The sequence below is a fragment of the Vigna angularis genome, chromosome 1, assembly GCF_016808095.1.
Source record: "Vigna angularis cultivar LongXiaoDou No.4 chromosome 1, ASM1680809v1, whole genome shotgun sequence".
Classification (NCBI taxonomy): Eukaryota; Viridiplantae; Streptophyta; class Magnoliopsida; order Fabales; family Fabaceae; genus Vigna; species Vigna angularis.
This window is the reverse complement of record NC_068970.1, coordinates 52,557,224-52,629,312: the sequence shown is the minus strand read 5'-3', so window position 1 is coordinate 52,629,312 and position 72,089 is coordinate 52,557,224. Positions and strand designations below refer to the sequence as shown.

General features: G+C 31.4%; 5 protein-coding genes across 9 annotated transcripts; 4 read left to right on the top strand and 1 right to left on the bottom strand.

The window, feature by feature from the left end:
• Positions 1-4,033: 4,033 nt before the first annotated feature.
• LOC108343067 (uncharacterized) lies at positions 4,034-8,455 on the top strand. 2 transcript variants are annotated; one of them, XM_017581153.2, is made up of 5 exons: positions 4,034-4,709; positions 6,182-6,234; positions 6,336-6,413; positions 6,683-7,280; positions 7,538-8,455. In XM_017581153.2, the coding sequence occupies exons 1-5, from the start codon at positions 4,563-4,565 to the stop codon at positions 8,144-8,146; spliced, it is 1,485 nt and encodes a 494-aa protein (XP_017436642.1). In that variant the 5' UTR covers positions 4,034-4,562; the 3' UTR covers positions 8,147-8,455. The 2 variants fall into 2 exon arrangements, with proteins under 2 accessions (XP_017436642.1, XP_052724871.1); XM_052868911.1 differs by lacking the exon at positions 4,034-4,709 and adding an exon at positions 4,955-5,174.
• Positions 8,456-13,254: 4,799 nt separating this feature from the next.
• LOC108332100 (protein POLLEN DEFECTIVE IN GUIDANCE 1) lies at positions 13,255-18,731 on the top strand. The gene is made up of 11 exons (XM_017567218.2): positions 13,255-13,739; positions 14,736-14,875; positions 15,144-15,247; positions 15,711-15,799; positions 15,932-16,005; positions 16,385-16,541; positions 16,648-16,815; positions 16,936-17,033; positions 17,150-17,272; positions 18,049-18,117; positions 18,214-18,731. The coding sequence occupies exons 1-11, from the start codon at positions 13,325-13,327 to the stop codon at positions 18,418-18,420; spliced, it is 1,644 nt and encodes a 547-aa protein (XP_017422707.1). The 5' UTR covers positions 13,255-13,324; the 3' UTR covers positions 18,421-18,731.
• Positions 18,732-45,965: 27,234 nt separating this feature from the next.
• LOC108323765 (uncharacterized) lies at positions 45,966-52,509 on the top strand. 4 transcript variants are annotated; one of them, XR_008246493.1, is made up of 16 exons: positions 45,966-46,161; positions 47,145-47,248; positions 47,377-47,484; positions 47,911-47,946; positions 48,131-48,241; positions 48,407-48,490; positions 48,561-48,679; positions 49,213-49,314; positions 50,247-50,363; positions 50,442-50,507; positions 50,771-50,837; positions 51,061-51,114; positions 51,269-51,406; positions 51,827-51,853; positions 51,959-51,994; positions 52,138-52,195. XR_008246493.1 is itself a non-coding variant. In XM_017556505.2 (16 exons), exons 2-16 carry the CDS (start codon positions 47,246-47,248, stop codon positions 52,279-52,281), a joined length of 1,101 nt encoding a protein of 366 aa, XP_017411994.1. In that variant the 5' UTR covers positions 45,966-46,161; positions 47,145-47,245; the 3' UTR covers positions 52,282-52,509. The 4 variants fall into 4 exon arrangements, 3 of the variants coding, with proteins under 3 accessions (XP_017411994.1, XP_017411984.1, XP_017412001.1); XM_017556505.2 differs by having other exon boundaries at positions 47,377-47,415; positions 51,269-51,364; positions 52,138-52,509; XM_017556495.2 differs by having other exon boundaries at positions 51,269-51,364; positions 52,138-52,509.
• A 2,381-nt stretch (positions 52,510-54,890) lies between these two features.
• On the top strand, positions 54,891-62,042 carry LOC108323882 (secretory carrier-associated membrane protein). The gene is made up of 12 exons (XM_017556693.2): positions 54,891-55,169; positions 57,289-57,405; positions 57,515-57,577; positions 58,063-58,096; positions 58,327-58,449; positions 59,337-59,399; positions 59,507-59,600; positions 60,721-60,766; positions 60,850-60,917; positions 61,322-61,370; positions 61,562-61,627; positions 61,715-62,042. Exons 1-12 carry the CDS (start codon positions 55,113-55,115, stop codon positions 61,799-61,801), a joined length of 867 nt encoding a protein of 288 aa, XP_017412182.1. The 5' UTR covers positions 54,891-55,112; the 3' UTR covers positions 61,802-62,042.
• Positions 62,043-62,378: 336 nt separating this feature from the next.
• LOC108334998 (PAP-specific phosphatase HAL2-like) lies at positions 62,379-65,008 on the bottom strand. The gene is made up of 3 exons (XM_017570920.1): positions 64,558-65,008; positions 63,216-63,903; positions 62,379-62,880 (listed from the first exon to the last, which is right to left on the bottom strand). The coding sequence occupies exons 1-3, from the start codon at positions 64,928-64,930 to the stop codon at positions 62,577-62,579; spliced, it is 1,365 nt and encodes a 454-aa protein (XP_017426409.1). The 5' UTR covers positions 64,931-65,008; the 3' UTR covers positions 62,379-62,576.
• Between the last annotated feature and the right edge of the window lie 7,081 nt (positions 65,009-72,089).

Sequence of the window (72,089 nt, the reverse complement as noted above, 5' to 3'; positions counted from 1 at the left end):
AATCTACCACTTTTAACCCATAACTTAGTCATTTAGGGGTCTGACCAAGTCACAAATGACCCAATAGCAGACCCTGAACACTCCACTCGACCTCAACCCACTTACTTTGAAAACTGACTACTCAAAACCTCTAAAATAAACCAAAAACAACTTAAACTCAACCTATTAGCAACTTTACCTACTCAACATAATATTTTTGCTTAACTAAAAGTCTAAACAAGTTCCAAATGACCACATGACATATTCTAAACCACCAATTCTCACTTTAGACCATAAATTCTAAATATCACTTATCAAACCTCCACTTTTACCTATAAATGACCTATAACTCTACTAACTGCTTCCTCTTTAACATTTAAAGCATAATTTACACCAATACAATTGTATCAACAACATTCACTAAGAGTTCTACAAGCCAACATAGAATTTATACAAAGCATCAAGCAATCATACAATTAATTATTCTCCTTCAAACACCACTCTCACCAAAATAATCATCTTAATTTATTTACAAGTTTCTAATCATATCAATCATCAATCATATTTCATAATTTAAATTAAAGAAAAAACACTAGTTTCCCTTGCCTTAAACAGAAATGCTACCACGCTCTAACACGCACACATGTTGCTTCAAATGCAATGAACTTTAGAAATGTTTATAAATCACCAAATTGAGATCAAAGTGAGTCCTTGAAACCTCAGATTAACAGAGAACCAGGAATAGAAGACCAATAATACATGTGAAGGGGGTTCTTACTCATGGTCATAGACAGAAAACTAAAAGCAAAACGGGGTAAAAATTTACTTGCTCTAAACCAGAAATTGATCAAATAGGAATGAATATTACTCTGTTGTGATCTCCTAGACACTTTTTGATTGTCAAACAGAAGATCAAGGAGTTAGATTTCTTAGAGATTAAGGGAGAGAGAACTGGCAAGAAGAGTTTTAGAGATGATTTATATTTTAAGTAATGAGACGAGTTTAATAAATTATATTTATATTGTTGAATTATTTTTAAAATTAAAATACTTTATCTTATTATTTTAAAACAATATAAATTCTAATATTTTATTTTCTAAATTCTTAATCCTTATCGACACTTCAATTTAATAAAATTCTTACTATATAACAAATTGTTCTTGATATATTGATATATTGAGAGAACGCATTTTCTTAAAAAGTTAAAAAATTTAGAATAAATTAAAACATACAAGTCTAGCTTTCATTTCTTATTTAAACATTATTGTTAACATAGTAATAGAAATTAAAAACAATATTCCATATAAAACAAAAAACCTATTTTTTTTCATCTTTTCTTAATTATTTAATCTATTAAACTTTTTAGAAGTTTCTCTTTTTTTTTGGATTCTCGTTTTTTTCCAATTCATTTGAACTATCACTGATCTAGTTATATCATTAAAAAAAATTCAATTGATCAATCTAATTTTTATCGTCTAAACAAAAGTAGCATGCATATAATGATATACCATTCGAAGTCAAATATCTATGATTAAAAAATGCAGAAGGAATGACCCATGTTTCGAAATTATTGCCATATTAATGTATTGTAAGCATTATGTGGATACTTCTTGCAAATTTCAGTATACTTTACATGGATAAGGCGGATATTTATTAACCAATTTGAATTACTTATGAATATTAGAGATATCATAATGATAAATGATAATATTTAATACATTATACAAAAGCTGACATATAAAACATTGAAGTTTTTGCTTTAATTTCTTTATTAGTTTTAATTTATGCAATTCATATTGTATTTAACAGATTATCCATATCCTCCAACTGTATTTTTGTTCATTCAAATCTCTGGACAGCATGGTAATTCGACATTAAATTCTAGATAAATTGAATGAATAATTATGTCATTACATTGACTCTAATAATATTTATGCACTGTTATGGCAATGGAATTATATATTCTGAACTGATAAGAAATTATCGTAACAATTAATAAGCTTAATTGAAAATATAATTTTTCATTAAATAACATTAAAGACAAACATTTAATGTAAATATTAAATTGACTAAAATACACATTATTTAAATATATTATTGGAAACTAATTCTTCGTTCGGTGATGCCAAACTAAATGAAATTGTCAAACAATTTTCAATTTTTTAAATTATTATCTGTAACTGAAGCTTTAAAACAAATTTTGATATTAAAAAAAATAATTATTCTTTATACTAATTATAAATCCATTATTTTCTTAAAAATAATTTCACTCTCAAGTGTTATTTAATTATTTTCATAGAAATTGATAATAAATTTATGAACATAAAAGTGTCTAAATATAATGTATAAATGTATAATTTACTCGTGTGCTCCAACACGTGGCATTACAAAAGTACAAAATCCACATCACCCCACGATCCTATGTTGAGAAAATGCACAAAGGTAATTGCGATTGGGATAGGTTTTAGTGATTATTCCTTAACACAACCTAATAAATCATTATTTAAGTGCTTAAAAGAGATGTTAACGTGTAATTTCATATATCATAAATTAAATACGTGAATTGACTTTAGTTATTGATATAAAAATTTTGTTTATAGATGTTTTTCAGATGTGCTTTGAGTTTGGATGTTTGTTTAGGTCTTTGATAAATTTTGAATGTAACACATCTAACTTATTTGAACAAAATGTGTATTAGCATTTAATTATATCTTAAATAAATTGACTTCACAGAATACAAATATAAGAAAAAGTTGATGTATGGATAAAAAGTAATTATATTGTATTTGGATTCTTCTTATGAGGAAATATTAAAACAAAACGTAAATATATTTAATTTTTAAAAAATATAAATATATTTAGTAATTTGTAGGATATTGTATTCACTAAACAGTAATAATAAAAATATTAGTTAAGTATAATCTTAGTATCTGATCTTTATGTACAAAATTAAAATTTGTTTCTATTTTAAATTTTGATATTTTTTAATTTTTAAATTTTCAAAATGAATAAATTTTTTATAGAATTATGTTTGACTTATTTTTAATTTTTAACATATTTTAGTTCAAATGTTATTTTAAAATATTATTTAACATATCTATAAAAGTAAATATTATTAAATTAAAATAATTATATTTATTTATTTTTAAAATTTGAAGATCAAAATACATTGAAGTTTAAGGTAAAAATAATTTTCAATTTTACATCAAAATTTAAAAACTAAAAACATATTTAATCATAAAAATAAATTATCCATTCCCTTACAATAACAATCCAAATCTATCTATGTATATCTTGTATCTCTAACATTACTTTAATTTCAATTATAATTTATATTTTAAATATAGAAAATATATTTTTTAATATTTATGCAGCCAACATTTAATATAATTAATATTTTAAAAAAATACTTTGCATTTTATTTGATGTTTTACTTTATAAAAAAATAAATATACATACTTAGTCCAATCAGTCAAGAGATGAAGTTATGTGAAGGGCCTTACTTCGTAAAATATGGAGAGTCCGATAAGTTGATTAGATCCAAATTCGTTAAAAATATTATCTGATATTATTATTATTTAGATATTATTCTATCATTATCTTATTTAGTTATTACCGAGATCTATGGGTTAATCAATCCTATATACGTGATATTAAGGGAGGAGTACTTAAGCATGTAGGTGGATGAACTTGTTCTAACTTACTTTATATTAATAACACAGCATCATGAAAAAATTAAAGATTCTTCCACAATTTTTTATAATAATAACAAAATTTTATATAAAAAAATAGAAATCATCATTCAAACATAGTATAAACAATATTACCGAAAAGAATCATATAAATAAAAAAATAACAAATACAAAACAATAAAACTGAGCTTAAGAAATAAAAACCATAATTACACTATCGACCACGAATTTGTCATTATTCAAGCACAAGAAATTCAAATTTCAGACATCAAATTTGCCAGGGGGCAAAAGCGCGCAATCTCGAAAGAGAAACGGCGAAAATAATAAAAGAAGAGGAGGAAGAACTAAAAAGCAGAAAAAGGGTAAAAGGGTGATTTCACAGAAAAATCCCCCAAATTTATAAGACAGAAGAATACATCGTTGAGAAATTGAAAATACGAGTCTACACGACATTCCTGATTGTCGTCCATTGTTGTTGTATGATGTGTACCTTCATTTTATTCTATTTTTATTTTTTCACTATGTTCCTTCTTCTCTCAATCCATCATCTTCTCACATTTAATTAATTTTTATTTCATTTCCTGAACAAACCAACCACCCAAAACCGCCACCCTCCGCCGGGAAACCAACCTCCTATCCCTTATTTCCTCCGTGCCACATCTCCAAAACCCGTTTTCCGCTGCCCAAAACCTTTTTTCTCGCCCCTCGAGCCATTCTCGTTCCATTTCCGTTGTGTCTGTTATTTATTCTCCGTTGCCGTGGGGTTAGTCGGGGCAGTAGCGTTTTTTTTTACGACTTTGCTAACGTGAGCCGCGAGCGTAGGATTAGGAACTTACAAAACAAAAAAGGCAGTCGTGTTTGCTTCAATCTCGAACGTACACGTGTACGGCCATGGGAGCAGAGTTGGTGGTCACGTGGAACACCTGGGAGGAGCTTCTCCTCGGTGGAGCTATTCTCCGGCACGGGACCCGAGATTGGACCGTCGTTGCCGCGGAACTCAAGACCCGAACCGTTTCACCATTTAGTTTCAGTCCCGAGGTATGTATAATATTTTATTGTATTTATTTATTATTATTTTTTATTTTATTCTCTTTCCTTCTTTCTTAAGTATAAAAAAGACTAGTGAATTAATTTCGCTTCGGTTTCAAAACCGTTACGGGTCATTATTGACCGACCCACTGACCTAATCTCATTGCCTACATGTGATTATTATTATTTTTATTTTTATTAATATAGTATTAAATGAAACGAAATGACTTTATTATATTTAATTATTTATATGTTTTATAGTGAACGTGGGGCTAGACTGGAGCTTTTGATGGGGTTTTTCTTGCATTGTATTGTATAGTATCCCAACAAACATCGATTGTGACGCCTAAAACCTTTGTTTGTGTATTGGATTTTGCTAACGTGTTTTTCGGGGACTGGGTGCTGTTTTACGTGCAATTCCTTTTGTTCGCTTTATCGATTTCGTTACGCTGCTTATATCATCACCCGCATATGGTGATTGAGACGGCGTTAACCCTATAGCTCAATTTGTTTGCTGATAATAACTCACATCTTTCAATTTTGGTTTATGTATTAGAAATTGTGAAATGAATCATTAGGACCTGTGATTATAGCTTTTCATTTCTTTTCAACTTTGAATTGAACGAAAGCCCTCAATTGAATTCGTGGACCTACCAACTTTAACGCGTCCTAATAATTTCCGTACCAAATTATGTTGATATTAAGTTTCAACAATTATAATAATGTTTTAGTACACTTACTTTGTGCGTAAAATTTGCTCCGTGTTGCGTTTATATAACCTATAACATTCAGTGAAATTAGATGGGGGTGGGTATGAAATTTTAAAAATCCTATATTCAAATTTGAAATTTGAAATCCTCGTACGTTTAATTGAACAAGACTTGTTTGAGTTTTTGACACTGGCTTAAATTTGGTTTTAAAACCATTTTCTCTATCAAATTTGGTTTGGTTTTGAATTAGATGTAATCCGTGGGGAATGTCTTAACTAAGGTGGTCGAGTAAAAACTTCTCCATCTGGGATTGAGGCAAATGTTATTTAGTGTAGACCAACTAAAGATGTCTAAACAATCCATTAATATTGACTTAAAGTGATTTGGATTGAGTGGTTATAGATTTGTTTCAATTATTTGGACCTTTTGCACATCCCTAGAGTTGCATTATGTTTGGTTGTAAAACTTAACCTTTAAAGATGGTGCACAAGAAGTCTAGTACCATGCCTTATAGTAGTTAATATTTGTATTGAGAGTCTTGTTTAAATTAGAATCCTGAGCAATGTGAATTTAGTATGCTCACCTTGTTGGGCTGAAGGTTGGAGATGGCTGAGTAGTAAATCTTACATTTTTTTTACATTGGTTACTTCTAGCATGTTTACATGTCAAACATGTGGCTCGCTATATTGCTGCTCTTCATGCTTTTATTGTTAAGTGTGAAGGAAAAACATTTGATGAACCTTCATTTGATAGGGGACTTTCTTTTTACAGGTTTGTAAAGCCAAATATGAAGAGTTGCGACAGCAGTATTCTGGGTGCATTAAGTAATAATTGTTTTTTGAGTTAGATTTACTGAAATGCATCTTGAAGATGGCATTGAAGTTGTATTGTATCTCAGCATATTATGTTTACATGACATTATCAGGGCTTGGTTTGAGGAGCTTAAGAAGAAAAGAGTGGCAGAGCTTAAGAGAGACTTGGAGCTATCTGAAGAATTAATCGGGTCAGTTACATGGCCATATTTCTCTGTCTGCGAATTTGTAAGACAGCTAAGTAATATTATGAGACACAACAAATCTCGATTTCTTCAAGCTTTTTGTTTACTTAAATGTCCAAAAAAAACTCAGTTTAGCTTGCACATTCTACACCCTATTGAGCCCCTGGCGTAGGGCAGTGTGAAATTCTGACCACAGGAACTAGTGTAGATATATCTTTTCACTGTCGTAATTACCAGCATTTGGGGTATAATTATATTCAATATCTTTGTTTCAGATCCCTTGAGTTGAAGCTTGAATCCCTTAAGACTGGAATGGACGAGAAAAGAGTTGATTGCCATGTTGATGATGGCTCAGTCGGACCCGAATTACATGTTCCGTTGGAGAAATTGGATAGAGTTGTTCCTTCTGCAAAAGAGATGTCAAAGGATGGACTATCTGCTGGGAGTTTCACACATGAAAGCCAGACAAACTGGTCTCATGAATGTAAGGTTCCAGCAATGTCATGTGAAGATGTGGAGACCAAACCTGAAGTTTCAGAGTCTAATGTGCAGGAGAAAGTTTTGAATGTAGATAAGTCGACTCACACTATATATGAAGGACAGGGAGGGTGTTTGAAAAAACGAAGAGGGAAGAGAAAGAGGAAGGATTGTGGCAGAAATACAAATGAAGCCAGTGTAAGAGAAAGTGATTTATCAGCTGATGTGTGTAAAGAAAGTTCTACCAGCAACTGTGATGAGATCGCAAAATCTTTTGGTATGGATGAGGCAAAAGCAAACTTGAAAAAGGATGAAATAAAAGATCTGATGGAGCTCTTGGATTCTTTTTTGTCAGTTCAAGGTGCTTCTGCCTTCTGTCGTAGGCATGATAGTCAGGTATGTGCAACGTAAGAGATCTCATTCTACTCAATAATTTAGCAACTTTTTTTCACCTTGTAATGCTTTTAATCAAAGGTCCACCAGTTTCTTAGACGCGCATGCTGTAGATCTTACAAGCGAAAGTTTCATAGTTTCCTTTCCTTTTGAAACTGTTTAGCAATGAATGACAGATAGGTATATAGTTTTTAAAACTTGAGGCAAGGAATAGGCAATGATGTGGTTCATTATACTTAAGCACCACTTTTTTACAACAGAAGCGAGGAAGATACAAGAAAACGATCCGGCAACACATGGATTTTGACACTATAAGGTCTAGAATCAGCAATGGAACAATCAAGTCCATGTTGGAACTTATAAGAGACTTGCTACTATTGACTAACAATGCTATATTATTCTACTCCAAGATCACTCGTGAATACAAAATTGCTCTAAAACTGAGAGACCTTGCCATCAAAACATCGGCAGAGAAACTTAAGTTTTTGAGCAGCAGTGCCTCCACATCATCACCTGTGCCTGATCCTCAAGTGAAAGTCAGAAGCATGAGCACATCACATGTGCATGATCCTCCAGTGAAAGCCAAAAGCATTACCACATCACCTGTGCATGATCCTTCAATGAAAGTCAGAAGCATGCGCCCCGGTAACCGCAAGATTGTTGCAAAGGTAGCTGGTGGCAGCAGCTCTGCCGAAAGGGTCTCACTTAGAGCTAAGAAAGAAGCTAATAAAGTAGAATCTCCATCTTCAATCGAATCCTTACCCATCAAGAAGGCTTTTGGAGGTAGAACAAAAAACGTTGTACGTGAAAGTGCAGGTCAGAGACATGCAACTCCAAGGAAGGGAAGGAAAAGAGGGAAAACAAAGTGAGGATTTGACCATCTTAAAGGCTCTCTGTACAAAGGTTTGTTTACCTTTTTTTTTGCATCCAAAAGGATTAACTTTCATGCAAACCAGAAGGAGCTGCAGCACCAGGCAATGAGCTGGCTAGTTCAAGTATATTATATTATAAATATCCCTGAATTATGAATAAAAAGAAAGTAGTTATAAATTACAGTAACCAAGCTAGACAACATTTCAAACTGTACTAGGTACTTCTAGTAAATCTTTTGTAAGTTGTAAATCCAGATTTTGTTTTCAACAAAAGAGAAGTATACTAATTTAAATAGACAGAATAAATTAGCATATGCTAGATGTTTTCTTGGTCCCTTTTGTCATTATCTAAAAGGTTTCTTCTGTCAAATTTATATAACACGTGTTAATATTTTTAATTTTAAAATCATGATTGTGTTGGATTCTAATGCAATTTGAAGAGTTAACATGACCCAATGGCAATAAACCACTTGATTTTGTCTCTGTGGTTGTCTCTAACAACTGGTATCGATTTAACCCTTCCATTTTGTGATTTGTATTTTATTCATCTTTTGTTTAACAAGATATGCCATGCCTTGTTGATAAGATTTTCCATGTGGACTTTTTTGGCTTTTAAATATATTTTATGCAGTCAAAGTCAAATGCACAGTACATTGATAATGTAAAGGGAAAAAATGACAATAATTGTTATAATTTAAGGTCTCTTGTGCTTAATTTGATGTATAAAATAGAACAACTAGATTAATCACTTAGAGAGAATAAAGTGTTTTTCACCCTAATTTTAACGTTTTTAGCATAGATTCATAGATCGTGCATCCATTACCAAGAGAGTTTCCACTTGATGAATATGCCATTTTGTTTTTTCAAAAGCACTTTGAAAATATGCTAACAACCATTTTTTTTATATATATATTTTGTCCCACGTCCACAATAGTATCAAAGTGTTCCTCATGAATCATTCTTTCATGTGACACTTATTTTAGTATATATTCCCTTGTGGATTACTCCAACCAAACCATATTATGAAAGAAACTTTGAAATGGCTTTAACCCTTACAATGGCGGAGAAAACAATTCGAAATAGCAATAAAGGAAGCATAGGTGAAAAGAAATTCACATGAAAAAAAAAATCAAAATCAAATGTTGAAGACCTTTTTTTTCAACAAAATGTTAGTTTTTTTTTTTTTTTTTTACATAAATAGGCATAGTTGTATGATATTTATTGAAGTGAAACACTTAATTTAAATTAATTGAAAAATAAAGTATATTTCAGAATATAAAAAACGAGGAGAGTATTCAAAGAAATATTTTTTGAAATACCTTCTTGAACATATTTTATTTTTGAAAATTTTAGAAATTATTTTGGAAGTTTTATTATTTTAGTGTTTTGGAAAAACCATATTTTTCTTAGCATATTCTTTTCCATTTTACTGGAAAGTATTGTAACATCCCAAAATTTTAAAAATAAAAAAACTAAACTTTAAAATTGACTTTACATAAAACAAGAGATTTGACTTTACATATGAAAAACCATACTTCACTGTTCATTAGCACTTGTTCATCTCTGATATTTCTCTAAACTCACATCATTTAGATGACTATTGCAAAAGAAAAAACAAAACACACAAACAAACAACACAAAAACAAGGGTAAACTAATATATCAAAAAACCTACATATAATTAAAGCGTAAATATTACCTACCACAAATGAATCAAACAATCCTAAGCATACAGTTCTAGACAGACTATCTGGATACAGGTATTGATGTCAAATTATGGCGGGTCATGCACTTATGATAGCCTCTACTGTTCTGCAGAGCCATTGCCAATGGGTTTCACCCTACCACACACAAGATTAGTTTGATAAAGCACCCTTTTGTCAAATGGAGAAGGCCCCTCAGACTATGACCTTTTGCTACTCCTCACCACATAATCTCCTCCTCTACTTGAGATAGAACGATTATTGGAGCGTCAAGATAATCCCCAAGACTGAGCTTCTACATCAAAACCAACACTAAAGAGCACCACCATGGAACCTTTCCACGAGAATCATGGAATTTCATCCATCTACTATGCACATGATCAACAACATACTCATCATCATCATATATCATACATAATCATAGACATAACCTTATTTTCATTTCGTATTATAAATCAATTCATAAACCTTTCAAACATTCCATATAATATACCAAACAAACATTCCATTATCAATATAGCACTCCTTTATGAGAAAACTAAAGAAAAGAATCAAAAGAACTAACCCACTAACATGGTGCTTAACGCTACTACCCTAGCGCTCAGCCCCAACACCATTGGAAAAGTGGCGCTCAACGGTACTTTCCTGGCGCTCAGCCTCAACACCACTGAAAAAGTAGCGCTTAGCCCTATATCAGAAAATCAACAACTCTAAAACTAGTTTTGGTTGACCCTAATACCTATCCAAATTATCAAAATGGCATCGTAGACAGTGGGAATGATCCAAAAACAGGTTTACAACTTAAATTAAATACCAATTTGGTGATTTGGTTAGGAATCAAGGTTCAATCGATTCAAATGCTTTAAACCAGAATTTTTAAAGTATTGACTAGCCAACTAAGTTCTAAATGACCTCAACGTAAACACCAAACAACAACTTTACTCACAAAATCATTCCTCCAAATTTCACCGATCAAAACCCTCCCTTTCTTGACTAAGACTGATAGCTATACTAACTTATTAACCAAAATCAAAACTCTAAAACTCATGTATCAGATTCTAAACATTTCACCTTAGATTTTGTTGAACTAAAAGGCTACACAAGTCTTAAATGACCTAGACACCAACCCCAAACATTAGATTTCTCCCTAAAACCACTCATATAGAAATTCATCTATTAAAACACCCAAATTAGACCAAAAACTAGCCCAACACCCTTCCATTTTATTATAACCGATACCATATGAGTTTTTCCTTCACTAGAAAACAACATCACATATCCAAACAATTCACAATCCACCAACATTCACATTCATATGCATCAAACCACCGATAACACACTTTTAACTAAAATCACATAAACAACTTCACATACCAGATCATCAATTTCTAATCAAATCAATCATACAACACAATTTATCAAAGCATCAATAACATAAAACAAATGATAATTAGCCTCCTTTACCATTTTAGAAGACCAAATTATCCTAGAAGACCCTATACTGCATTTATAGTTCAAAAAGCTCTATCTACATCTACAAACAATAGAATCATGATCAGGTTACACCGTTACATCCACTGATCAGTAAAAAAACCTAAAATAAAAATACTCAAACCATACATGCGACGAAGCGAAACATCACATGCAATGAAAAATGTGAAATCAAATAAAAGAGTAGAAAATTAACTTACTCGTTTTAAGAAACTGATCGAGTAGACTTGAAGATGTCACCCGATGATCACACAACCTCCGATCTTCAAACAGATGAACAAAGTGCAAGAACTCTTACAGAGAAGGCACATAACTCTAAAATAATAATTTCTAGAGAGATAATATGCTTTAAAATAATGAAATCCGTTTATAACAAATCTATTTATATTAAAACTTTTTAATATTAAAATAAATAAGTTTTATTATTTTTAACCCACTGTCACTTCTAAAATATTATTTTCTAGGTCCTCATAAGTATTTTTAAAATAATAAAGTTAAAATGGTATTTTAGAAATAAAAATATGTTTTGACTAAAGAAACATTTTAATTTGAAGTTCATGAGATAACCAAACTTGATTTTAATTAAATTTGTATGGTACTATAGAAACATTGGAGAGAGATGTGTAGCACAAAATGGAAGTGTACTGAATAAACTTGTAGTGATAATAACCTTCAAATCTAACCTAGTTGTATACATATGGTTACTAACGTTATTTATTTACACTTCCTTTTATTTTTGTATTATTATACAAAATTGAAAACGATTCTTAAACTTTATGACATTTTATTTCTCGTATTTTAAAAAACAATTACTTTAGTATTGATCTTTGACCACGATAAAATTTGTCCAGGTAACAAATAATTTTATATTTTAATATTTCACGTATGATAAAATAAAATGAGATGTATTTAATACTATTTATATTTATTCTTATACTTTAATATCTAAATAAATAATAGTAAAATAAGATATATTTACCTTCATTTTGAGACAAGTTATAAAAGTAAAATATCATAAAAAATAAATTTTTGACTTTTAAAGAAAAACAAAATATTAAATAAATATAAAAAATTTGTGTATTAAAATATCATTTCTATTCTAATACATAATGCTGGCAAGTCTCTACCACATGTTATTTTATTTTTCATAAATAAAAAAATCATTTTATTTTATTTTAGGTCCAAAATTTTAACATTAAAAAAATATGTTTCTTCTTCCTCCGCCTCAACGCCATCGTTATTATCATCTTTTCTTATCAATTACCTGGAACAATCATCACAACTCCATTTCCGTTTTTCAACTCCAATAATAAACCCTTCATTTTCACATCTCCATTCATCCTCTTCTCATTGGTCAGTAAGAATAAAGCATCCCAAAATAAGAACAGAAGAATATTAAGAAAGGTGGAAGAGGGGTTGTTCATCAACACCACCACACAAACAGAATTAGAGAGGTTAAAAGCTTGGTCCATGGCCGTGGGAGGAGGCTTGCGATTTGAGCCTGGAGGATGGCCCTGCCATCGTCGCCGCGGCGGCTGAGGCTATAAGGCTTAACAAGATTATTAAAATATCATTACAAATTAAAATATACAATTAAAATTTTTGTTTTCGTTATTTTTATAATTTAATATTTCTATATTTTTTTTTCCTTTTTCTTCATTTTACATATTAGTATGACAACTAGATTTTTTTTAAAATTAAATAGTTGATAATAATTAAAACATCTTTATATTTTGTATTATTTTGCAATTTTGCTATCCAAAATTGATCTTTTTTTTCCACAATGAATGAATGAATTAATTATATAAATAATTTATATTTAAATATGTTTATTTGTTATGTATTTTAATATAATCTTGTAATAGATGAGGGATAACTTGGACATTTTATCTACTCAACCGCCACTTGTAATAGATACGGGTTCTGTCTGATACCCATATTAAAACTTGGAATCATTCTTGACCAAAATCCTTTAAGTCAATATGAGACACCGCAGCGCCGCGCCACTCGCAGCGGAACCACCGCAACCCCAACCTTCACTGTTCAATTCGCTTCCTCACCGCAAGAAGAAGCGCAAGCGCAGAGTCCCCGGTCCTGCCACTTCCACTTCCGTTTCCTCTGAAACCAGCTTCGCCAATGATCCCGACCAGCTCAAGAATCGCATTCATGACGCTGCTGTTGAGTTCGAGCAGGAACCTAAAGGGGAACAGAGTATATCCTCTTATCCTTTGCTGGAGCTAAGGCAGAGAAGTGTGAAAGTTGGCGAGAGTTTGGGAAATTCGGTGGTTACGGCCGTCGATGCAGGTGATGCTAAGGAAGTTTGTTCGATTGCAGCGGCAACGTCGGAGACGGCGGAGTCGTTGGAGTTAAAGCGTGTTTTGGAAGATGATTCGATCTGTGAGTACAATCTGGCTAATACTTTTTTGGACAAAAATAGTCAATTTAGTTGTAAATTATATATGCCATGGTATAAAATTAGTTTCTTGCAATTGGTAAATTGAGAGGGGATTAAAAATGACCATATTTTCTATCTCTTATATTTATTTGATAACTAATCTTTTTATTTGTTTTCTATCTTTTAAGTTATTTTATTCTTGCTTGCCAACATCATGATGTGATGTGGAAAACCCAATAGTGTTTTAAATATTATTGTAGATTTTCAAACTGGCTTGTCTTAGTTCTTTCTTGACATAAAAATATAAATTAAAATTAAAATAAATTTTAAATTGAATAAAAAATTATTACAAAACTTTAACAAAAAATTATGTTTTAAAATACAAATATATAAAATAAATCATTTATAAGATATCAAATTTAAATTAATTATTTATATATTTTTTATTGTAATTATTTACTTTTATAATATAAAACATATATTTACAAAATATTAAATTTATTTTATTTTATTAATTATTTTATATTTTAATTATTTATTTTATTATAATGTAGAATATCAATAAGTTAAAGTAGTGTTTGATTTTGGTGTTTTAAGTTTTCCAATACATTTGTTTTTACATTTTTTTCTTCACCGCGTAAACATTACATTCCTAAATCAACACATCCTAGTTGAGAAAATCATCATGTGATTGTTAAGAACTTTTATGGTATTGTAAAAGTCAACAAACTTATCCTATACTAATTTGTGAATGGACAATCGTATGATAGTGCATTGATTATTTACTATTTTAACTAATAATATATGTGAGTGCATATAATGTTGAACGTGAGAGTGAAAATATCAAGTTCTGGCCTGTATCCCTGTTTTCTTCCTATGTTTCATCTGTTCATTAATCAGTAGTCAATCTGTAATTTGATTATTTCTAGAAGTTTGTTGCGTTCCTTATCATTTGTCTTGTTTTATTAAGGCATTTATGCTTTACAACGTGTTTTCAGCGAACAAGTCACCCATGTCATACCTTTTTGAGAGAGTGTACTATGGAAATTCTGTGTGGAGCACAACAACTATTGGGGATGAAAAGGGACGAGAAAGAGTTTATGACACTATCTTCCGCTTGCCATGGAGATGCGAATTGGTATTTGGTATACTTTTGTTTAATTCGTTGAAAAATAAGATTAATAAAAGGAACTTTGTATGCCGTTGACAATGTCGTCTAGAGGTGGACTTCAGTCCAGTGTTCAAGCTGTATTTTTCCCTCATAATTAAAAAAATCAGAATAAAATGTAGGAAGGATTTAACCTTAAACTGTTCACCTACTATACTTAATTTATGTCTGGGTAGTTTTATTAAGATATTCTACCCTTTGTATTATGATTTCTCAAACTTGGAATGCATTATTGCAGCTTATAGACGTTGGTTTCTTTGTCTGCTTCAATTCGTTTCTGTCATTGTTAACTGTCATGCCCACTAGGATGCTGATGGTCGTTTGGAGGCTTCTGAAAACAAGGTTCATTGCTGTTCTTCAATTTTCTCGTTTAGTACTTTAGTGTTTGCTAAGTATGCTTACATTTGTGAGGATTTTGATGACGGATTAATCTTGCATTGTTGTTGTGATTTAGATGATGGACTAATCCTCTAAAGCAATGTTTTTAGTATTCAGTTTCATAAATCAAAAATTTCTTTAGGGGAAAGAGAACAGGGTGATTTTTTTTACCCCCGTCACTCAGATTAAATAGTTCATTTAACGGCACAATAATATATACCTGATTTTTTTAAAAATTATAAGTGGATTACCGTGGTCTGTGTTTACTGAAGAGTTGGAACCAATCTCCGATTTTATGGTACAATATGCTAATTTTTGTGCTTTGATTTATATGCTTTTATACAATGCTCGTGTTCTGTTTTAAGAATTGTGGTTGCAGTTCAAGATTTTTCAGTTTTACACTCTGACCTTATCATGCTCATGGCAGGAAGTTCAAAAGGCCATCTACAGTTGAGTTTTCAGATTTTAGCTGTTTTCTTATTTTGGCTTGTGGAGTCACTGTTTTGCAGCAAATAGGTATAACGATAGTATGCTTCCATAGTTTTATCTTTTATGTTTCCTTTTTCCATTGATCACGTTCTGTTTATTACTTTGTTGTTATAATAAATTTATTTTAAGCTCCCTGCTTTAAAAATTTTGCTCTCTTAGATATCAGCTTAATATATCATATGATCCGTGGTCAAGCAACAATCAAGTTGTATGTGATCTACAATGTGTTAGAGGTGAGTATGAATTAATCTTTGAACGTAAGTTGTACTGATTAATTAGCTCTCCACACATGCTAAATTTCTGGACTTCTGAATGTAATTAGATCATTGTTTGGCATTTTTTCAATAGATAGTGGCCAGAACTTGTGTGATCAAGTGGATATGCCATGATACGAAAGATGTCTATTTTGTATGTGAATCATGAATGTATAAATGGTGTAATATATATGTATAAAACGGCCTTTTGGTTTTTGAACAATTCATTTCACTAATCACACTACTAAAAAATGTAAGTTTTTTCTGTCTCCTACATTCTGTTTATTGCATATTGGTCATAATTATCTTGACTTCTGAACTGAAACTTATAGTGACTGGTCCTTGAACCTTCTTGCAGATATTTGATAAATTATGTCAAAATTTTATTGGGGATGTGCTGCAAATGCTATTTCATTCAGCAGAAGAGCTTGCAAGATGCCCCCCTGAAACACAAAGTATGAGATTCTGGATATGGAGATTTATTTCTGACCAAGTTTTAGCCGTTGTTACTTCAAATATCCTTTTTCTTTGAGTTGATAATTTTTTTATGTTTAATTGTTTCATCATATGAAGTCAAGGGATAAAACAAAAGTGCTGGTTATTTTCCTTGACTACCTGTACTTGTTCATTCTGTTATCTTATTAGTTCAGGCAATCACTTTATCAGCCTGTATTGTTTCTCACTACAATGCCCTGCCAGCCTTGCTGGTGTCCAATAATTTTGCTGAGATAAAAAGCTATGTGTTTAAGGGATATAGTAAGGATAACGTTCACAGTATGGTGTACTCTGGTGAGTTATCTTTCTTCTTGTTGTTGTTTTTTCTTTGATTGCATTGTGTTTTCCTCTTTTATGTGCTCTTATATTCTTTCGTTATTTTCTTTGTCCATTGATCTTATTGCTGACTAGCAGATTCCATAGAGAGATTCCATATATCAGCATTTATCTTATTTGTTTTGGCTCAAAATATTCTGGAAGCAGAAGGACCCTGGTTTATAAGCTTTATCAATGTAAGTTTATTTAACTTTATAGCACCTAAGATATATTGTATGAGTTTATTAAGGGGAAATAAATGTCATTGCTTGGTTCGGTCTTGCTCGTATCACAGTTATTTTGTGTGGTGCAGAATATCCTCTTGGTTTATCTATTTGAGATGGCTATAGATGTGATCAAGCATTCATTCATTTCCAAATTCAACAACATTTCACCCATTGCATATTCCGAGTTTCTTGAAGTCCTATGTAAACAGGTATTAATTTGATTTCATGTGCGTGTTAGCTCTGCAATATGATTAGTAGTTACTGCTTAAATTCGAATTGTACTCGAAAGCAAGAACACTTTCTATACTCAATTGCAAATGCTTTTCAAATCATTAGCTGCAGCCTGCAGAATGTTCTGTTGAGAAAAGGGTTGTATTCCTGTGTCCCTAACTTTTTTATTGGGCAACATGGACGAACAGAAACATAATCGAGTTCCACGTTTTGGCTCCCCCCAACTTGCAATTCACTATTTCTCTCATTTCGTAGTCGTATTATTTATCCGCATATGTAATTTAGAAAGGCTGTTGATGCCAAGCGGCTTGTACCTTGGATAAAAAGAAAGTTAATATTTTATGGCTCTTATCAAACAAATTTTCTCAATAGTCCAGTGCTAGTATGCTCCATGTCCACCCAATGATGCCTATAGTACATAATTATTCCAACATGCTGCTAGGATAAGCCACCAAAGCCTTTTACTCATTAGTTATTGGTGCTCGCTGATGCATAACAATCTCTTAATGAATTCATCGTGAAAATTAGTTATCTGTACTTTGTTAGTTTCATTGGAGTGTGTATAGGCTTGTACTTTTGTGTTGCAAGAAGAGAACAAGAGAACAGTATTTATCCTTCTATTTATATGTCAAGAAAAACCATATTTTGAATCTTTTGTTTTGTGTTAATGTGTTGTATTTTGGAGTAACTTATTGTCTATTTTCTTTGATGGACGTTTTAGAATATACGATTGACTGCTGCTTTTGTTTTGTAGACTCTACATATTCAAACCGAGGATGCAAAAAAAAAGTTGACTTTTGTCCCTCTTGCTCCAGCGTGTGTGGTAAGCACGAACTTAATGTAATGTCCTTTTTCTCCTTGGTTTATGGCTGCTGATGGATGTCTGTCTATTTCCCCCACCAATTTTTTTCGTTCTTAGGTCATTCGAGTTCTGGCTCCAGTTTATGCTGCTAACCTTCCTTACAATTCCCTTTCATGGAGGCTATCTTGGATTCTGTTATTTTCGGCAATAACCTACATTATGCTAACAAGCCTCAAGGTTCTAATTGGCATGGTTCTACAGAAGCATGCCAGATGGTATGTTAATCGCTGTCAAAAGAGGAAGCATCATCTTCATGCAGATTAACTTGAGGAGCACAACTAAATTAATGCAGATCAACTTCCAGCACCAAGGAAACACATACACGTAAAATATTGTACGCATGCAGGAAATCTTTGAAGCATTTGCAGTAATGCTCATCAAAGATGTGCATTTGAGCTTGTAAATGATTGTGTATGTATGTACATTATACACATTTCCGTTTATCGTCTTTTATATGATTTTCACGAAGCTAATAGTTTATTAGACAACAAAAATGTCTTTGTGCACATGTAAAATGTTCTGTAGCTTCTACCTTATTTTTGAATTTATCTATTATGCCATTTTTTCCTGCTCAACTGCTGTAGCTTTGAATTGATGCAACTCTGCAAATTACTGGTGTTTTAGATTCAAGTATTTTGGGCTCAACAACGAGACTGTTATCTAGTTCTCTAGAGGGGAATTTACAATCAAAATCGAACCCCATCAAAGTTTTCGGAAAATTTTATCCGAAATATGAGTGGGTGAGTCTCTTTTGGAAAAATATTTTCGTAATTGATTTAGAGTGTTTGGAAAAATAAAATCCGAAATGATGGGGTGAAGGGAGAAATTTGACGGGGTGCATGAAGAAACAGCCCTATAGTTTCTAAGTTAATCGTTTTAGAAAAACTGGGTCAATGAAGGGCTGAAGCACGTCCTCTACGGAGACCTTCCTCTTTATTGTGTTGATATTTTTTAAGGACGAGCAGTTCAATTTTTACATTAGATTTCACCTTTATTTTTGTTTAGTTTCTCAATTATATTGATTAATATTTTTATAATTTTTTTACATGGCATAATTAATTGTTAACGAGATATATTTTTTTATAAAAACAAATGTAAGAAAATGTTGCAATTGAAGTTTAATTGAAGATGTTTTATTCTTTAGATGTTGCAATTATGGACATTTAGAAGGTCAATTTATGTTTCGTACCTGGTTTAAAATTGAATCTATTGACTCTCAAAGTTGTAAAAATTATATAAATAAAGTCTCTTCCGTTAAATTAGCATAAACAAAGTTAAGTCCGTGCTGACGTGGCTATAAAATCTGACATTTTTTCTTCTCTCTCATCTGTTCTTTCTGCAACGTTTAACTTTTTCTCTTTATATATTAATGATTTTCATAAACAGACATTTTTTTTTCTTTTTCTCTTTTTGCAGTTTGGTGGTGACGAGGGAAAAATGGTCCTGGGCGGTGGTGATGAGGATGTAGAAGTGGAGGAGGAGGAACAGGGAGAGGATGGGAATGGAGAGAGGTGTGTTGTGGGAAGTGGACCACCACTAATAAAAAAATGGGATATTACTGTGCCCATTATGCGTCGGTTCACCAGAAATCGAAGCATAAAATGACACTGTGGCATTTTTGAAATTTTCTCGACAGTATAGGCCTCGGTTGCCATTGAACCGATGCTAAAGAGGGTATATGGCCACGGTTGTATGCAGAACCGCAGCCAAAAACCCCTGCAAGAATCTGACAGTCTAGTCTCCTGGTAATTGAAAATTCCTGTGCAGGAGATATGGTCGCGGTTGTCTGCAGAACCGTGGCCAAAAACCTTGACAATTCACATTTTCAGTCTGTTGTCATAAAGGTGGAAGTCAGACTGTCAGGGATATGGCTTCGGTTCCCCTCCGAACCGCGGCCATAGACCCTGATCTTAACAAAATCTAAATATTTAAGTAAAATATAATTTTTAAATTAGGATTTGGCCTCGATTTGGCGGGGAACCGCGGCAAAAAGGTTTAAAAAATTTCAAAATTGCCATTTCAGATTGATTTTGAATTTTTTTTAAGAGAATAGGCATCGGTTGTGTGTGTAACCGAGGCCATATCCCTGATATTACCGCGGTTTTACTGAGAACCGAGGTAATATCCTTTTGTAGGTTAAAAAAAAGAAAGCAAGAGAGGAACAATGTCATCTTCCTCGCGATTGAAACAATTTCTGCATTCCCTCTCGACACAACATTGTGTCGCGCTCCTTCTTTGCCATTTTTTTTTTTGCAATTTTCACCGTTTAATCTTGATTTTTCTTGTTGTTGTGGCCATCTTCAAGGTTTAGGAAGCTTTTTAGCCGATCAAAATCGTTCCAAACGTCTCTTTGATTTGGTGTTTTCGATTCCCCCTTAGAGGTAAATTTTTGATGTTTTTATTTTTTTTTTGCATTTTGATGTTTGATTTTGTTTCTAAAACTAATATTATTTTGTATATTGTTGTATGTTTGAATTTTGCAGAGTTCAATTTTCTACCTTTTGGATCGTGGGTTGTTCTTTGTTATAAGTTTTTCACATTATCAGGTTCATATATTATATTTTAAAGTTTACTTTTTAATAAGATTATATATTTTTGTATGATTGTGTGATTGAATATGTGATTGGATGATCATATAATATGTGTATAATATTTAGGATTGAAAAATTTTGTATGATCATATAATTTTGTATGATGGTATGATTTTAAAGTTTATTTTTTTAATTTTACAATGTTATTTTAAAAATTGTTATGTTGAATATGTGATTATTTCAATACTTATTAATTGTATGATTATATGATTGAATTGAATTAACCTTAATTTGTCATTAAATGTTCACTACAAAATTAATTTTTGTAATATAATTTTGTAGAATATTTCAAAATATTTACGTATGGATCGAAATTGAATGAATTTACCACGCATTAGTGCTGAGTATGAGAGAGTGGTAGAGGAATTTATACAATTTGCGCAATGTAATGAGAGTAGAAGTGATGATGAAGTGAAATTTAGAAGTCCTTGTGTGAACTGTTTGAATGCGAGAAAGTTGAATGCAACCCAAATTAGAGAACATATTATTTGTGATGGTTCCCTAAGATGCTATACAACATGGATATGGCACGACGAAGTAATGCACTTTCCGACTGACTCCCAAACTGAAAATGTTATTGATTCCACCATGGAAGAAGATCGACCGGATGAAGACAAATTAGAGGACATGATCCGCGATGTTGGCGCGGAAAATTTTGCCAAAGCTCATGTGCATGAGACGATGTCGACTGATGCGAAAACAGTTCAACTAAGTTTACACGTTTGTCAGCGGTGTTAAGGCTCATGAATTTGAAGGCGACTAATGGATGGACTGATAAGAGTTTCACAGAACTGTTGACGTTGTTGAATAAAATGCTGCCAGATGGAAATACACTACCCACTCGTAATTATAATGTGAAGAAAATTCTTTGTCCGATGGGTATGGAGTATAAAAGGATACACATTCTTCTCATACTTTGTTGTGGCTTGCAAATGGTTTAAAGTTTGATGTCGTATGTTGTACAGGTTATGAAGTCAATAATTGCACATTTTTTACGAAGAATTTGGATGATAAAAGCACATTACAAAATAGTGGAGTCAGTTTAGAAGCTGAGTCGCTTTAATTTTCCACATCAAAAGATCAAACTCATGTACTTGGATCAATGAGATATTATGGTATAATAGAAGAGATATGGGAGGTTGATTACACCAACTTTTTTGTTCCATTGTTCAAATGTAAGTGGTTTGACAATAAGAGTGGTGTGAAAATAGATGAATCGGGTATGACACTAGTTCATTTTCGAAAGGTGGGTTCTCGAGACAAACCGTTTATCATGATACATCAAGCATCTCAGGTTTTTTATGTTAAAGATCTTGCGTCTGACCATTGGTATGTCGCTCTTCAAGGCAAAAAATAAATTGAAGTTAACGAAGACAATCTGATTAATATTCATATTCCTAACAACCATTCATTTCAAACTACGACAAATTTGAATGACCAGCCTCTAGTTGACGATGTACATGCAATTCGGTCAGATCATAATGAGGGAATATACATATGATCAATCCATATCTTTATGCATGAATTTCAAATTTGTGTATAAGTTTTTTATTAATATTACATAAGTTTGTTATTAATATTTCATATAACTACTATTACATGTTTTGTTAAATTATATGATATTACATAAGTCTTTTATTAATATTACATGTTGTTATTTATTTTGACAGATATATGGTTGACCATCCACATTCATAAGGGGATAAGGCTCCCTCATCCAGACCTACTAGAGGACCCACCAGAATGAAACAACTTTTGGTCAGAAAAAATAGTGGTGAAAGAACACCCATGGATGTTAATGTGATCACGGGTGTGGCATCTGGCCTAAATGCAGATGACTTCCGATCATACCTTGGAGTAGTTGCGCGTGATAGGATTAGTATTCTTACTCCATCTTTTGACCATGTGTCCGAGGTTGATCGGAACATTATATGGAACGATATATTTGTAAGTTAATTAATATCATTTGAATTACAATTTGTTTATATTGATAATTTTGTACTGATACAATTTTATTATGTTTATTGCAGATGACATTTGACATTCCAAATGTCGCAGCACTTAGAAATAAGTGTTTATCAACTATTGCTGAAAACTTCCGGGGTTTTAAGAGTAAGTTGACCTCTATATTTGGAGGCAAAGAAAAATGAGACTCCATGTACAAAATATAAGGCCATTGATGAGGAGACTTGGCGCCTCTTTGTACAGAGTCGGACATCAGAGGAATGACAGGTTAGTATAATTGATATTATTCAATTTCTCATTAACAAATATATATCATATGAACTAATTAATTCAATATATGTGACAGGCAAAAAGAAATAAAGCACAAGGAATAAGTGCTCAAAATAAAAAACCCCCACCTATTATCTCGTGGTGGGATAGGAAGCTTGAGGAGAAAATCCTCAAGCAAAAGGCATAAGGTAGACCATCATCTGAGGGTGGTAGCCCCCAGCCTCTTTCTCCACCTTCTCGGCATGAGAAATGGAAGTTGGCTCGTTTAAGATCATCGGGGCGCCTACTCTTCTGATACTGCACGGGAAATAGCTGAAACAATTGTAAGTTATCATTGTTCCTAAAATAATAATAGTTTCATTATGCATACTACCTTGAACTTTTTTAAGAATAATGGTGTTTTGTTATGTTATAAGACTCCTTGGTTGAGCAGAGCTCCCAAGGTCAATTCACTCCAGAGGGTCGCCAGGATATTCTTACCACTGCAATTGGACAACCTAAGCACCCTAGATGTGTGTGTGCTGCTGGAACTGAGGTAGGCATTCGAGATTATTTTGGGAGTTCTTCTTGTCAGACTTCATGTGCATACAACAAAGCACAAGAACAAAGGCTGCCACAAGAGATCTCAAAAAAACTTAGAGCGGACCCTAGGGAGGAGCTTAGGACGGAGCTTAGGGCAGAATTGTATAAGGAGGTCACTACAGAAGTGACTGACAGAGTTATGCGCCAGTTCCAGCAGCAGTTTGAGAGTTATGGCATGCACCCGCAGCCATCTCATATACAGGAACAAGAACATGTTGTACCTCCCATAGGTAAAATTAATAAACATTTATGTTCAATAATTTCTATTTTTTGTACAATCTAACATTTACTCTGACAGGAAGAAGTGGGAAAGGAAGTTGCTCAGCACAAAGCCGTCCCAGGGGATGACATGGACGATGTTAGTCCATGTCTCGTCCATGTCTCCTATACGTTTTAGATGGTACCGGGACGATGCTAGTAGCTCGTGGAATAGTGTTTTAGTCAACGACTGTTGTTCATGGTATGGAGCTATCAGAGGATGAGGTGAAGGTCTCAATAGACGACATTATCATACCAGATGCCTCAGTTCCTTTACCCACAAATGAGATTTTCACTGTGGCACATGCATTCCAGTCTTTTATCTCTTGGCCTAAACACTTGGTTGGTTCGGTTTCTGACCCCCCCCCCCCCCCCCCCCCCCCCCCCCCCCCCCCCCCCCCGGTATGGAAATCTACTTTACACTTCTCAATTTTAAATTTTACATGTTATTGATGTCAAAACTTATTTTATTTTTTCATGTAACAACAGATGAAGGCACAGGAGAAGATTCGATTATCTGAGGACGATCCTCTTGGTGCATTGCAGCAACTTTGTGACATCATTGCAAATGAGCCTTTGGAGGTTGAATATGATGCTAATGTATTTGGGAGAGGCTCTGAGGTCCTAATATACCTACATAGCCAAGATGTCAAAGAGCTTGTATCGGGAAGAGAAGAGTTGAATATTACATTAGTTCAGTTATGGATGATGTAAGTCTATGAGCAACTATTTATATAAAATTGATTTATATATCAAGTATACTTATATCAAAGGTAATTTTTTATTTCAGGTATATGTTTGGTGTCAGTAACAACTTGGGGTACAATGATGTTTATGGGTTCATTGATCCTCAAGTCATTCACGAAGCAAATGATTTTGATGAGACCACAACATATCTCACAAGTAGATTTGCAAGCGGGAAGGACATACATTTTATTCCTTATATATCTGGATAAGTGAATTTTGTTAACTTAATAAAGTTCCATATGTGATTTTAATATATAACAATTAAGTTATTATCAATTTCAGGCACCATTGGCAACTACTTGTTATTTCTGTATCGGAGAGCTATGCTTTGTGGTTTTGCTCATTGCACAAGTTTCTTCCCAAACATCTCAGACAAGCAGTTGATTAGTAAGAACATCAACGTTTGAACTTTCTTTGTTATATAAATGAATGCTAAAACCTTTTTTTTTTAGGTTTAATGTCTCGGTAGGTCCCCATTTTGGTCAGAAATTTCAAATAGGTCCCCTTTATTTTTTTTGTCTCAATTGGATCCTTTTTTGTGTAAAATTTGAGCAATTAAAGGCCTACCGTCAAATTGGGTAAACGACCGTTTAAATGTTGGTTACGTGGCATGGTCAGAGTTCACGTTAATGAGATGTGGCATTATAAACAAATTTTGTATTAAAAATTATGAATGCTTAGTGGTGTAATCAGCTTTTTGGAAGGGCAAAGTGGAAATAATAAAAAACTTTAAGTGCAGCCATCACCGCAACCTCCATGACCGCCACGCGAAGCCTCCCTCGTCCTCGACCTCGCTAATGCCGCAAGCCAAGTTCGCATCTTCGTCATCTCCACCAGAAACGTAGATCTGCAGTGCCTCCATGGCAGCCACCAGGGAGCGAAATCTTCTCCATCCACCATCGTCGGAGCACCGTAAGCTTTCTCCTGCGCGCGCCATCATAAATCTCATCAACACCAAGTCGCAAGTCCTCCATGGCACCCAGCAGAATCGCGAACCGCGCCACTCCTCGCGAGTTGTCATCTACATCATCGGACCTGCAAAGCAAAATCCAGAGAAGAACAAAAAATGTCGGTCTCTCACCGAACCTCCGCCGTGGTGCAACCATCTCCCTCGTGTCTTCATCGTCAACCTGCAAGCAGAAACCACAAGAGACGCACCACCAGAAACCAACCCAGAATCTTCTCCACCATCACCAAGCATCATCACCGCCGCTGTTGAAGCCTAAATCGCCTCGACCACCATCGCACCGCCACTTTCTCCTTCGTCTCCATCAACTTGTGAATCAAAAACACACACAATCCAATTTGTAGCGCAGGAAGGAAGGCCTTCTTCCAACTTCCAACGCTAATTTGTTCCTCACACGAACCCTACCCCCAATTTTTTCCCCAATCTCAATTACATTTGTCAATTAAAGGGGTCTGCACTTAAATTTTTCTATTATTCCCACTTTACCCTTCCAAAAAGCTGATTACACCACTATGCATTCATAACTTTTAATACAAAATTCGTTTATAATGTCACGTCTCATTAATGTGAACTCTGACCATGCCATGTAACCAACATTTAAGCGATCGTTTGCGCAATTTGACGGCAGGACTTTAATTGCTCAAATTTTACACAAAAAAGGACCCAATTGAGACGAAAAAAAGAAAGGGAACCTATTTGAAATTCCTGACCAAAATGGGGACCTACCGAGACATTAAACGTTTTTTTTTATATAGTTCTATTTCAGCAAGTATGATATTGGTTGGGAGATCAACTGCTAACAGTAGAAAGCTTGCATGGATTGCTCTCAAGGTTTGACATATGCTAAAGCCATACTTTCTTATAGTTGTTTTGTTATAATGATTTTCACTAACTATTTACAACTGTGATGATATATTGTAGTGTAACAGACAGAGCGGGTCATATGAGTGCGAATACTATGTAATGTATTGGATGGCCTACATTATTTGTGCTCATATCACAAGAGGCTGGGAAACGGTAATATTTAAATTTAATGAATCTTGATTTTTTCCAACATTTGGAATTCATATACTCTAATTAATATCAATTGTCTTGTGCAGAGATTCAAGACTCCTACTCCAATTCCTGAGAAGTCACTTACATCCTTGAGAAAGGCAATTGCAAAACATTTAGTTAGATTATATAATAGTTCATAGTTATTAGATTTAAAATACATTAGAACATGTTGATTTATATTTATTGGACTTTGTACATTATGTGATGTAAATATTGACTATTGTGTTGAATCTGTTGAATCTGTGTTGTTATGATATTGTTTGATATGTAGGTCTGTTTTTGTGATAATGAATATCACAAAAACAGACCTGCTATTAAAAAAAATTGTAGGAGAATAGGTCGCGGTTGTGGTCAAAACCGAAGTCATAGGGTGCACGTGATTGTTAAAAAAAAATATGGCTTTGGCCGCGGTTCAAGCTAGAACCGTTGTCATATCCCCACGTTATTACCTCTGATGAAACGAGGTAATAACTCCTTCCCCCCCCCCCCCTTTTTTTCTCTTCTTTACTACTTCGGTTACTGAAGAACCGAGGCAGTATCCTTTAGGATATTACCTCGGTTGGAACTGCGACCAAAAGTCCCAAACCTTTTTACCTCGCCCGTATATGCTGCGGTTCTAAAACCGAAGCGTATATTCAAAAACAATCGCGGTTGTTTCCCTTCACTGCACTAGTGCATCACAAGCCACCACTGCAACCTAGCACCACCGCTGATCATCTTCACCACCATCAAACCCTATTTCGCCTCACCACCATTAACACAGACCTGCAATCAAAAAAACCCCAATCGCGAAGCCACTGCGAAGCTGTCACACTCATCTTCTTCACCAAAAACCTACATGGCTTCGCGTAACCAGGACACCACCGACTGAAACGTAATAGTTTTATTGAATATTGCCTCAACCAAGTCGCGTCCTCATGACACCCAGGAGAAAACCTTTCTCCCTTTTAACTTTGATCCAGGGATTGAGAGACTTTGGGTGCTGATGATGGAAGTGGTTTAGTCAAAAGTAATGTGTAGTTTATGGAGGGTCTGGAATTTTGATTTAGCAGGGATTCCAATATGGGCATGGGTATTGGAATTGAAAAATTGTGATGAATTGGTTGAATTAATGGTTGGGGTTGAATGTTTCAGGAAGGCTCTTTGGGTGATAAAGATACGAAGGAGAATAAAAAAACCTTGATTGGGGAGAGAAAAAGAGAGAGAGAAAAAGATGACAGCAATAGCAGAGGAAAGAGAAAAAAAGTGCAATCAGTTAGCACGGACTTAACTTCGTTTATGTTAATTTAACGGAGGGGACTTTATTTATATAATTTTTACAACTTTGGGACTCAATAGATTCAATTTTAAAACCGAGTACTAAATAGAAATTCGCCTCTTAACATGAGGACGAAGTAAGCATCTAAGCATATATTATATATATATATATATAATTAATGTCTTCTTTAATGATTTAGTTACATTTATTATATTACTTTACATGTTTTTAAGTTGATCTTAAATTTTTATTTTATAATTTTGTTTATTAAAAGATTTTAATAATTTAAATATTTAATCTTATTATTTTATCAGTTTCTTATTTAATTTTGATATTTAATGAGGCATGTAAGAAATCACATGGTATAGGAAATTGTAGAAGAAATGCATCAGAGTGACTATTATAAAGCAATTAAGAAATTGGGGCAAGTGTTAGTCCCTAAATTAAGTATAGCCTTTGATAGGTTTGATATCAAATTTCTCATACTACTTACAGTCATATATTAAATTAAATATTTAGTTTCCTATAACATGCACACTGTACTTTATGAAAAATATTATTGGAGTTAATGATCATTTATGGACAGTTAACAAGCATATTAGCAGGTATTAATGGGTTTGATTGTCTAAAAATATATTGCGTTAATGGTTAATCAATGTGCTTGACTGCTACAAGCCCTATAAATATACGATTGATGTTGAGATAAAATTTACTTGATCTATCCTAATAAAATAAAGACTTCTTTGAAAAAGATATCTGACTTGAGCGTCAGAGTTTCTTCTGTAGGTCAACAACCCATCGGAGTGAATTGCGTTCTCGGAGAGGATTGGACGATTGAAAGAGAGCAGAGCAAGTAAGGAAGACCGACCCTCGGATAATTTCAACCGAAACATTTGGCGCCCACCATGGGGCCAAGCGGCATTCCCATGAAACCACAAGGAACCAGACGCGTGCTCGGTCTCAATTTCGCTACTTCGGATCAATACCAGGTTTTGCAGCAAGAGCAAATGATTTCATAATAATTTCTAAAGGCATGTCTTTTGTTTTAAGAACTTTCAAGAAGGTTCAATCCCTTATCGCTTGGTCGATTGGACCATCAACGTTCAACCTTATCAGGTTTTAATGCCATCTCATTATAAAAACAAAATGTTGAATATTTTATTTAACGCATATTTTTGTGAGTAAAAATATCCTACACAGGAAGGTTCAATCCCTTACCGCTTGGTCAATTGAACCACAAAGTTCAACCTTGTCAGGTTCTAATAGCTTCTCATTATAAAAATAAAATGATGAATATTTTGTTTAACGCATATTTTTGTGAATGAAAATATCTTGCATAGGAAAAAGTTTCAAAGAGAACTCCTAGCGTTTACTGCTCAACATAGGAAAAAGTTCTAAATAGGAACTCATATCAGTCGTCGCTCGACCTAGAGAAAAAGTTCCAAAGAGAACTTCTAGAGCCTCTAGTCAACATAGGAAAAAGTTCTAAAAAAGAACTCTTATAAGTCGTCGCCCAACCTGTCTTATTTGCTTGGCCGTTTGGCCTTATAGCATAAGTTATTTTGATATTAATTGTCTAACCTCATAAATGTGTTGGTTTGATATGCAATACTTTTCTTGACAAGTTCAAATTCGAATTGTTATTTTTCTTCGGTGTAGATAACATGATCCTAGCGTCTACTACTCAACATGAGAAAAAGATCTAAAAATAACTCGTATCAGCATAGGAAAAAGTTCGAAAAAGAACTTTCATCAATCGCCACTCAACATGGGAAAAAGTTCTAAAAAGAACTCCTATCAACATAGAAAAAAGTTTTAAAAGGAACTCTCATTAGTCGTCGCTCAACATGGGAAAAAGTTATAAAAAGAACTCCTATCAACATAGGAAAAAGTTCTAAAAAGAACTCTCATCAATCGCCACTCAACATTGGAAAAAGTTCTAAAAAGAACTCCTATCTACATAGGAAAAAGTTCTAAAAAGAACTCTCATCAGTCGCCACTCAACATGAGAAAAAGTTCTAAAAGGAACTTCTATTAACATAGGAAAAAGTTCCAGAAAGAACTCTCACCAGTCACCACTCAACATGGGAAAAAGTTCTAAAAAAAACTCCTATCAACATAGGAAAAAGTTTTTAAAAGAACTCCCATTAGTCGCCGCTCAACATGGAAAAAAGTTATAAAAAGAACTCCTATCAACATAGGAAAAAGTTCTAAAACGAACTCTCATCAGTCGCCGTTCAACATTGGAAAAAGTTCTAAAAAGAACTTCTATCAACATAGGAAAAAGTTCTAAAAAGAACTCTTATCAACATAGAAAAAAGTTCTAAAAAGAACTCTCATCAGTCGCTACTCAACATGGAAAAAAGTTCTAAAAAGAACTCTCGTTAGTCGACGCTCAACATGGGAAAAAGTTATAAAAAGAACTCCTATCAACATAGGAAAAAGTTCTGAAAAGAACTTTCATAGTCGCCGCTTAACATTGGAGAAAGTTCTAAAAAGAACTCCTTTCAACATAGGAAAAAGTTCTAAACAGAACTCCTATCAACATAGGAAAAAGTTCTAAAAAGAACTCCCATCAGTCGCCACTCAACATGGGAAAAAGTTCTAAAAAGAACTCCTATCAACATAGGAAAAAGTTTTAAAAAGAACAACCATCAGTCGTCGCTTAACATGGGAAAAAGTTCTAAAAAGAACTCCTATTAACATAGGAAAAAGTTCTAAAAAAAACTCCCATCAGTCGCCCTCAACATGGGAAAAAATTCTAAAAAGAACTCCTATCAACACAGGAAAAAGTTCTAAAAAGAACTACTATCAACATAGGAAAAAGTTCTAAAAAGAACTCCCATCAGTAGTTGGACCACCAAAGTCCAACCTTGTCATGTTCTGATGACTTCTCATTATAAAAATAAAATATTTAATATTTTTTAAACGAATATTTTTGTGAATGAAAATATCTTGCACATGAAAAAGTTGCAAAAGAACTTCAGGCGTTTACTGATCAACCTAGGAAAAAGTTCCAAAAAGAACTCCTAGAGTCTGTCGCTCGGTACAGAGAGGAATGAAGACTTAAAGCGCATCGAAATAGACTCCCTAAATATAATGTGAGCGACCTCTCTTAAGCACACGAAATTAATGGTCGTTTATGGACAGTTAACAAGAATATTAGCATATATTAATGGGTTTGATTGCTTAAAAATATATTGCGTTAATGATTAATCAATGTGTTTAACTGTCACAAGCCCTATAAATATACTATTGATGTTCAGATAAAATCCCCTTGATCTATCTTAATAAATAAACATCTCTTTGGAAAAGATATCTGACTTGAACGTCAAAGTGTCTTCTGCAGGTCAACAACCCATCAGAGTGATTGCGTTCTCGGAAAGAATTGGACAATCGAAAGATAACAGAACAAGAAAGGACGATCGACTCTCGGACAATTTCAACCAAAACACACACAAAATATATATATATATATATATATATATATATATATATATATATATATATATATATATATATATATATATATATATATATATATATATATATATATATATATATATTAAAAATTAATTGAAAGATAAAAGTATAAAGAAAAATTTATTAATATTATATCTTAAATTTTAAAAAGAACAATTAAATAAAAATAAAAATCATTAAAAAGATAAGGCATTGGAAAGATAAAAAGTAACACATTCAATGTTGCTATCTTGGAATAAATGTAGCCATGTCGTGATTAAATTTAATAAGCATTTAAGGTGCATCGGTTGGAGGAAGCAATTTAAAGTCAACATAATAATAAATATCAACTCTTGACAAAAGCTAACTGAGCTTCAAACAAAAACTGTTCTTCTCTCTTCTTAAATTTTACTCAAACTATTTCCATAAGTTAATTTAATTTAATCACTTTAATTATGACGATAAATGAAAATTTTCATATAACTACTGAATTTTCTAGTTGATTGTCTTGTCATTTATATATTTTAATATGATAATTATAATTTTTTTAATATTGCTCCAAGGTTGTCTTTATAGTAAAAGTTATGCTAAAACATTTAAGATGTGGATCGTCTAAGTATGTTTATATCACAAAAGTTTAAAATCTTGGACCTTAAATAAGACTCTACATCATAAAATAAAAATATTATTTTTTAAAATTAAAAAACAATTTTTATTTAAACTAAATATTTCATGATAATAAATATTTATGTAAATAACATGTTATTAAACTACATCTTATAAAAAATTTACATTGATGAAAAGTAGATATAAAATCTTAAAAATAATGACTTGATAAAACTTAAAAAAAGAAAAAATTATATCTTCTGCAATAAACATACCTAAAGAAACACTCACACTAATCTAAGTTATTTTATTATTAACGATTTAGAATACTGGTATCCGTAAATATGCTTGTAAAAGAAGATGTATTAATTGTTTGTTTTTAAATTATAATAATAACGAAAATAAAACAGAAAAATATATAGGAATGTTTTAATAACAGTTTTCTATTCTCTTAACTTCAACTCAAGGTCGATGACAAAAGAGAATCCAAAATATTTTTAAACTATAAAATATTTTTAATATTATTTTATACTAATTCCATAAGTAAATGAAAATTATTGTTTTATTATTATTTTTTAAATAAAAATGTGATATATTATTGACATTTATATTGTAATTAAACGTCAGGCTTGTTTGAGTATGATAAATTTTAAAAAATAAATTTAAAAAATGTGAATTTATTTTGTTAAAATCAAATATTTTAATGTAGTCTGGAACATACCAAAATTAATAACGATATACTAAGCTTAGTTACTTGATAACAAAGTTAATTAATAATTATATATTTATGTTAATGTGTAATTGCAGTCCATTGCAAGGAATTCAAAATCACTCAACAAGAATTTTCAATTAATTAATACTAAGCTTAGTTACTTGATAACAAGAATTGTTTTATAACCATAATTTATACAATTTTCAAAATTTATATATAAATTATCACTTGGTTTAACTAACCTTTTAAGTTTTCAGTGACTTTTCTTAAATCCTGTACTATTACAATTATATATGTATTTTTTGTAACGTATTATCATACTATTATAATTGCATAAGACGAAAACAAAACAAACACAGAAGAAAAGAATCTAAGGGTAAGTTAAGCTGATACACAAGAAAAGCTTAGGGTATTTTAAAAGTGTATAGACACAAAAAGAATTTTATACTTCTATTTAAGATGTAATCAACCCTCAACTTTTGTTGGAAGTCCCACGTCGACTAGAGATAAGGCCAAATGATAATATATAAGTGAGGTGCAAACCTCACCTTACAAGCCGGTTTTGTGGGGATGAGTTAGGCATAAACTCACTTTCTAATATGGTATCAGAGCCATGGTTAGAGCCTATCCTAGCGAGTTCTAAGTGGGCATTCTATTCTTCTCTTCCACCCGCAATCGGGCCGCTATCGGACCACCCAATTTCTACTATCACGCACGAGATGTCTATACCTCGGCGTGAAGGGGGTGTGTTGGAAGTCCCACATCGACTAGAGATAAGGCCAAATGATAATATATAAGTGAGGTGCAAACCTCACCCTACAAGCCGGTTTTGTGGGGATGAGTTAGGCATAAACTCACTTTCTAATATGACCCAATTTCTACTATCACGCACGAGATGTCTATACCTCGGCGTGAAGGGGGTGTGTTGGAAGTCCCACATCGACTAGAGATAAGGCCAAATGATAATATATAAGTGAGGTGCAAACCTCACCCTACAAGCCGGTTTTGTGGGGATGAGTTAGGCATAAACTCACTTTCTAATATGGTATCAGAGCCATGGTTAGAGCCTATCCTAGCGAGTTCTAAGTGGGCATTCTATTCTTCTCTTCCACCCGCAATCGGGTCGCTATCGGACCACCCAATTTCTACTATCACGCACGAGATGTCTATACCTCGGCGTGAAGGGGGTGTGTTGGAAGTCCCACATCGACTAGAGATAAGGCCAAATGATAATATATAAGTGAGGTGCAAACCTCACCTTACAAGCCGGTTTTGTGGGGATGAGTTAGGCATAAACTCACTTTCTAATATGGTATCAGAGCCATGGTTAGAGCCTATCCTAGCGAGTTCTAAGTGGGCATTCTATTCTTCTCTTCCACCCGCAATCGGGCCGCTATCGGACCACCCAATTTCTACTATCACGCACGAGATGTCTATACCTCGGCGTGAAGGGGGTGTGTTGGAAGTCCCACATCGACTAGAGATAAGGCCAAATGATAATATATAAGTGAGGTGCAAACCTCACCCTACAAGCCGGTTTTGTGGGGATGAGTTAGGCATAAACTCACTTTCTAATAACTTTCATCATTCTTCCACATACTTCTGTCGAATAACTCATTCAATAAAAGTTTCATTATATAAATCAACCATAAACCTCAAATCATAAAAATCAACTATCTAACATTAATCCATATTACTTTATCCAAAATCTCAAGCACAATTAAATCCAAAGGGTTCAAACAAAAAAATACATATAAACATTATTTATGGAAGACTAATATATGGAATAGACTCGTCAGACTCTACAATCATAAGTACTTTGAGATATTATTTTCTATTTAGCTATATAAGCAACTCTCTGTAAAACTTGACACCAAAATAAATATATTTTCTAGTGTAGTATGGATGTAAGCGTACAATTCATAGCCATTTGTATCTTGAACCACTTTAAATTATTGTGCCATTTATTTCTCAATTCTTTTATTGTCTCGTTCTTAACATGACTCATCCTTTTATGTTTATAATTATTTTCTAAATACAAAACAAATATTTTAGAGTTTCTAACGTATTTGTCAATAAATAATGTGACTCTAACACTTAAAAACATCTTTTATGATGTGTTCACTTCAAGTTCACGAGAAATTTAAACAAACGGATTAGAGAATTAAATCATGTTCATTCCAAGGATTTAAAAGCAACTTAAAGAGCTGATTTATGGGATACATACTTTTTTTATCATAGCTTATGTGCTCATATTTGAAGGTATTTCACACTAAATATCCTTTCTACCCTCCTATAATTTCATAATTCCAACTTTGATACTAAATGTAACCATACTATAATAAATTTCAAATTAAAAGTATTCTATTTCATGTGAAAACGTAATCCTGTAATCCAAAAACGTAACTAATATGTTTTAATTAGTAATAAATAATAATAATAATAATAATAATAATAATAATAATAATTATACCACGATTAAACTATATTCTTAAAAAATAATATTTAAACAAAAATAATATTTAAATTAAAAATAATAATTTTCTAAAAAAAATATTCTTTTAATTATTTTATTAATTTTTTTATTCTATTATTTAAAATTATTTTTATCAAAAATTATTTTATTAATTTTCTTTAAAATTATATTTATAAACTTTAAAGTATTTTTTATATTCAATTTACTAAATTTCCATTTTTTTTCTCCTTATAAACATTTTTACAATTAAATTTAACATTAACAATTATCATTTATATTACTTTAAAAAATAGGGCATTTTGGTAATATTTAATTTTTATCAATTAAATTAAATTTTTTATCTGTCACATCAATCAAATCTTACATTAATTTTCATAAACTTTACTTCCAAATCCACTTCCATTTACCTTCAAATTCATCCAAATAAACAACATCTAATTCTCTCTCAAATTCCTTCAAATTCATTCACTTATTCTCCCTCAAATCGTCTCCTCCAAGTGAAAGTTTAAAAGATAGAGACTTGAAACATTTGAAAGGTATAGTGTTTATTTTTTGTAAAAAAAATAATCTCTTTAAAATTTGTAGCCTTTTTCCAAATTCTTGTGTGATAAAAAGATTATACTTTTTTCTAGAAAAAATTTCTTTCTTCGTACTACTTTTTGCCACTCTTTTAAATTAAATTTTCTTATTTGTTTTGAACATATGTGAATGATAAATAGAGTGAATATTTTTTTTTTCAATTATATATTTAATTATATTTTAATTTTTAACAACATTAGAATAAAAGATAAATCATTAAAAACAAAAAATTAATACAACAACGTTAAAATTATTTTATTATGTAATTATTTTTAATTTTTGTATATGAATTAAATAAATTATCAATTATATAATACTTATGAATATTTGTCTTTTAAATAAAATAAATTTGTATTGATAATTATTAAAATTAAAAATCATTTATATATAATAAAGAAGAGAAAGGAGTTGTTGTCTGCACGTTTGGAATGGAAGGAAAGGAAATAAAAAAAGACTTTTGGGTTCAAAATCTCAGTATTCTCGCATTTTTTATTATTGGCCTACGACTTGACCCACTTCACTTTGTCATTTCTAGTTATTATATTCATATGTAATAAATCACGATCACGGTTCATTTTAGTTTTCTATTTTATTTTATATTAATAATTAGGTTAAAATATTGTTTTTATAGCTTTTATTGAAATTATTTAATTTGGTCTCTCTTTTTTTTCAATTAAATTTTATTTTTTTAAGCGATCAATTCCAGTTAAGTTTGTTTAAAAATATTAACGTTGTTATGTCACTTCCTAATTTATGATATTTTTATTTTTATTTATTTTTATTTTTAAAATTTTTTAATGGTTTTTTTTAACTTTTTTTTACGTAAAATGTCCTTATTATGTCATGGGATGTTAATATTAACACGTATCAATTCAATTAAGTCCTTATATTTAATTGTTTTATTCAATTGATCTTTAACTTTTTTTTAAATTAAGTAATGTTTTATTCTTCAATGAGACTAAATTAATAATTAAGTTTAATTACAACTTATATATTTATATATTTATGTTAAAATATTTTTTTAGAATATATACATTAAAATTAACTTTATTTTTAATTTAAAATTTAAAAATTACCAATTTTAAAGTTGTACTATTTTTAAGTTTGACTACAATGTTTTGAGTTTAATATGTCAATCAAGTTGATTATTGACTAACAAAAAAAAGTTAATTTTGACATGAAATTTAAACTAACTTATTAATATTTTGACATCTTCTAACTTTATTTGTCTATTTAAATCAATTTTGTAAATAAATAACATATATAATAATAATAGAAATTTATAATTTATTTATTTATATTGGTAAATAAAGTGAATTTAATTATATTTTGAACATCATTATTTTACATCTTAAAAAAGAATTAAATTGAATATAAAATAATAATATTTGGTATTGATATTGAGAATTGTTACTTAATACTGTCAAGTGATGTTGACACTATCATGTGGCTTAACATATACTTTGACAGGTAAAAAAAACATCAATTAAAAAAGGTTTAATAGCTTATTTTGTTTCTAGCTTTACTAAATAATGTCAATTCAGTCTCTCGTTTTAAAAGTGTTTAAAATTGGTCGTTACTTGGTAAATTTTGTGTCAACATCGTTCCTTCCGTCAACTTCGTTTCTTCCGTCAACGTCGTCCCTTCCGTCAAATACGAAGAAACGATGTTAACTTTTTTTTCTCTCTCCTCCGCTCCTTTATATAATAGCATACTTTTCACTTTAAGTGCATCAAATTAATTGTCAGCTTTTTAATGTCACATCACCGATCACTCTTCCTACTAAAGGTACTACCTAACTAAACATTTTTTTTCTTCTTCTTATATACAAAGTGGGACCCACACTTTTAGTTTCACCCAAATAAGAACCACTTTTTCGTAACAACCCTTTATGAACCTTCCTTCATGCAACCTTCATTCTTCTTTTCTTATTTACCAATCATTTTGTTCTTCTTTTATTTTCTTCCCTTTATTTTTCTTTTATTCTTCTTAAATTCTTTCTCCCCCTATCTACTAATTACGTAACAAAAGAACACTCCCATGCAGTAACAATTTTTCACCCAATTCAAATTTAAAACCCAACCACATCTCACCCCACCCTCCACTCCACTAATGTTTGTCTAATATTGTTAATATATAGTGAATAATTATTATTTATTTAAAAAATGTAGTACTTTATTTCTTAGATATAGTTTTAAGTCATGTGATTGAATTTGTTATTTTTTTTATCTCATGATAACGTAATTCTTACCAAGTGATGTATGTGAGTTTGGTGCAAGTATGTCACCACACGAACAAAACAATGCCTTAAACATGCATGGTGTATGTGTATGTATATGCTAAGTGTTTCTCTGTAAGTTTGACGAAGAACTTTATCACTATAGTCTGAAATTGTGGTTAACTAGCTTTAAACATTTGTGTGCTTTTTAAAAGGAAAAAATACATTGTTTACTCAAATTTATACTTAATTAATGGTTGAAGGGTTGCTGGAACGGATTTGTGAATTTGGAGAGCATAGGTTTGTGTAGTAAAATGGTTAGATATGGGAGAAAAACCTACACGTGAAATTGGAAACCAATGTTTCTGCTTTGGGCACCATGATTTTATACGAGAAGAAAAACGGAGGGGATCATTGCAAGAGCTTCATGTGTGCAGTGGAGTGAGTGGGGTTTTGTAAAATAAATAAGGTTGGGAATGACTAGTTTTATAAGAAAGGAGAAAGTGAAATAGGTGTGGTTTAAATAAAAAGAAAGAACAGAGAATAAAGAGGGTAGGGTGGAACGTGAATTTAAAAGAGAGTGCAGGGGAGAATGGTCATATAGGGGTGTTGGGTTTCATTGAACATCCACTAGTTTTGAGTTTGCATGCAGGAGACAACCCATCCTCTAAGTTAGGCTTGGAAGGCAAAAACGCAAGTGGCTGCGAGATTTTGGAAGAAAAAAAATAAAGATTATTCATGGTGAAGAACTTCCTGAATGCAACATATACGGGTGAGGGAGGAGTGAAAATTAGCTTTGAAACTTTGATTGAGTATGAGACCCATGATGTAAGTAAGGAATAATGGGGTTTAATAAAAGTGTGTAGAGTCTTACTTTTTTCTTTAAAGGTTTTATTAAATATTTAGTGGTACAATCAGTAATAAAAAATTCACATGGTCTTTTTTAAGAGAATTTTGTTAGGTGGGTCCCATTGCGATTTAAATAATCTTTGATTGCTCACTTTTAGGTGAGGGGCTCACATAATTAATGGTACAAACACTGACAAAAGGCTGCATCCCACAGAAAAGTAGAAGAGAGAGAAATAAAATGTTAACGCCGTTTGTGATATTTAACGGAAGGGACGATGTTGACCCAAAATTTAATAAGTGAGGATTAATTTCAAACACTTTTAAAACGAAGGACTGAATTGACATTATTCAACAAAACTGGAGACAAAATAGGCTATTAAACCATTAAAAAAATAGTATAAACTAATACATAACATACACAGAAAAGTCGTTTATACAAATATAAAAGAAAAAGACCTAATTATTCATTTTAACAAAATATAGAATCAATTAAATAAAAAAATCAAAAATAATTTTTAAAAACTCCAAGAAAAAAAAATTATTTTAGCCTAATAATTATAGTTAATGAGTTATAACGAACATTAATGCTCTTTAACATACAAAAGTAACAGTTTTATTGTTAAATGTGCCTTGTAATTCTTTCTTATCTTTATTGATATATTAAAGGATAATGATACTTTGACAATATTTTTTGATAACATTTTAACATCGTCTACATCTCATTATGTGATTGGTCCAAAATTACTCCACAATCAATAATAATAATCATAAATACCAACATAGACCAATCACAAAATGACAAGTAGATGGTGTTAAAATGTTGTCAAAATATCTTTATCCTATATTAAATATGGATAAGGATACTTTGACAACATTGACAACATTTTGACACGGACTACGTGTCAAAATGTGACTTGGTCCACATGGAAATGAAATTTCAAAATGAAAAATGATGTGGAAAGATAATTGGAGGCATGATTTCAAGTTGTGGGTTTCATTTTTCAAATTTCAAATTTGCAATGTTAGAGAGAGAAGTCGAACCCTAGAGAGAGTCGCTTTCTCCCACCCACCATCGAAGCTACGAGAGAAGGACTTCCCTCCCACCCACCTATTGCTCCCGAAGTTCCACCGTTTACGTCTACCCACCCACCCATGCAATCTTAGTCAAAGTGGCAGAGAGAACCCGAACCCTAGAGAAAAGGACTTCCCTCCCACGTACCCATTTTCGTGCTTCTTCCCAAAAGCGTCGTCGTAGTGTCGTTGTTGACGAAAGTATTGTCCATTCATCGTCGTCGTTCACCGGGTGAATATTGGTCAACGTTCGAAGCTTTGATTGCAACGACTACCGAAAAAGCGAGGGATTTTGCCGGAGTGTCGCCATTGAGGAAAGTATTATCCGTTCACTGGTGTCGTTCACCGGTGTCGTTCACTGGGTGAACATCGTTTGGCGTTCGAAGGTGTGACTACATCGGCCACCGAAAAAAGGAGCGTTTTCGCCATTCCGCAGTGGTTTCACCTTTCGTTTGGGAACTCTTTAGGTGTTGTTCGATGTGTGTTATTTCTTTTCTACTTTTTTCCACCATATATTGGTTTTATTATTTTATGGGTGTTATTGATATATTGTTTATCCTTGTTTGGTTTTGGTGTAGGGTTATGGAGGAACTTCATGAACCGAGCAAAGCTTGTCATACGAGGAAGAAGGTATGTATGGTTTAATTTGATTTGCATAAAACATTTCTGTAGCTTGTATATATTGGTAGGGATATCGGAGTTCTTACTTCCCAATTGAAGTGGAGTAGTTTTCCCAAATATTTTTGACCTTCTTTTGGAGTTGGAGTGTGTGGGTAAGTACAATTGGGGCAATTTAGTTTTTGAGTACTTTGTTGAAAGTGTGTCAACTGCTTCAACAACAATGAAGAATGAAACAAAAAAAAGTCATTTTCATCTTGAAGGATGTGCTTACCTATTGCAGGTAGAGGTTTGTTATGTAATTATTTTTGAAAGACAATGATTTGTTATTGTTTTAGATAATTTTGAATGTGAGTGTTGTTTGAATTAAAATTTATAGGTTTGGTTTTGTCACCATTTTGTGACATCAAACTCAATGTACAACACCCGGGTAACAAAATTTCAAAGGTTGTTGAACTAGATTGACATCAATATTGGGGAGAAGTTCATCAGAAGTGCGTTGGCTAAGGGATCGATAAGTAGTTAGTCATTTGATGAATGTGGTAGTGCAATGTATTTTATTTTTGGTGTTTTATGTATTGAAAATTGATAATGACATTGCAGGTTGTTGTTGATGTTGGTGTGTCCAAAGAAGAGCTTTGTTATGGTATGGTCAAAGAGGGTATTCATAAATATGGTGTTCCGTTTAAGAAGCAAAATAGAGGAGATAAAGAGAAATTAATTCTTGTTGTAGAATAACAAACACATGTTATATTGGACATGCAAAGTAGTATTCATGATTTAAGAAAGTTGTTTGAAGCCATAAATGAAGATAAGGGTGAAGATTATGTGGAGGAACCATTTTGGGGAAGTGAAGATCCTTGTCAAAGTACGCTGGTTCAACATCAGCACCAAACCCCGGTGTTTGAAGGAGGTGATGAAATCAAACAAAGCACAATGTACGATCGTATGAAGGCTGAACCACAAAGACAGATTAAGAGTCGGGCAAAAAGAACTCCCTTTACTGCAGATGCTAGAAGAAAAAAATGAGTAGTTCAATAAATTATTGTAGAATAGGAAATGTAAATGTTAGTTAATATGATGATGTTTGTTATCCTGTTGAAAAAATTGGTTGATTTTGAAAATATTGGAAAATTATTATGAAGGTCGAAATGTGACTTAAGGTGTATGTTAGCGTTGATGATAGACCAAGGAAGTTTAAATGATGTTTGTATGGACATGATACATACTTATTTGAACACAGACTAGATAGTGTATTTGAACCATGTTCTATTGATGTTAGCGCATGGTTGTTGAAATGAATAAATTGTGAATTTGGTACTTCATTTTTGAAGACCGTAAATGATTACAAAGGCATTAAATTGGTCGTGATACAACATCCTTGTTGAAATCATAGGTTTTTGTACATATTAGTCAATATTAGAAGTTTAAGACCTTGATGTAGAAGTTAGTCTACCCTGGTGTGCATAAGTCATACTCATGGTGCAGAAATAGGAGTGGTAGCAAAGGCAAAATAAGTGGGTACTTCAGGCCAAGGTTTTGCACAGGAAGGTCAACTACGAACATGACACTCATTTTGGAGTGCCTAATTTATTTCTCATCCTTTTTTCAACTTAAAAGTCACGTAGAACCACATATTATGTCATTTATGAAGAATTTTGTGACCCAGGAACCATATTTAGTCAAACTCATGGTGCAAAAACAGGAGTGGTAGCAAAGACAAAATAAGTGGGTACTTCAGGCTAAGGTTTTGCACAGGAAGGTCAACTACGAACATGACACTCATTTTGGAGCACCTAATTTATTTCTCATCCTTTTTTCAACTTAAAAGTCATGTTCACGCATTCGTTGCCACTTAACCCAATTTATTTTCATCATTTTTTCTGCATAGAACCCTGTACATACAAGGTTTCCTAAATAATCACTTCCAAATTTAGTGGGGACTACAGTGGAAACATTTAAAACATTGATCATTCTAATCTTCAAATTTCATTAACAATCAATGTAACCAGTACTTTTCTTTGAACATTTTTAACAACAAATATGTACATTCAGTCATCATCAATACATATTGAAAAAGTTCTAAACAATTCATCAATAACATTGCAAAAATCCTTTTCACCAACATCTACACAATGCCTAAATCTTGCAACACTTCATCCCTTCGCACATTGTCCACATCCAAAATCCAATCACAAACATATTTCTCCCTAACCTCTTGCAGTTCCTCCTACAAAGACAAAAATGCACAACATATGAATAAAATGCACCATTTCTATCAAAGCTCCACAACATGAAAATTTTTACAACTTATAGTTGTGTAACTAACATTGTGTTGCCTTTGTATTTCTCAATTTCATCCCACAACTCCATAAGTTTCAAAACAATTACTCCACAATCAAATCTACAACAAACAAAGTCCAAACAACAAAAATAACGATATTTAACATATCAATGAAACAATATAAAATTATATTTACAAAAATAAACATCACATACAAGTTTGGTTGGATTGGAGTCTGCAACTGTTGTACCTCCAACAACAGTTTGTTGTCTTCGGAACCACTAAACAAATGTCCAAAAAATAATGCAAGATTTTGTGCTTGCAAAACAACATAGTCCCCTTCACTATCCAAACTACTAAACAAATTTATAATTACAAAGTACACATCAATTACAACACTTACAATGACATTGTCAATCTTTTTACGTTCTTTTTCTTTTGTGCACAAAAGAGTCCAGTGCAAACAAACTATCATTACACAACTTTTTTCAAACAAACTAATCAAATTTGAAAACATGAAATGTACTTACATTGTTATGACCTTCTTCTTTTGTGCAATCCATCACTATCAAACCAAACATAATAAAAAAAAAATGTAAATTTAACCCAACAACAACGAAAAAAACCAATCATAATACAAAACCATAGTATAAAGAACCCAACAACAACCACAAACCAAATAAATTCATACTTTCCTCCCAAAAACCACATCAACCACTATATGTTCTACACAACTTCATGCAACACTAAAACATACCACGAAAAACACCCAAATAACACAACAACTCATAAATGCCCAAACAAATTTAAACAAACTAAACCAACTCAACACAAAAAATGCATTACCAAAAATAGTGGAGGAAACCTTCAAAAAACACTTCCAATGGCGGTATCCAAGTACGTTGGTTCAAAAACGCCTAAAGTTTGTCGCCTACAACGTTGCAACGGCGACAGTCCGACCAACACCAACGCTTCTCGGTGGCTGGGAGGGAGGAATATCAGTGGGTGAGTATACGTCAACGGCGACACTCCGACGGACAACAGACCGTGACGCTCTAGGGAAGACGCACGAAAATGAGTTGGTGGGTGGGTAGACGTAAATGGCAGCACTCCGGCGACAATGAGTGGGTGGGAGGGAAGTCCTTCTCTCATAGCTTGGGTGGTGGGTAGGAGGAAGCAACATTCTCTCTAGGGTTCAAGTTCTCTCTCTAAGCTTGGGTTCTCTTTCTAACCTTGCTTCAGATTCAAATTCTGAAATTTGAAAAATGAAACCAACAACTTGAAACTCTGCCTCCAATTCTCTTTTTACGTCATTTTTCATTTTCTCATTTCCATGTGGACCAATCATATTTTGACACGTGGCTCGTATCAAAATGTTGTCAAAGTATCACTATCCTTAGTGAAAGCATGTGCTTTTACTTTTTTACCATAATAAAAAAATAATATAATTATTATTCTTATTACTATTATTAAATTAAATATAAATAATTTTTATAATTTTAATGTATGATTTTATTTATTTTATAAGTAGTTTTATAATTTAAAAAATGGTTAAATTTAAGACGGTAGCAAATTGAAAAATCGATAAAATTTAAAGAAAATGATAAAATTAATAAAATAATCATTTTATTGAAAATTACCTATTTAAAAAATAATTTTGAAAAATAAATATTGACTAAAAAAAGGAGAAATTCATATATATATATATATATATATATATATAACTTTAACAAAAATTATAACGTAATTAAATAAAGAAACTAAAATGAATAATTTCAACAAAAATTCAAAAACAAAATGTATTTTAGCCTAATAATTATCATTAATGAGTTATTGCCGAAACATTAATGCTCTTTCATATACAAACAATAACGGTCTTATTGTTAAACGTGTCGTGCAATTCTTTCTTGTGTCATTATTAATATATTAAAAATTAAGATAAAAGATAAAAAAGAAAAAAAATTATGTATCTACTTTTCCTTATTTTCTTTATTATATACAGTGAAAGCACATGAATTATACATGTGTTTTAATTTTTTTATGATAATAAAAAATAATAAAATTATTATTCTTATTATGAAATTAAATATAAATAATTTTTATTTATTTTATATGTAATTTAGAAGATAAATATATTTAAAAATTGATCATATTAAAAAAACAGTTAATTTTAAGAAATGATAAAATTGATAAAATAATTATTTTAATTTTAAAATATTTTTATTTAAATAGTAGTTTTAAAAAAAATAGGACACTAAAAAGAATAATTTTTTATACATAGGTTTAGATTAATAAGATAAATATTGAAAATAGTATAATTTTAAAATATAACTAAATATAAGTATGAAGATATGAGATACACATAAGAAAATGTATATTATGTATTATTTAAGTAAATTATGATTTAATGTTAACTTTTATTTTAATAATTAATTATTTTTTGGAAATATTTTGTTGTCTAGCTTCTATAGAGCCCTGGGGTCGCATATTATTTTCTGTCCAACTCTTCTTTTAGTAAAAAATGATTCATTTATATGAAAAAATAAAAATAGTAATACAGAAATTAAATTTTTATATGAAAAAAAGTCACAGATGAGTGTAATTTCGAAGAAAAGAAACATGTATATCAATAGAAATAATTTTCCTTTGTTCTTATTTTTGTTTATTATTATTATTATTATTATTATATATTATGATTATTATTTTAATATATGTAATATATTGATGACCAAAAAGGAAATAATAACTTATGTATTAATAAAATGAAAATAAATTATCATAACTAATTTAAAACTTAGAATATAAATAAGGTAAAATTTAAAAATTAAGAGTAACTAATTTCAATTAATTGAAAGGAGTAATCTTGTTGATATCATAATTATACTAATTAATGTTTATATTAATTAACGTTTGTCATTATTATCCACTCATCACATTAATGAATTTATCTTAATTTGTTTTTCAATACACGAGTTATATTTAGAATTGTAAATTTTATAAATATTTTCCAGTAAAATGTGTTAATATTTTATACAATATAAAACCTTATTTATAATAATAAAGTAATTATTTTTTACCTAAAAGTATCATTGTGTAACTCATAAATATTAATAAAATTCTTACATTGAAATATAAAATCTTAAAAATAATACAGCATAATTCTTAAAAAAAAAATAATAAATCACGTTATAAATGTTGCATTGTAGATCACAGTTTCTCATTCATTAACCATGAGCCAAGCTTTGCAAGCTTCCATAATACCACAAATACCCACAGTTCTCCGTAACAACGCATGCATATAATAATATATTCCTTTTACCTCTCTCCCTCTCTCACTTCACTCGTAACTCTTGTTCCATTGTCCTCGCCTTTCATTCTTCCATATTTCTGGCTCTGAACTTTGTTTCCCTCTTCACTGAGATTCTTCTGCATCTGGGTATGTCCAGTGATCTTCAAAAGCTTTATCCTTTTCCATTTTCATGCATACCCTTTTTTCCCCCCTGTTTTTTTATCCATCCCATTGCCTTTCATGTCTCTTTTCCCGGTTTCCTCTTCTGGGTCCTATTGCTTAATTCTGGGGAGAATCTCCAAGTGTTGGAAAGTTTGGAATCTGTCCTATCTCATGAAAATGTTGTTTCGATTTGTGATGCCAATCAAATGAAGGTTTTTGCTCTTTATTTAATTTTGGGGTGGAAGTATAACTTTACTCTTCTCTATGTGGCGATGATGAATGAAAGTCTCTAAGGGTTGGATCTAATTAAAAATCTCAGGGAGTTGTTTTCAATGTTTTTTATGTATGACAATTTTGAAGAGTGACCCGTTTTTCCTTTTCTGTAAAGTGTTTTTTTGTTTTAATTTATTAAGCAATTGGACTTTTTCTGTAAAGGGCAGAGTTTTGGTTTTCATGTGTTGACCAATGTTTTGGCCAGCTGTGTATTTTCCTCTCCCTTTTCTTTCTGTTTTTCATAAGATCCTTGTGTCGGTTAAATCCAATGCATGCAGCTCTGTTTCGTGTTCCTGGGGGGTGCTTATGTGTTGGAGTATGTGGTGTCAGTTTTTAGATAACTTTTATATGAATTTTAGTGCCATTCTAAGTGGAGGTTTTTATATAAACAGCTTGTGATCATTGCATATGCTCTAAGCATGTTTCTGAAATTCACATGCATTACCTCTTTCTTGTCACACTGTAACATGTGCATGAACATCTCACCAATCCCCTTGTTAGTCCCAATCTCTCTCACATAAGTAAATATAATTCACAATTGCTTATATGCCATTCAGTTATGTGCAAATTTCTCCGTGTTTTGGAACCTGGGGTTTGAGTTGGCTTGTGATTTAGCTGACAATTCTAAAGCAGTACTTTTCCTTTTGACCCTTTGTGTTTTATAAGATTTAATAATTTCTGATACTTTCTATCAGAGCAAACAGTTTGCAATGAAGATTGAATAAGAGATCCATTTCTTCTATGAGGTCAATCGAATCATGGAGGTGGACGACGGGAAAAAGGAGTGTCTTGCCTAATGGTTTGTCTTGTTTTCTTTGAAGTCATTGCTTATGATATTTCGAAGGAGAATATCTCGTAAACAGATTTTTATTGAGGAGTTATGTGTTTGTAACTCCGCTATTCTAATTTTGAATTTTCTTGAACCAGGGGAAATCAATTTTGAAGATGAAGCAACTTCCTTTTATGGTAGTTGTTTGTACAGTAATGTTGTTTGTTGTGTATAGGACTTTAAAGTATCAATATTACGAAGAAGAGGTATGAGATCGCATGACATGACTTTAGGCCAAAAATGTTGATTAAACTTATATTCTGCATCAGGTTGGGGATCATTTACTGTTGAAGCGCTGTTTTATCCAGAGTAGTATAACAATGTAAATGTGCATTTTAGTTAGGAAACTTGTGAAGTGGTTCTCAAGCATTAAACAATCAACTCTTTGTTGTCATTAAGTGATATTGAAAAAGTAAATCTTCATAAAACTCTATAGCCTTCCTTGAACGTTTTTTCCAGTTCCTAGTATGGTGTACATTTACATGGCCCGAGCTTTACCCTTCGTAGCAGGTGGCAGCTACATTGCCCAGCCTTACCCTTAGTATAATGCACCAATACATGACATTATATTCTGGTACTTCCTGTTCTAATTTGAAATTTCCTTCTTTGTGTTTCATTTATATTATTATCAGATAGACAAAAGGTGGAGTTTCCTGGGAGAACAAGAGGTATATTATGGCGCTAATCATGATTTTTTTCTAAATTTAAGCCTTGGTGCATTTAGATGGTGAATGATGGCAACTTTCAAAATTTTGGATGCACGTCCCTACTTCGCAATACTTTCATTTTTCTGATAATCTAACTTGGATGCATATTCGTTTTCACATTGGTGCTTTTGATGCCACTTTGCAGGCATATCCTGGTACTTCAGGAAATCTGAAGGGCTTACCCCGAGGTATAATACAAGATACTTCAGATTTTGAGTTGAGGCCTTTATGGTCGCCAAGTAGTTTGAGGTCAAAGGTAAGCATCTTTGAAGTTTTATATCTTTTATATTGTGATTTTATTTAAACTGACAGATGAGGGCTGGATTTGGGAAACTGCAATTAGCATGCCATCAATTATCAAAGCTGCTTCACCTGAGCTAGCTGATTTACTGATTTCTTGGTGGTGGTTATTTGATTGCAGGTTAGTGTTTACTCCAATCGCCACTTGCTTGCAATTCCAGTTGGTATGAAACAAAAACATAATGTAGATGCCATGGTGCAAAAGGTATTTTGTTGATTCATTAGGCTATAGAAATTGTTTGTCAGTACTCCTGATCTAATTTCATTGATTTCAGTTTCTTCCAGAAAATTTTACAATTATTTTATTCCATTATGATGCCAATATGGATGGATGGTGGGATCTTAGTTGGAGTAGCAAGGCCATACACATAATTGCTCAAAACCAAACAAAGTGGTATATTACTAGACCAACCATATATGTTTTTTCTTTCTGTCTGGAAACCTTATATTGTTTAATGTGTGTTAATTAGAGAGGTTTTTCTTCAAACATTTCTGGGAACATGTCATGCTTTTATCAAGGATTTATTGAAAATAATGAGCCAAGAAGGTTTCTAAACATCATTAGAAGTAGGGAAGATATTTTTGTTTCTGTCAATGTATTAGAATCAAGGTCATGATTTACATCCGTTTTTATTCCTGGGAACAACCATTCGAATCAATAAACATTACAGAACAACTTAGTACCTCACTGTATCCATGTTAATCTTCTAGTTGTAGATGAGTTGGGTGATGCGCTTGACCTTGGCTCTGTTACTATTGCTTGGTTATGTATCTCTTTTCAGTCTGTGGCATTTCTGTGCATGGAGATAACGGTCCTCTTACTTTTGTTGCCTAACATATGCTTTTGTTTTAAATATATGCTGAATGTCTATATTTCAATGGTTTGTTTTTTACCTGTCTAGATATTAATTCTTGAGTGTTCCACAGGTGGTTTGCTAAAAGATTTCTACATCCAGATATAGTTTCTATTTATGATTACATCTTTCTTTGGGACGAGGACTTAGGGGTGGAGCATTTTTCTCCATCAAGGTATTACTGGTGGTTTTGTTCCACTCTTGTGCTATACTTTTACATTTGTCTGCTTTTTTGCTTCTAATATGAAGCTTTTCATTTTATCTAGCAGAGGAGGGACCCATGATACAATTACAATGAAAGTGATCCTATTTTATTCAATTATATGACATGATAATTGAATATAATAGGACCATGTTTCATTAAAATGGCATCTTGGATGCCTCGGCTGCTATATAAAATGAAAATCTTTTAAAAAATAAAACCCACTTAAAACTGCAAGTTGTAGAAAATAATTTTCAAGATAAAGTTCTTTATAGTGAACACTTTAAGAGGCGAGCCTGTATAATCAATTTGTTAAAGAGGTATTTCCCATCTGTTTAAAATTACTATGAAAATCTAGATCATGGCTTTTCAGAAAAAAATGAATTCTCTCTCTTTCTATTGTAGCACAGATTTTTGAAATTAAATTTATTTTATTTTATGTCAACTTTTGCTTCACCAAATCAGCTCACAACCTGCTTCATCTGCTCATAATATCAGTAGTTCACTTGATTATTTATGCCCATGGCTGGTGATGCAGTACCAATTCATTTATACATGCATGTGTTTCAATGATTTCATATTTGTTGAATGCCGCATTTTCAATTTATACACCTATACATTATTGCAGTATTGATAATTTTTTAATTTTAGATAAAACGCAAGGCAATATTGAAATTCTTTTCAAACTCTATAATGATTCTCTGCCTTTCTGTTGTTTTATTGAACTTGAACGCAAAATAAGCTCTAAAGTATCCTTATTAGATTAATAAAGTCACATTAGATCTCTTAGTAATCTTTTATTGTCTTGTTATTTCAAAGACTAGCAATCACCTCATGACAAGCTTTTTATGCTCTCATCAAAGAAAGAATGAATTAACATGTTCCTTTTCCTTTTTTTTTTCCAGATACATTGAAATTGTGAAGGAAGAAGGATTGGAGATATCTCAACCAGCACTTGACCCAGATTCTGGACAGATACATCATAAAATTACAGTTAGAGCTAGAACAAAAAAAGTTCATAGGTGACTTTTTGTTTGAGGCTATTGATACATGCACTTGCGAATCAATTTCACACTTAGCTTGAGTTTTCATGCATGCAGAAGAGTCTATGAACTCAGAGGCAATACTAGGTGTTCAGAGGCAAGTACAGGGCCTCCATGCACTGGGTAACTGCTACTTTATCTGAACCTAAATATCCTAATTTTTTCTTAAGATGTTCATTCTGATTCTTATTCCTGTGGTGTTATCCTCCTTCTTTGTGGCCATCAAGATATCATAGATGTTTAAATTTGACCAGTCAATGCATTGAAAAAGGAACTTAACAAAATGAAAATAACATTTCCTCTTTTTTTTGGAGTTTTATGATAGTTTTAGTTTTTGCATCTATAATCATGTTATGAATGATAGAAATTTTATTGAAACTTGGCAGGTTTGTGGAAGGTATGGCTCCTGTTTTCTCTCGGTCTGCCTGGGATTGTACTTGGCATCTTATACAGGTAATTTTCGGTGGATTAACTTTCTACTCTCTTCTCTTACAATTGAAAGTAAAACTTATTCCAATAAACTTAGATTTCTTCACTTATTTTTTGGTTAACATCCGTATTGAGTTTGACTTTGTCATTCTGAAATTTTTAGTATTTAATTTTTTTATTTGATTGCTTATAATAGATTAAAATAGTTCATAGTTTGGTAACGTCATTGTCATTTTCATTTTCTCAGAATGACCTTGTCCATGGATGGGGATTGGATATGAAAATAGGATATTGTGCTCAGGTGAGAATTACACATTTTCTGGACTAGTTTTCTATTCAACTTGCATATCAACGGGGTTGGCTGTCATTATAGTAACTAATTTCCACTTGTCTCTATTTTAACTTTGTCTTCATGATAGGTATCATTAACTGTTGAAATCAATGTCATTTTTCAGGGAGATCGCACACAAAATGTGGGAGTTGTTGATGAGGAATATGTTGTTCACAAGGGAATACCAAGTCTGGGTGGCAGTGGGGATGAAACAGCTAAAGTATTGTGTTCCTTTCTCTCCACATTGGTGAATTAATTTTGTGTGCGATCTTTGCTCCCTAAAATGGGCTTTAATACACAAAATTTATCGTTGTAATCTGTGTGTGTGTGTGTATAATCAACGGTTGCAAATACCTAAATTCGCCTTCTCTTTCGGTTCTTCGCCAAATCCATGGAATTGTACATAGGGACAGCCCTCAGGAACAAGCATCGTTATATTATAACATTTTTAACTATATTCATTTTGTCTGTTGAAATTTATTGGTCTGATCACACGCCACACTAGAACCTGTGCCAATAGCTTGAGCACACTGAGTTGATAGTGAAACTTTGTTCAATGAACACCCCTTTCCTTTTTTACAAGAAAAATTCACAGGAACAGCACTGTCAGCCACATGTATTTTGTCATTCCTTTTCTTTTTTACAAAAGGTGTCCTTTTTACCAGTTGTCGTTCATTTTCAGGTTTTGAGTCGTGGAAGGCCAACTCCGGTACAGATTCTAATGACATTCACAGTTATTCCCTGTAATCATATTTCATTTACTAACAAATCAAATCCTAACTTCATTTTCTTGTTGGTTTTGTTTCATAATCAGAGACACGGTGCCTCGGTCTTTGATGAGCGAATTGAGGTGAGGCTTTTGAACAGCATTTGTTGATCACAAAGCATTTTACAAATGATCTTTTTACTTTTTAACTGCTTTTGAAACCAAGTCTTGTATTGATCACAAAGTTGCTTGCAAATGACCTTGTTTACACTAACATGAGTGATCAGATAAGAAGGCAGTCAACGTGGGAATTTGAAGTGTTCAAACGCCGGTGGAATAAAGCTATAGCTGCAGACAAAAACTGGGTTGATCCATTTACCAGTGATAGAAAACGCTTGAGACATAGGAAGAAAAAAAATCACTTTTCTTAACTTTCTTTTTACTAGGTTTGATTTGTTAGCCATTTCATTCACATGGCAATAGGCACAATTTAGTTGTTGTAGCTGAAAGAATAAACACTTCATTCAAGTTTTGGAATCTCAACATATTTCTTTATAATCTTTTGTTCTTTTCTTCATATTTTTTAGATGTAATTCTCATATATGCAAACCTTGTTTCATCATTTCAGCTATAATGAAGAAGCTTCCATTCTTTTTGTAGTGCTTTTGTTTTGGTGGTCTAAGTTTGTTAACTCAACCATTCTCAACGTTCTGTGTAGAATGTAGGAGCAGGTAGTGACTGTTTTTCTTAAAGTAACAGACTATAACTGTAACAAAAGCAAATAATGAATATATTAATAGTGTAAACAATTTTATATATCATTCATTTATGATAAAGTGTTTTAATGATAATTATTTTGAAAGACATCTGTCATTTTTTATTGGTTGATAGTGTAAAGCTTACGTAAAACTAAATTTCCATTCGTGAACAGGAAAAGTTATTTGAGGCGATATACTATTTTATTAATGATAAAAGTGTTTACTTTATCTTAACATATAGGACACATCATATAATGTTTGTCATAAACTCACCAAAATTAAATAATGTTTGTCATCATAAAAAAGAAAGACATTATAAAAACTTAAATGATTTAGTCCCAAATAACCTATACATATTGAATGACACTTGCACTATATGTTTTCATATAATAAATACTATTAAACTTTAGAACAATAAAAAGTTAAATAAGGTATCTTCTAATAACAAAATAAATACTACACTGGAATTAAAGTACTAAATAACTTTAGGTAACATAAGCTTCTATGAACTAGAAAAATAAATCATTTAACGTCTAAATAATTTACACATTTTTTTTGTCAATAGTTTTTGGAAATTGAATTCATAACCTTATCTCTAATATCAATTATTAGATGGAGTACTTAAAACTAAACCAAAAATTAAAATTGATAGTCTCATACAATTTTTTTTTTACTTAATATTGTAATAACCAAAATGTCATAGTTTGATTAGCCCACCTAACCTCTATTAAGATACCATTAATGACACATGCAACAGAATAAATCCAAGTTAGAAGTTTTACTTTAAATATTAATTTAGATTATAAATGTTAGTTTGATTTTGAATTAATATTTTCCATTTGCATCTGAAATTTTAAAAAATGTAAGCGTGTTGTATTAAATAACTTTAATGTTATAATGAACATTTTTATTAAAGAAAAAATTGATGATACAATTTTACGATGGATCAAGTAATTGTGAGCTGAGGGAAAAGAAAATACTTTATCAGTCCAAGATTAATATTACTTTCTATCCAAAATTTTAAATTAATGAGTTTTTATCAATGAGTCTTTATTTTTATATTTTGTCTCATTTTTCATTTCTATTGGATTTGGACAACGTTAATTACTCTTGAGTTTTGAGAAGTTTTAACTTTAAGAAGATGATGTTTTTTGAGAATAAAATTTGAGATATAAAAACTCGAATAGCTTACTACTCTTGTGAAATTTGAGATATATCGTAAGGCCAATAACAAGCTTATCCATTCTATAATTTATCTAAAGTAACAACTTAAAAAATAAAGAAATAAAATTTTCAAAATTATTTGTTCATACGTTGTATTCTTATTAAATTTTACAACTTTTTTATTTGGGTATTTGAAATATGTTTAATCATCCACCATTTTAGATATAACAGTAGTAAAACATACTGATTATTAATTAATTATAAAATTATATTGACAATAAACATTGACACTCCGTCCGTGTAAATAGTAACTAGCACTACCCCACTTAGAAATTGACATAATTTTGAATTAGTGTTAGATGAGAGAGAAGCGTAATTTGAAATGTTGGGTTGTTTCTAACAGAAAAATGCCAACTATACAATTTGAAAATTTTGTCTTGTTTGCAACATAACATGTTCGGACAAAATAGATTGATTACCTTTTCTCTTTAACCATGAGTAAGTGCAATTGTTTCAAAACTTCATTTCATTATGCCTTTGTCGTGAAATGTAGTTCCATTTTCACAAGATATTACACTACACCAACAACTAATCCACCCAATTCATTTTTTATTTGGCTAAAAGTAAATAAAAATTAATTAAATTTCAATAAAATGAATAAAAATATCAATGCAAATTAAATTCCGCCACTAGATTAAAATCTTTTAAAGTCTCGTCTCACTAAATCAACCACCAAGAGAAAATAAAAAAAAATAAAAAATCAAACGAGTTGTTTGTTATTTGAAAAGAATCTTACACACTGTTACATATATTTTTTAAAAAATTAAAAGGTTTTTTGTTTTTTTTTTTAAATCTTCAAACACTACGAGCATAAAATTTTATTTGTCAACTAACAAAATATTAGTTTAAATCTAAATTTTAAAATTTTCACTTAAGAACAGCAAATTTATTTTAAGTATCTAACTAAAGTGAATAAAAAAAACTTTTATAATATTATCAATTGTCGCATTAATGAAAAAAATCCAAATATACCAACTTTAAACTTCTAATCTTCTGTGTTTTTTTCTTTCAAATTTCAAATTTTCCGATTATATATACAATGAGAAAGCTAAGTTGAAAACAGAGTCTTCTGTCTTTATTTTCTTCTGTATTACGCTGACCAAAGACAATTCTTTGTGCCTGTAGCTGGAATTTCCCCATATGCAACGCTTCTTACTTTATCTTCTAATTCTTTAAAGAAGTTTCTTACTTTCAAATATCACCGCTCTAGAAATCTTCTCTTTTTAATACCCATTTGACCTTAGTTTCTGGAGAGATCAGATCCCTGCATTCCAATTCCCATGGCTGGTCGTTATGATAGTAACCCCTTCGACGAGGAAGAAGTGAACCCCTTCGCGGTAAGTCTTTTCACGGTTGTTATTATTTTCCCTCTCAAAGTTGGGATTTTGTGAACTGGGTTTGCAGTTTTTGTGTGGAAATTGATTTGATCCTGTTCTGGGGATGTTTCAGCGTGAGATTTTGGTCAATTCTTGTTTGCGAATTGTTGTTTCTGTTGTCGGTTTTCTGTTGACTTGTTTAATACTATAATTTATGGTCAAAGAAACCGATTTTGGGGTTGTTTGTGTTAATGTCTTGTGTTTCTGTTTTAAGGTAGTTGTAGATTTTGTTCTCTCTTGCTTCTTCATGTTGGGTTTTGTGTGTGTGTGTGTGTGTGTTTTTCATGATGTTTTGACCTTAAGAAGTTTACCCTTATAATTAAGCTGAACATGTCTGGACGAATTTTTTAGATGTCCTTGAGATTTACTTGCAGATGCAGACACAGATGCTGATACTGTGTTTCTCAAAGTCAGTGTGCCTAATAACTTCTTAATGAATTAACATGAAGTAACCGTGCCGCTCCGCTGGTGGTGACGGAAATCAAGAAGTTTTCAAATCCATTTTTTTTTTAAAACAAAAATAAAGATGTGGAACTCATGCGTCCTGACCACATAGGATTAAATGTTAACTAGGGACTGGAAGATCTGATAACGGTTTATTTGAAAGAGATATTGAGAGAAATCTTCCCTTTGATGGAGGATAAATAGTGGTTTTGGTGTAAGTATAATTGGAAAAGTACTGGTTATATTAAGTTGTTTCAAATGCTATCGTGTGTGTACATACAAACACACACAAATGCAATTTGATCCTTGAAAATTTCAGTAGTGACTAGTGAAGGACTTCTGTTAACAAATTTATTGCGTTTAAGTTCAACTAAGGATGGCCCTAGACAGTTATGTGTATCTTAAATGGACCTGTAGCAGTTTTTCAATTATCAAATGAAAAACTAGAAACTAAGAAAATGAAGAATGGGGAGGATAAATTACAATTATTGGTTTTCCTGTAATATTCTACGAATTTTCTTTCTGGTCCCTCAATTCAATTATAGAAATGTTTACTGCAGAATTTTGAAATTGGTGCAGTTAAGTCTTTCTGTTAGTTTGATGGTGATGTGGGAATGCCCCCTTTTAGGTGACAAATTGATGATGAGTTTCTCCTCTTTTTTTTTTTTTAGTTCTGGCGTGGAAATGGTGAGGCACAATGCAACACTAACTAAATTAATGCTTTTTTGACATGGCAAGATCAATCTGACTCGGATATAATTGCACCAATTTGAAAGCTATTAACCAGGCAACATTGTTGCCACGGAAATAAGGGGGATCAAAATTGAATTTTATGTCTAATCAAGGAACCAAAACTATAATTAAACCAACTGCAAGATAGGGAAGGGTAAAAGATTATGGAAGTAGAGCTTAGAAAGGATTACTTAATTGTACATCATTTTGTCACTGAGCTCTCAGAATATCAGTGATGTGATGTGGGTGTATCCGAACATTTTTTTTTTAGAATATTCTGAACTTATAATTCAGAGTTTTAAAATTGTATTTAATTATAGTAATGGACATTGCAAAAGGAAAAGGTAATACCAAATATATCTTGTTTTTAGTTGATATATTTTAGGTTTGTGAAGATTTAAGAAGTATTATAAGCCCGCGAAGGTCTCTACTCTCTCTACATATCACAAAATAACTAGAAGTGTAATAATGATTATGATATGAAAACTAAGTTGTATGAAGGTGCATGATTGTGATATTGACATTTTTTCTTAATGTGGAAGGGACAGATATATGAGAGGGAAATTTAGATGTTGTGATTACTAGTGAATCATTTGAGAGCATAATTATCGAGGAAAAGGAAGATGTGTGTTGGGGGTTGGTGGGAGGGAGCATGACCCTTCTGGCTTCTCCTACATTCATTGTGTTGTGATAACTCATTACGGAGTAATCTTATCCATTTAATGGGAGAGCAATCGACTTTTTACTACCTTGTCTTGGGAACACCCTTTTCTAGCTTAACTCTAGAGTCTAGGTTCACGGCCAGATTTATTTATTTATTATGAAGTAAATTATGTATCATCTGATGATAAAAGGCTATAAATCTTCTGTGACTTACAGTGTTGTAATGTTTTTAAACTGTTAGAATCCCGGAAGTGTTCCTGCAGCCACAAATTCAAGGCTCTCACCTCTTAAGCCAGAGCCTGTTGATTATAATTACGGCTTTGGTGCAACAGTTGATATACCCCTTGATTCATCAACGGTATGTATAAAATTGAGGTTGATGAAATCCTCAGTTCTTTTCTTATTTCTAATGTGTTGTTGCAAGTATTAATCATGGTTTTTCTAATTATGATCTCCTTATACTGTAGGATTTGAAGAAGAAGGAGAAGGAACTTCAATCTAAGGAAGCTGAATTGAGACGAAGGGAACAGGTATAGAATGGGATTTCAATTAATCTAAAATTTGATATGCATGATTACCAAGACAATAAGAATATCATATGATTTAATAGTTTGCTTTGTTGAATTTGTATTCTATATAATTTATTAAGTTGATGGTGTCCAACGCTTACTCCTAGAGTAAGTGAGTAGTTTCCTCTACATTTTTGTGTCCCCACAAACGTTAAGAATTTTAACTGAATCTGATTGATTATATTACCTGAAGTTTGGATATGAAAATGATGAAGGCATCTGAAAATGTTATGATTGATAATAGGTTGGTCTATGGAAATATGGATCTTCTTAACAAAGGCCTCCTCATCAAATCATGTTATCCTCTATTTAATATTTATAATTTTTGCACTGATATTTTTTCAATTAACCTTATGTACATAAAGGTTTGTCTTCTGACTTTTCTGTCAACTGCAACTGCTTGGAAATTCACATGCATTTTATTTGTTTTTATGTATCAAATTCAGGATGTCAGACGGAAAGAAGAAGCTGCTGCAAGAGGTGATTTACATTTCCCGATTCTCTATTTGAAGTTTGCTATAAAAATAATTGTTTGCAAGTATTTTTGGTCTTTGGCCTGGAGGCAGGTTGAGATTTCTGTTTGCTGTCTCATACCATTGAATAGTGGAGGAATGGTAATACTGCAGGGTTCTTTAGATGTCTCCGAATTTGATGCACTAACTTAAGTTCTGCTTAATTATTGTAGTAGGTACTTACATTTTGTTTTGCAGCTGGAATTGTTCTTGAGGAGAAGAATTGGCCACCGTTTTTCCCAATAATCCATCACGACATTGCTAATGAAATTCCTATTCATCTACAGAAATTGCAATATGTTGCATTTACTACACTGTTAGGTACATTATTCCCTTTATTTATTTTTTGGGAATGCAGTGAGTATTATCATTTCGATCTTTTATTTTTCAATTTTGTTAGTACATTCTATTTCAAAGATCATTTGTGTTTTCTATTTCAAGGACCTTGGTCCCTTTGATTTTCTTACGTAATTATCTTTGGCTCAATTCCACCTTGCGTTACTCAATTACCATCATTTTTCGAAATTTAACATCCAAGTTTTTTTCGTTTCATGCATTTTATCATCATTATTTTTTAATTTTCACACATTTTACTGAATTGTTAAAATATCTAGCAACACATTGATGTGTCAGTGAAAAAAAGTTAAAAAATGGCATAAAAGTAATTTTTTTTCGATTTTTTTACCTTTTTTGGTGATTTGTTAGCATGCCATTATATAAAAATTGAAGAACATGATAGTAAAATGTGTGATAAAATTTGGATGGTAAAATTTGTGAAATGATGATAGTTGAGTGTTAAACTAAATAATTAATCCGTTATATTTTAATTGGCATCAATGACAAGTTTTTTACACCTTATACTAGAAAGTAGCAATTGGGAAGATTTTCTTTTCTACTCCCAGAATTTTTAAAATGAAAGATAAAAGAAATTGAAGCCTTGAAACGAGGTGAAATACTCTGAATAACTAGCTTTGCCTGAATGATTAATTTGAAAGCATTAAACTGGATTCTTGGAACTAATCTGGTTTGTTGATTAAGATAAAGGCATTCTGTACTTATTTGTTCTATCATAATCACATGTTTTGAATTAATTATGGTCATAATAAATGTTTCTATTGTAAGTTATCTGTATATAATATAATTTCATACCCCTAACCAATGCAAACATGAGATTGGTTCACTGTGATTAAAAAACATTTGTTATGCAGGATTAGTGTTGTGCCTTTTTTGGAATGTCATAGCTGTTACTGCAGCTTGGATTAAGGGTGAAGGTGAGTTTAGCTACATTGAATATTTACTTAGGTTATTATATATAGCCCAAATTACAAATCTGACATCTAAATTCCATGCACGTGGAACTTGGCCTTGTTTGTTGTAGGTGTAAAAATATGGTTTCTTGCCATTATCTACTTCATAGCAGGGGTTCCTGGGGCATATGTTCTGTGGTATCGCCCATTATATCGTGCTTTTAGGTAAATTTTTAATGTTTGCATGCATTAATGTATTATGCAACTACAATTATTTGTTTATAACTTGTGTAGTCACTTGAACTTGTTTTGGTGACCACAGTCATATCTAGGCTTAATGGTTCAACATTGGGACTGTATGAGTGTTATCATATTTTATCACATTTGGTTGTGTTGTGTCCATATGGTTAATCTGAGCTGCAAAAGACTTGAATTCCTGAAGTAAATAAATATTAGAATTTGGACTTTAGAACCTAACTCAATCCTCAAAGCTCACGTTGTAATTTAAACGATCTAGAATAGAAGTAAGCAATTAAGTTGACTTTTCAACAATTAAGTTGAGTTTTCGACAATAAATTTAATTTAGTTGAACACCTTTTTTCCATTTATTTTTCCTTGTTTTCATATCAATTAATGGGTTGTTCATCTTAGTGTCAGGTTATTATTTATTTTTCCTTCTTTTCATATCAATTAATGGGTTGTTCATCTTAGTGTCTGGCTATTGTTGATGCTGACGAATTTTGATGAGATGCTCTGCGCCTACTGAAAATTTTACCTTATGCTCTGAAGCATTCATGTGAAAAATAGGAAAATATAATATGCATGCATATTTTTATCTTGGCTTAATTTCTAATTTGGTCCTCTAATTTTATTTGAATTTTCAAAAAGACCCCTAGTTATTGGTTTTTCCAATTTAGTCCTTTAGTTTTTTAAAAACATAAAATTTAGTCCTTTATTTTTTAAAAACATCAAATTTATAGTCTTTTAGTTTTTTAAAGACATCCAATTTGGTCCTGTTGGATGCTCACTGATCCTTTAATTTTCAACAAACCATCTTCTATTTCTATTTTCCATCCATTAGGATCTTAGGTTTATTCGTCTTAGACTACCATTCATGGTCAAACAGGAAACTAACGAGCAGCCAAATTGGAAAAAGGACTAAATTTGATGTTTTTAAAAAACTAAATAACTAAACTGGAAAAACCAATAACTACGGGTCTTTTTGAAAATTTGAATGAAACTAGAGAACCAAATTAGGAATTAAGCCTTTTATCTTTTTATGTGGCCATACTTCTTTGAATATGCTTTAAAATATGCGTCTTGAATATGCTTCTTGATTTTGCAGGACTGAAAGTGCTTTGAAATTTGGATGGTTTTTCATGCTTTATCTGGTAAATGGATTATACTTTTGCATAAGCTATGCTTCAAAAAATGGAAGAAATCTAATGATATTCATTCCTTGTTTTCCTGACAGCTTCACATAGGATTCTGCATCTTAGCTGCAGTTGCTCCTCCTATAGTTTTCAAAGGCAAATCCCTGACGTATGTCCACTTCATATATGTTCTCTATTTTACACAATATTGCTCATATGACTTTATTTATGTTACAAGGAGACTAAGTATTCAAATTCTCTTTCCTTGCTGAGAAGATAGATTTCTTTTTTTCTTTCCCTTGTCAGAAATAGGAGTAAATGATGAATAACCTGATTTGAAATCTTCTAGAAACATGTTAGTTGGTTGGCTGACATTGAGAAGAAAATTAACGCATATTACCCATAAATAAGAGGGTGGATTAAGACCTGAGAATGGTGATGAATTTGGGGCTTTGGGGCGTTGCTAAGTGTGTTATATTTTAGGATTTAATGGGTGTGTTTCATTTCTCAAGATTCCGAAGTTGTTTCCAGCCTTTTAATATAGTGACTGACACTGTCTATTCATTTGTTCAGGGGTATTCTGTCTGCCATAGATGTGCTGGGCGACCATGCTTTGATTGGGGTAAGAGGGTTTGTCATGAGTTATTTCTTGTTCCAAAAACATACTATTTAGTAGTCAAAGTTGTATTTATACGCATTACACTTATGTTATGCACCATCTTTTTGCAAATACTACAGAATGCAACCTAGACAACATGATGCTTCTGAATGTTTTATCAATTTTTTATCATGTTTTTATCCATTGCCTTGCAGATTTTCTACTTCATCGGGTTTGGATTATTCTGCATTGAAACGTTGATCAGCATTTGGGTTATTCAGGTCTGATTACACTTGCTGAAGTTTCAAATCATTTTAAGCACATGCTACGCAACTTACCTACTCACTATTTCATTGGTTACCATACAGCAAGTATACATGTACTTCCGTGGCAGTGGTAAGGCTGCTGAGATGAAACGGGAGGCTGCTAGGGGAGCATTGAGGGCTGCTATATGATTTATCAATCTTCTGCAGAAGACACTACGGATACATTATGGATCAATGTTGTATATTTAAGCCACACTCTTGAATTTGAACAAAAACTATTCCACTGAGCATGATTTTTGCTTACACCTGTAATTTTATTTATTTATTTTTATGTTGTTTAACATGCTATCTATTGTTGTGGTTTGTAAGTGTATATGCTGAGAGCATGGACATACTAGTGGCTGGTAGAAACGTGCTATAATTTATTGAAGTTGATCCTCTATACATATTTAACGTTTCATTTCTTATTCCAAAAGTTGAATTTTCATACATGAGTTCTTCGTTAAAATTAAAAAGAAAATTTAAAGTCAAAAGTTGATTCTAAATACAACTTCATTAAAATTACATAAATCTAACTAAAATAATAATTTTAAACACGGCTTTTTCATCTTATTCATTTAAAATTTGACATAAAGTTACACCATTTTGACATTCATCTCTATCCATCAAGGATTCTCAGTGCATATTCATATTAGTTTTAGCCTTATAGGTATATGAAACCCTCTTCAAGATGAGTCATGCGTGTCCTAGTAAATTTCATGCAGAGTACAAAGTAACAGCCTTAAACTTTCATTTCAAACGATAGTAATTTCAGCTTAGCAAGTCGGCACCAATGCATAAACTATAACATGTACATAAGCAGAGAGATTTGTGTGATACTGTGTAAAACAGAAAGGAAAAGATTATACATTGTTCACATAATCTCAGTACATATCCCATATGCTTGTAAGTTATTACAGCAGTCTCAAAGACAAGAAGAGACCCAACTAGCATCAACTGCATCGATGATCTTTTCATGTAGTGTGGTTCCAGCACAAGCAACTATACCACGATCAAGGCTTTCTAAGTTTAAACCTTTTGAGAAGTCAAGGGGGTTCCCCTTAGCATCTGTTACCATGCCTCCAGCCTCTTGTATGATGATAGCACCAGCAGCATGATCCCATATTTTTTCCTTGTAACCAGCCCTTGCAAACTTCATGAAAACCTCAGCATGCCCACAAGCTATTGCGGCATATTTCATCATGTTGTATACTCTTAGTGGCTGATTACTGCATATAAATGATGAATACTAGTTACATTATAAACTACCTAGAAAGTTCATGTTGCCTTTGGTGACATTTGTCAAATGATATTCTAGATATTTAATAGTAAGGAATGTGCTGCTAAACACAACACTATTTATCTTGTTTGCATATTCTAAGAACCTCTTTATCCCTACACTGTAGTGTTATTAAATTAGCACAAAGAAAATCTGCACACAGAAAAAATTAAATGCGTTGGCAATGGCAGAAATCCTATGTTTGAATGTCTAGAGAAACTACAGCCATAGAAGCTTAAAGTTTTAACGACAGAGAGGGAGACTGATACTGAAATAAAAACACACCTGAGACCAACACTCTGAGCCAATCCCTCAGTAAAAGTGTGGCTTGAATTGGCCTTTTCAATTGGTTGGCAGAAAGTGGCCAACGCTAGGTTGTCAACGGAAGACACAGAAACTTGTTTTGCATGGTTTGGCCACACATACTTCTTATTGACATGAAGCAGTGGTTGGATCCAAGCTTTCCTACCACCTCTCTCAGCATAAATTATACAACCTTTATTCCAAGTTTCTGAGGTTGGAGGAGTCAACATAGATATCATCCTTTGATAGCTGAGATGGTAGCTAAACAAGTCCTTTCTCATAGGGTAGTTTGGACAGCCAAGAACTCCAAGCACCACTTCACCATCCTCTATCAGTGATAAACCTACAGCATATTGATCGCCACATGCAGAGCCCATTTTGCCATCAAGAGGGCTAAGTGCCCAAAATCTTCCTGAAGCACTTCCAACTAAGTTGCTGCAACTAATGATTTCAAGAACCTCTGAAGTTCCCAGAGCTGATTTTGGCTCTTCAACCCCAAACCGTGGTGCTTCAGCTAGACATTCATTCACAGTTTTAACCACAGCTTCCAACAGTTCTGATTTATTAGTATTGGATAGTGTCTGAACATCCTTTTCAGTTACAATTGAGACATTTTCACTCCCTAAACACTTAGACAATATCCAGCTGACAATTGTGTTGACACTCAAACCTGTACCACATATAATCATCAATCGCGCTTTAAAAAATCTTCTTTTCTCAACAAAATTAGAAATAATAAATAGCTTTAATATATATCTTTACTTCTTCACGTAGAGGGCAAGAGAGCAGTGAAATACAAAAGAAAATCTCATATTTATTAATCTGGAGAATGATATTTACAATTAGTAGATCTTAAGGTAAACAATTGAATTCAGTCAAATCAGTTTGCTTATGGAACAGAGCAGGACCATAACAGTGCTTACATGTTAGCACTCTATTACTGCTATATTCCAAGTCATAGGGTTTGATATTACTGTATCTTTTGAATTATTAATGAATTAACATTAAATATTTAATATAATAGATATTATCTTAATATTTGTTTACCCTATATTGCATGTTTAAACTGACAAAGCCTATAAAAACGTTTTATATTTTACAATCAACATAGTACATCAAAGAGTGTTGTTTCATTACATTAATCATCCTCATAACTTGTGAGACACCATGCATAGAAAATGTATATGCAGTATCCAACTTAACAAGTTTTCAGTATAAACAAAGGCAGGTATATTTATTTCCCTAACTCATTCTTAAGAGAGATTATTTAACAATGAAAAGAAAAATGTTGAAGAAATTACACAGATCAAATAGGAAGATTCACCTGCTACTGTGAGCGGTGAATAGGGATGGCTGATCTGAGAATTCAAAATCCAAGTGTCTTGCAGTTTCTGACAGAGGAAGCATGACATCTGAACTGCTCTAACAGCAACATCTAACTCCCTGCAATATTCCTCTGGTTCTGAGACAAGACCCAGTACTTTTTGGTCCTCCTCCATCACAGGAGAAGAAAAGCTTTGATCAGATTTTGACACAGAAGCAATGTGGGTTGGGAGAGTATTGGTGGGTTTATGGTGTTGAGACATAAAGCAGGAATCTTTTGTTTGTGCATGGCTGCATATGAAGTTTTCATTTCTCTTCCCAAGTTTTAAGGTATGTGCCATGTTTGCACACAAAGTGGAACAATATAAAGGCATGTGAGTGCACAATTTCACCCTTTCTTAATTTGGTTATGTAACGTTTGATAGGAGAAACTGCAAAATGGGAAAGCTTTGCTAAATTTACTATGGGAATAACATTGATCTGCCTATGAGAGTATTTATAGGCAATTTTACAAGCAAAACACAAATTCATCACTTCTTTTTTGTATATACGTATTAAAGAAAAGTAAATTGCATTAGGATGGGATCTTTTGTATTGATAGACATTATGCTATTAAACAAGGAGAAAGGACAAAACAAACAAAAAAACAGAAAGAACAAGGATAATGGACAAAGGTTGAAGTCATAAACCTATCATTTGTGAAGAAGACTAGTCTTTGTTATTCCTTGTACGTGATAAGGAAAGGTAAATTATATAAGTTAAGAAGTTAATTTGTAATATTAAATTAAACTAAAATTTTACCTTTTAATATTTTAAGTCAGGGATCAAATTTTATAATGTAAATAAACTTATCTTAAGTATTATTATAAACTTTCACATCTTAAGATAATCTGATACCTTTTGAATAATTTTTCATCACATTAAATTTTATTAAATAAAAAAATATTAATACAATATGAGATAACAGACTAAATTCATGTAAAAATTATACTCACGAAATATAAATAAATTATACTAATTATGAAACAAAAATCTAAATAAATACATGAGTTAAAACATCAATTATATTATTATATAATAACTTTTACATATATAAAAAGAATTAATGGTATATGTATATTGTTAAAAAAAATTAAGATTTTGTAAATTAAATTTAAAACCTTAGGTTTATACTTTTAAATTAAGAGTTTTGGTTCTATCGTGATAGTATTCCATTTAAACACATTTGTTTATGTTGTGATTAGTTATTTAATGTTAAATTATCATATAATTACAAAAATTCCTATCATTAACTAATTATCTTTACTAAATTTTATGAAGAATAAGTGATCATGCCAATCTAATCTCTAATTGATTTGAGTGAAAATAATTCTATAAATTTAAGTTATTCAAAATAAATATACTTCGTAAATTCTTTTTAGTTTTTAACTTAGATGGTGATAACACTAACAAATTTCACATATAATACATAATTTCAGAGTAAAACTCATCATTCCAAAGATTAAATCTAACATTCATAGTTATTAAAACTTCATTTTCATAATTTAAAATACAAAAACTAAATTTACACCTTTTTGTAAGTTTTACTAATAAAGTTCTCATAAATTAAAGAAAAAAACATTCATACTTAAATGAATAAACTTTATTCTAATGAATGACAGCTAATTTGAAAAACAACCATTTATAGAAAATGTACATAACATTAAAATAGTTTAGTTAATGAAAATTTTAAAATTTGCACGAACTAAATAACATGAAACTAATTTATTGAAAAAGTAAAATAATTCAACAAAAACACAAGGCTAGTAGATCTAAATAACATGAAATAAAAACAATTTAGAAATATATTAAGTAAGAAACTTTGAAATAATGGAGAACACTAATGCAAATAAAAGATAAACAAGAAGTGTAATAGAAGGTACAAGAAATTATAACTTCGAGAACATATCTTATAAGTGAGTTATATTAATATTAACTTGAACACATAAATAAATGTGTACAAATTTTCAAAAATAAATAAAAATGACAAAGGTTGAAAAATATTAATTATGAATGTTATAACTTTTTTTGTGTAATTTTATATTTATTAACTAATTTATCAAATAATTTTAATTTAATAAATATATTTATGAATTCTATGTTAGAAAGTAAAGTATTATATATATATATATATATATATATATATAAAAAAGGTTAAAAATCCATTAACTTGTTAACATTTTGGATAGAAAGTTGTATCAATTTCTTATGTATTTAGCCTAGATTTTATTAATGTTATGTTTTATTAAATCTTGTGAATCTTCTCTTCAATAAACTTAACATTCTAAATTTGAAGCTAACTTTGTTCATTATTAAAGAATTGATTACCTAATTTTACCAAATAAACCTGCGTATATATAACATGGTTTGCTATATTCTAAAGTTATACTCAAACTATCTATATTTAGACTCATTGATCATTATTAATCTATATGCATATAACATCTTAGACTATATCAAGAATTAATTACGTTTACTAACTTGCAATAATCTATCTAGAGAAATATTCCAGAGAATTTTGATAATTGGTAATTATTCTCTAATACATCTTGTTTTTGCAAATGTTTTGTTAATTTTATTTTTATTTATCAGAAATACCAATAATTACTCTAACTTCAATTTCCTCAAAAAATAATTTTCTTTACCAAATTTATCAAATGTTCTTTATTCAAATAATCTAGAATTATTTATTCTCCTTGTTTCAGCAAAATTTTCTTTTTATTGATAACACATAATTGATAAAAAAGATTGCAACAAAAAAAAATACCGTAAAAAGAAGCTTGCTAACGTGATACTTGAAGTGAAAGCTAAAGTTTAATCACAAATATAAATTAGTATCTTTAGCTACAATAACCTTATCATTCTCGTTTTGATTGAGCACTTGAAGCACTGTATCTTTGTAGAATAATTAATATGTCGCTTTTAATGAGGTGAGAATACTCAGTAGATTTTTCTTTTTAGTTTTCCACTAAATAAACATAATTAAAATAAATAAAAATGTAATAATGTTAAGAAAAAAAAACTATTAAATGGGGATAAATGGTATTGTTTGATAGTTAAATTTACTATATTTAACACTTATCTCAACTCAACAACAAACTATGAATTATTTAACACGATTTACTAGAAAAAAAAAAGTCAACAACAACTTGTCCTCTTTCATACATTATTTTAAGTTATAAGAGAATTAAAGAATATATTCTTTTAAGAAAAATCTTAAAATAAGTAAATAAATCCCAAATAAGATTCATTGTCAAAATCATAAAAAAGTCCAAAGAGAAAAAAATAAAATGTAAAATCGTATTTTGTAATTAATGATACGACCTTGAATCTTTAGTATCCTTATCCTGAACACTTCAAAAAAGATACTCCAAAATTCATCAACAATGGGCCCATAATTCTGAAATGTGTGAGACGTAATAACCATGAAAGTAATGATGGTTATTTCAAGCTGCAACTTTTTCACAAAAATAAAATAAAAATAAATTATGTACTCTATTATTGGATTAAGAAATCATCACTTAATTAACCATTTTACTTTTTCAAAATTTGGTCACTTAAATATTTTTTTTTTCAATCAAAGTGCTTCTTTAAGAGATAATTTTATTTTAATTTTAATGAAGTCTTGATTTAAGTTGCAATTATTTTATTTTAAACCTTTTATTGATGTTATTAATTAAAAGAACTGCTTATACATTTTAATTATAATAGCATTTTTTTAAAAGATCAGGTATTTAATTTTTCTAAAATGTCATTAGTTATAAAAAGATTTCATTTTTATAAAAAGAAAATAATTTAGTCTTGTAACATTCCAATTTTAATAATTTACCTGATAAAATGAAATGTTATAAACAAACAAATATAAATTATTAATACAGATCAAGTTAAATAATTGTAATGACAAAACATATTTAATATTATTATGAAAAGCTATTAGATTTTCACAAAGGAAAACTCTATTGCATCACCATTTTGATTCAAAGACGCTTTAACACTTATCTCTCATTTGTTTATGTTAATAAGATGATTATCACAAAAGAAAAACACAAAAGACACAAGAAAATACTAAAAAGAAAATGACAGAGTAAGCTAATGTACAAAAAGATTTTCTAAAACAATTAAACCATATCAAATATAAGTTAAACATTTATAAAAATACAATAACTCATATCAACACACAAAAATATTGCCACCAGACTCAATTATTCATATTCATACTTTTGACATGTATTCAATGTAAATGTGTACTCATAGTAGTATTTATATTTTATAGAGTCTTAAACACAAGGGTTATCACCCTACTACTCACGAGGTTAATCTCTTCATGCCTAAACCAAAGTCTAGAGAAACGACTTCTTGTTATTCTTTCTCCCACCTGATTCATCTCTGAGTTGAATGACTAGTAGAATATTAGGATACCACTTTTAGAACGCTCATATGTCAAAGCATACACATCAACAAAACTACAATCAATTCCTCCTTGGATCGATTCTAAAAATTCTCATATGAACATAACAAACTAACTATTACATTAGCATTAACATAATCACACACATTAAACACATGATAGAAGCATATGAAAATTTAGTTAAAATCTTGATATTTTCACTCAGTCATAAGATATGCTCGCTTAACTAGTAGTTTTTGACAACATACTTGCTCAACCACCAGATTTGTTCACTCAGCAAGTAGTGTTTGGTGTCAACACCCAATTTTGTTCGGATAAATAAAATTCATCACAAAAATAAATAAAAGAAAGAACAAAAGAATAAAAAAAATTATTTGTTTTACTATTTGCACCCCCAAATTAAATTGTTATTCCTTAATTCAGTGGTCCAAAATAATCTCACACTTTTTTACTTTCTCACCACCCCTTTTCTCTTATCACACCCCACTCTCCACATCACCATCCACGTCACCCTTCATATCGCATTCCACATCATCTACCTTTTTCATTTACTTTTTCCACCTTATTTCCATATTAGTTTTTATATACCAACTTTTCTAATTATTCCACTTACATTTTTTAATTATATCTTCTCCATCAACATTTTTTATTATTTTCTTTATCCATTTTTCTCCATCTACTTTTCCACCAACTTTTTATATTATTTTTTTCACTTATTTTTCACATTAACTTTTACTATTTACTATATTTTATTTCACCTACTTTTCCACCAACTTTTTATATTATTTCTTTCACTTATTTTCGACGTTAACTTTTACTATTTACTATATTTTATTTCACCTACTTTCTCCACCAACTTTTTATATTATTTCTTTCACTTATTTTCCACATTAACTTTTACTATTTCCTATATTTCATTTCTCCTACTTTCTCCACCAACTTTTTATATTATTTCTTTCACTTATTTTTCACATTAACTTTTACTATTTACTATATTTTATTTCACCTACTTTCTCCACCCACTTTTTATATTATTTCTTTCACTTATTTTCCACATTAACTTTTGTTATTCACTATATTTTATTTCATATATTTTCTTCACCCACTTTTTATATTATTTCTTTAACTTAATTTTCACATTAACTTTTACTATTTACTATATTTTATTTCACCAAATTTCTCCACCAACTTTTTATGTTATTTCTTTTACTTATTTTCCACCTTAACTTTTTTTATTTTTCCACTCATTTTTTAAAAAAATATATATTTTATTTAACACTTTCTCCATCCTTAACTCTATAAATATCCACATTCGCTTCATTCCATTTTACACAAACAATTACACAGTATTCATCTCTTCTCTCTCACACCAAACCTCTTCATTTCCATCCCAAAACTCTTCTTCATTTTTCTCTTACACAATACATATCTTCTCCATACTCAACCATTATCCAACACTTCAACACAACATCTCCTCCTTATCATCATTTTCATCTCATAAAGTTTCCATTCTCACCTACATCTCAATTGAACTATTTTTATTCTCTCATTCAGGTTCTTATCCCTTCACCTCTTCTTTTTATTTTTAATTATCTTGTTAAATTTTGTTTTATTGTTCCATAACTATTTTTGCTGTTTTCTTTTATTCTAAGTTTTCATTTATAAACCATTTTGTTTTTTTATCTCTAATAAAAAAATCACAAAAATATCAATTATCATATCAAGTCTCGGACTTGCTTGATAATTCAATTTTTCATAATAATAATTATTGTCATGTCAAGTCTCGGACTTACTTGATAATTACATTTTTCATAATACTTTGATTGTCATGTCAAATCTCGGATTTGCTTGATAATTAAAGTTAAAAAATAGTTTTCTTTGAATTAAATATAAACATTCATATGATTGGTTTCTTTTTGTTATCTTAAATTTTCATAATCAAATCAAAAATCATAAAAAGTACATAACTTCTCAAAATCACAAAAATAATTTTATCTTTTCTCATTGTTTCTTATCTAGTTCATTGTCCATGTCATGACACTTTTCTAATAATACAAAAATAAAAAAAATCATAAAATCTTCAAATAAAAATTATCAATCTCTTTCAAATCATCCTTATTAGTCTCATTTTCCAAAAAAACTCCAAAATTACCATGATCATTCTCAAACAGATTTTCAAACCATTTTTCAAATAATTTCTCAACTTTCTAAACCAAATTTTCAAAAAGAACTACGTACCCCTGATTTCTCACACAAGAATACGTAGGAACAAAGTTAATCCTTGTCGGGCTTCCTAAAAATTAAAAAATAATATTTTTCTTTTATTTGTGTTGTCTTGCATTGTTATTTTCGGGAAAAAAAATGACATTTTAAAAACCACATCATCTTTGCACATTTAATTAAAGGTACTGCTTTTGGGCAAGTGCTGTAGGGAGCTAATACCTTCCTTATGCGTAACCGACTCCCGAATCCATAATCAGTTGTTTCGTAGGCCATGTCTTTATTTTACGGTTTTTCCGTAGTTTTTCAGAATAAACTATGGTGGCGACTCCAAACTCTGATTTTCAAATAACCTTTAATTATTTTTTAAAGAGTCACCCCGTCGCAATCCCGGTTGCAACATTTGGAAACACACTCGTTCAGCCACTAGATATTCTCGCTCAACGAGTAATGCCTAACTGCGCACTCGCTCAGCCACCAGATCTGCTTACTCAGTGAGTAGTGCCTAACTGCATACTCGCTCAACCACCATATTTGCTTGCTCAGTGAATAGTGTTTAACAACATAGTCACTCAATGATTAAATAGCTCGCCAAGAGAGAATACCACTGGAACTTACAGATTTAAAGTCTCCCAAAAGTTTCCTAGCGAGTATATTCTCGTCTAGTGATTGTCAAGTCAATGAACTTTCTGATTTTGACCTCACCTAGCGACTATCAAGCCAGTAACTCTCTGACTTTGACTTCGCCCAACGAGTATATACTCGCCTAGCGAATTATGCCACTAGCACTGCAAAATTAATATAACACTAACCCTATATACCAAATCAACCAACTATTAAATTATACACAATTCAAGGACTCAATT

Excerpts from the sequence above, each read along its gene's own strand:
- LOC108343067 (XM_017581153.2), top strand. The coding sequence starts at position 4,563 with ATGGGAGCAGAGTTGGTGGTCACGTGGAACACCTGGGAGGAGCTTCTC. Across the intron at positions 6,235-6,335 it reads CAGTATTCTGGGTGCATTAA|GGCTTGGTTTGAGGAGCTTA; the intron begins GTAATAATTGTT and ends TGACATTATCAG. Across the intron at positions 6,414-6,682 it reads CTATCTGAAGAATTAATCGG|ATCCCTTGAGTTGAAGCTTG; the intron begins GTCAGTTACATG and ends TCTTTGTTTCAG.
- LOC108332100 (XM_017567218.2), top strand. The coding sequence starts at position 13,325 with ATGAGACACCGCAGCGCCGCGCCACTCGCAGCGGAACCACCGCAACCC. Across the intron at positions 14,876-15,143 it reads TGCCATGGAGATGCGAATTG|CTTATAGACGTTGGTTTCTT; the intron begins GTATTTGGTATA and ends GCATTATTGCAG. Across the intron at positions 17,273-18,048 it reads TTGAAGTCCTATGTAAACAG|ACTCTACATATTCAAACCGA; the intron begins GTATTAATTTGA and ends TTTGTTTTGTAG.
- LOC108323765 (XM_017556495.2), top strand. Across the intron at positions 51,365-51,826 it reads GTGGGGATGAAACAGCTAAA|GTTTTGAGTCGTGGAAGGCC; the intron begins GTATTGTGTTCC and ends GTTCATTTTCAG. Across the intron at positions 51,854-51,958 it reads GTCGTGGAAGGCCAACTCCG|AGACACGGTGCCTCGGTCTT; the intron begins GTACAGATTCTA and ends TTTCATAATCAG.
- LOC108323882 (XM_017556693.2), top strand. The coding sequence starts at position 55,113 with ATGGCTGGTCGTTATGATAGTAACCCCTTCGACGAGGAAGAAGTGAAC. Across the intron at positions 57,578-58,062 it reads AATTGAGACGAAGGGAACAG|GATGTCAGACGGAAAGAAGA; the intron begins GTATAGAATGGG and ends TATCAAATTCAG. Across the intron at positions 59,400-59,506 it reads AGCTTGGATTAAGGGTGAAG|GTGTAAAAATATGGTTTCTT; the intron begins GTGAGTTTAGCT and ends TGTTTGTTGTAG.
- LOC108334998 (XM_017570920.1), bottom strand. The coding sequence starts at position 64,930 with ATGCCTTTATATTGTTCCACTTTGTGTGCAAACATGGCACATACCTTA. Across the intron at positions 63,904-64,557 it reads TTCACCGCTCACAGTAGCAG|GTTTGAGTGTCAACACAATT; the intron begins GTGAATCTTCCT and ends TATGTGGTACAG. Across the intron at positions 62,881-63,215 it reads GCTCAGAGTGTTGGTCTCAG|TAATCAGCCACTAAGAGTAT; the intron begins GTGTGTTTTTAT and ends ATTTATATGCAG.